Raw genomic sequence first — 72,089 nt, forward strand, 5'->3', positions numbered from 1 at the left:
CAATGTCATTGTAGGTAATGGACATTCACTTTCCATATCCCACTCTGGTTCTACTTTAGCTGAATATTCTGGGATTACCTTCTCTTTGTCTGGAGTTCTTTATGTTCCTAATATACACTGCAATTTGCTATCCATCTCTCGATTTTGTGCTGACAACCATGTGTTTTTTGAATTTTATTCACATTCTTTCTCTATCAAGGACCTCCAGACAAGTAGGATGCTCTGCCAAGGCCAGAGTAGCAATGGTTTATTTGGTGTTCCACTCACAGTGTTGCATTCTGTTAGCACCCGTTCCACCATCTCTGCTGCAGCTGCCACCTTCACGGATTGGCACGGACGCCTTGGTCATCCATCTCCCAAACGTATTTAGAAACTTCTTTCCTCTACTTCAGTTCCATTTACTGGTAAGGTGTCTCACTGTGAGGCCTGCCACTGCTCTAGTAGTCATACACTAGTGCTGGTCCTTTGGACCTTATTCATAGTGATCTTTGGGGCCCTGCTCCTGTTTCATCATTTGATGGTTTTAGATACTATGTTGTATTCATTGACGATTTTAGCAAATATTGTTGGTTGTTTCCTCTTCGACTCAAATCTGATATTCTTGCTGTTTTTACTCAATTCAAATCATTAGTAGAAACTTATTTTCAGCGTCCTATTAAAGCCTTTCAATCTGATGGAGGTGGAGAATTCTTAAAACTGGCCGCTCTTTTTCAACTCATGGACTTACCCATCGAATCTCCTGCCCACATATGCCTGAACAGAATGGCGTGGCAGAGAGAAAACACCGGCATATTGTAGAATCCGGTTTGGCCATGTTATTTCAGGCATCTATGCCTCAACTGTTTTGGACAGCTGCCTTCCAGGCTGCTGTTTACTTAATCAACAGGCTGCCATTAACCATTCTTGGTGGTAATTGTCCATATACACACCTATTTCATATTACACCTGATTATGCTCTACTTCGGGTGTTTGGGTGCCTCTGCTACCCATGGCTTCGGCCATATGTTAAATCTAAACTTTAACCACGATCCACACCTTGCATCTTCCTTGGGTACTCCACCACCCACCTTGGATACCGCTGCTTTGATCCATCCACCAAAAAAATATACATTTCTCGTCATGTTCAATTTGTTGAAAACAATTTTCCTTTCTCCACTTTATCTTCTCCTACATCTTCTTCCTTTTCCATTTCTTCTTGGCTGCCTATGGTTCCACCAGTCATATATCCCTGTTCTCGGCCTGCTGAAATCACTGCAAACTGGCCAGATTGTTCACGGCCTATTGATGTTGACAATAGTGCACAGAGATAGACTAATGAGCCATCTGGGCTGCAGCCTCATGCTCCAGGACATGTTTGTGATCCACCAAGTGTCATTGTTGAAAATGTATCCTTAATGGACTCTGTACCTGGACTTTTATTAAACAATGATGTAACTAATAATATAGTGGATGGGCAACCTGAAATTTTAAATGGGCCGCACAATTCACTTGCTAGGCCCGCTGTTCCTATGGATCATGTCACTATTTCCAGCCCAAAGGCTGCCGTTCATATGGATCGAATAGTTACCAGATCACGTACAGGCTCTTTGAAGCCTCCTCTGGTTCGTCTTAATCTTGTCACCACTATGACTGACAATGAAGTTCCAACATGTTACACTCAGGCAGCCCGGTGCTCTCATTGGCGCAAAGCCATGCACAAAGAATTCAATGCCTTGCTTGGTAATGGAACTTGGGTGTTGGTTCCCCCTAGTGCAAATCACAATGTGATTGGGTGCAAATGGGTATTTTGGATTAAACGAAAGCCCGATGGCTCGATTGACCGTTTCAAAGCCCGTTTGGTAGCAAAGGGGTTCCATCAACGTCCTGGTTTCGATTATGAGGAAACATTTAGTCCGGTGGTCAAACCAATAATGATACGCATTATTCTATCTTTGGCAATCACACACAACTGGCCCATTAAACAACTAGATGTGTCTAATGCATTTCTCCACGGTGACCTGGGTGAATCGGTCTATATGATTCAACCACCAGGATTTGTTGACTCTTCCTTTCCGGCTCATGTCTGTCACCTACGCAAATCATTGTGTGGGCTCAAACAAGCACCTCGGGCTTGGTATACCAAGCTTAGCACATTCGTTATCTCTCAAGGCTTTGTTGCCTCACGGACAAACACGTCTCTTTTTATATATCAGGCTGGTGATATAGTCCTATATTTTTTGATCTATGTCGATGACTAACTCGTCACCAGCAACAATTTGGTCGCCATCATAGATTTTATTAAGACATTATCCAATGCATTTGCTCTTAAGGATCTTGGGCACTTGCATTACTTCCTTGGCATTGAGGCCCAACGGACCAATGAAGGCCTGTTATTAACTCAACAGAAATATATCAAAGATCTTTTGGCTTCCACTCATATGCAAGATGCCAAGCCACTATCCACGCCTATGGCTACAGGTGTTGCCTTGACAGTAACCTCGGGTGTTCCTTTGTCTGATGGTACTATGTATCGCCGCACCGTTGGGGCCCTACAGTATCTTGCTGCCACACGACCAGATATCAGCTTTGCAGTCAACAAAGTGGCTCAATTCATGCACGCTCCAACCGATGTTCATTGGACGGCTGTAAAACGTATTTTGCGCTATTTTCGTGGTTCTAGCACCTTGGGGTTGTTCTTCCGCAGACATAATGCCATTTCTTTGAAGGCTTTCTCTGATGCTGACTGGGCTGGATGCCCTGATGATCGTTGATCAACAACGGGTTATATTATCTTTCTTGGTTCTCATCTGATCTCTTGGGGTTCCAAGAAACAATGAACTGTGTCAAGGTCTTCTACAGAGGCTGAGTATCGTGCAGTTGCCTCGACCAATACAGAGTTGGTATGGATTAGTTCCCTTTTGGGCAAGTTAGGCGTATTTTTGGCTACACCGCCTACTCTCTGGTGTGATAATGTTGGAGCAACATACATGACTGTGAACCCAGTGTTTCATTCTCACACTAAACACATTGAAATTGATTTCCACTTTGTTCGGGAATTGGTGGCTGTTAAACGGCTTGTGGTTCACTATATCTCCACTGTTGATCAAGTGGCTGACGTTCTAACCAAGCCTCTCTCACGTGCACGGTTTCTCACGCTGCGTGCCAAGCTTGCGATCTCTGACCCGCTAAGCTTGCGGGGGCGTGTAAAGGAGAAAGCCACATTAGCGTCCCATGTGGACAGTTAGTTGTTTAGTTGCAACTGACCAAGTGGGTCAAGTGGGTTCTTGTATTCTAGATTATTCTACTCTGTTTCAGCTCCACTGTTGTATTATAAATATCACACAATTCATTAATGAAATTGACACAAGTTACTAGACTCTTCAATTTTGTCACCCAGACCTCTTCTATTGACGTCGTTATTGATCAATACCTTAGCAACATATCCTTGAAACCTCCTGGCTCAGCTAAAGAAGATGAGGAATATAGAAAGATGTTTTCCTCTATAGCCAAAGAAATCACAGAGGCTGAATGGGTAGGCAACAAGGAGGGGGAACAGTTGAATCAATGTTCTTGTGAGGGAAAGAAGATGATTTTTTGGTGGGATTCGATTGATGTTGATGGGTACAGTTATTTGGAGGAATTACAGCTCTTGAGAAGCGCTTTAGAAAGTCTGAGGTGAAATGTATGCCAGAGGCTATTCTCTTTGTCATCATATAAGATTACTCTTCAGCCTGCTCTTGTTGATGATGATGCTCATGCTGAACAGCCTGCTCTTTTTGATGATGATGCTTACGCTGAGTTGCTTGCTCTTCTTACTACTCATGCTGAACCGCCTGCTCTTTTTTATGACGATTCTCATGTTGAACTGTTGTTAGGAGTTGAGGATGAGAGCAGGGATATTGCAGCCTCTGATTTTGTTACTGATCTATCATCTTGTCCTTTATCTTCTACTAATAAAATGTTGGTATTCTTTTCCCAACCAATGAAGATGAAAATTATGTTGATTGGATAGTTGCATATGACAATGAAGATATCTTTGATCATCTTATTGATGATAATAGTGTTGGTGCCACAGCTTTTGACTTCATCAGTGACGGAGCATCTTATCCTATGTCTTGTGCTAATGAAGATGCTATCATTGTTCTTTCCACCAATGATGATGAAGGCTACAGCAATGAGACAATTTTGGACAACAGTTCAGATTTCTTTGAGCAGATTTTGTCCTTTTGGTCCTAGCTTTTGCAGATTTTAGACCCCACTTTGTTATCTTGCTTGAGGTTCTTCTCTTGGAAGGGGCTTCTGATTATTAGGTTACTAGTTTGCTTTTTCTTGGATGGTCACATTTCCAGCCCAATTGGGTATTTGTATCTAAATTAGTTCTGATGCCTCTCTTTACAAGCTTCTACCTTGTTTCAAGCTGAAACTGTAGTCTTGTCTATGGTGCTCCACAGCATAGGTTTAGGAGATAGCAATCTAACTTTTTTGCTCTAATTTTTTCCTCCCCTCTTCCCTTGTAGCAGTTTTGCTCTTTTTTTGTTGCAATTGGAGAGGGAGAGAAAATGTGTTATATGGGGAAATGTATTTAGTGCATACATTGGGTATTCGTGGCCTGGGAAATAGCAAAACCATTTTTTTTGTTTTGTTTTTTGCTCTCCTCTTCTCTACCCTCGTAGTAGTTCTATTTTCATTTTTCTATGATTGGAAGGAAAAGACAGAGATATTGATGTACAAAGATATGTAAATTCATGGGTTTTTGCCATTGTTTAGTGCTTAATGAGAATGTTAAGGTTTCTCTTACCTTTTTATTAATGTTCTATTTTCTTCTAAATGATTAGAGTAGATTGTAATGAATGTGAACCCAACTACAATAAAGATATAAGAACAAGGGGTCAAAACAGTTGGTTCAGTTCTAATCTGAAATGATCCAAAGTTAAAGCAAGCTAGTATTAGCCAAACGTACATACCCCTTAGGAAGATAGCTTGAGTCTATAGGGTCACAGGTCCATTTGTCGAAAAATTCTGTTTTGTCAAGTCTGAGGCAGGTAGTCTGGGATTTGTGGTAGAATGTATTATGGTCTAGGACTAGTCAATCCAAAATTGAAAAACTGGCAGTGGCTTCACATTGGTTTGACTTAGATATCTCCATGTCAATGTGCCTAATACAAGAACACTTTCTTTTCTTTATTTTCCCTTGTTTGAATCCATAAAATGGTTATCTATCCATCATGTTTCATAAAATTTGAATCAAGATATTATTTCCTGATAATCCTGTAACTGATGCCACGGTGAGGGTCCGATCATGCTTAATTATAGGTAGATAGGACAAACATTTCTCTTGAATCCAACAATCATATATCTCTGATAATAGCATCAAACTGCTGTAAATGATTTCTCCAAATCAGAATCAGCCTATTATTTTATTACATGAGTTTGGGATGGTCAGGGCCTAAATATCTTAATCATTTAAGTCTGGATTCATCGGTTGGTCCATACATATCCTACCTCTAAGAGCTATTGAAATATATAAATATAGAGCAGGAGATCAATATGTTGTCGATGAGGAATGAAATCTCTCATGCCAAACTAATGGAAGCACGGGAGGATGCACTACACAGTTTGGATATAGGGGCTCACATGTCAAGCAGGAGAGAGATTTTTCAGAGAGTACATGATACCGGCACTGCGTACATTATTTCCCATTAAGTTATTACCTCTACATAATATCGGTTGCCCCCTTATATATGGAATAATCTCAGTTGCTATAGCACAGTGTGTTGTAGTGTCCCTTGAGGTTATCTTCTAAGAATTTCAGTATTTTCAACAATGTTGCCGGTTAACTTTATTTTGAAATCCTAGGTTTCTAGCTGTAATTGAAGCCTTTGTCATCGAGCCTTAGGGTACCACTATGTTAACACTATTCTTTGATTTATAATAATGGGAAAAGGTTCTCTGAGCCAATGGGGTAGAGTAAGCTAGCACTTGTATCTATCTATTTCCTATTCATATGAAATGACCTCGTTGTCCTTCAATGCATGATACCATTTTTCTGCATCTCATTGTTGTGCCCTTCTATTTCACTTACTTAGAGAACCCTATTCCTATAATAATGTATAAACCATAGTTCGAGAACTCGCGAGATCTCGTTGAGTTCTCACCAAGTTTCTCGGTTTTTTGAAGACCCAAGACGAGACTAGAGGCGAGTCTCAAAAGTGCAAAATCTCACCGATATCTCGCCCTCGGATCTCGGTTCCGGCCCATATTTTTACCCATCTACCACTTAAATACCCCACCTAACTCGACAGAACTCGTCATATCTTGGCGAGTTCTGTCCAAAACCCCCAAAATTCTCTTTTCTTCCCAAAACCGAGACCTCTTCTTCCCAAAACTACTCTGTTACTTCGTTTTTTGAATAGATTTCAAGCTATGAACTGTGTTTCAGCTGAACATTTGAAGATTCAACTACACATCTTCAAGATTCATCACAAATTTGAAGAATTTTTCAAAAGTAAATGATTTTTCCCCAAATCTATTTTTTTCAAAAAAATTTGTTTAATTCTTGGTAGATTTATGTCATTTTAAGATATGTTACACAACTTTGAACGATTTATCACTTGATGGAATCCGAATTTTTTTTCTAATATTACTTTTTTATTATATTTTCTACAAAAAATGATTTTTTTTTTTAAGAATAGGATGAATAGTAATTGTTTGGAAGTGATTTTCATATATGTTGGATAACTTTGGATGCTCCATAGCCTCATTGAGTCATTTGATTTTTTCACCCATTAAAAAAATTATTTTATTTTTCAAAATTAATAAATATATTATTGAAATTATAAAAAATATATATAATATTAAGAAAAAATACCTTTTTTTGTTGGAAAATTATGCACAATATATGTACATAATGTCCAACTTCAAATGGTGTCAAATACATCAGTACATTATAATATTTTATACTTTAAGGTATAAATGTTTTTAATAAAAATTTTAAATTTTATTTTTAATTAAGAAATAGGGTTAGAGGGTAAATAAGAGACAACTATTTAATTGTTCTAGTAGCTTAACATTATGTTTAATAGTTACGAATACAATACTTTAAATCTTTAATAGTTACTAATACATGCTTTTTTATGTAACAGTGTAAAAAGTAAGATATTTCGTATACAATGGGGGATATAGCATGGCAACATGGAGTCCTGATGTCTGAGGATAAAAAGAAGTCCAAGTGAAACTATTGTGGAGAGTTGCTATCTGGAGGAGCCATTAGGTCAAAACAACATTTGGCTGGTACAGGTAAGGACGTTGCCTCATGCAAAAATGTTATGAGCCAAGTGAAAGTGGCTATGGCCCAACACTTGAGTGGAGGATGAGCAAAGAAAATTGAGAGGGATAGACAACAAATAGATTTTGATGAGGCAGTGTTAGAGAGGCCTAGTGTAAAGATCCATGGAGGAGATGATACTGAATATAAGCCTACACCTGGTGAGTTTGAATCAGAGGCCGAGTGGAGAATTTACCAACAAACTTTGGCAAAGAGTAGACAAAGTTTGCATTATGAGAATATGAGAAAATATGAGCAGGCAAGAGGAGATGGTGGATCTAGCTCAGCTGCACCAGTGCAACAAGATGAGAGGAGGAGAAGCACTGATACAAGACAGATCCCACGGCCCCCCACCCAACCACGAGCACATTCACCAGATCCCACTTTTGAGCAGGATCTATCTATTTTTAGGCAACAAGATGCCTACCAATCAACCATCCCGCAAGTGTTTGGTGGTAAACAAGATGAAACACGGAAAGCCTAAAACAAGTTCATGTTATACAATGACATTCCAGCTAATGTAGCACAAGAAACATACTATCATGCATTTCTTAACGCTGCAGAGAGGGCTGGCCCAGGATGAAAGGGGCCTTCACCACATGACTTATATATTGTATATTTGCCTCAAGAGGTAGAGGAGCAGAAAGAGTACATTAAGGGTCTGAAGCAAAGGTGGGAGATGTATGGGGTTAGCCTTATGGCTGATGGTTGGAGTGGACCTACTAGATAGTCCATTATCAATTTCATGATGAGTTGCAATGGGAATACAGTTTTCTTGAAGTCTGTCGATGCGTTGAAACATATAAAGGATGCATCATACTTGTATAAGGAACTGAAGCTAGTGGTGGATGAGATAGAACCAAAGAACGTTATCCAAATTGTGACAAATAATGGTTCTAACTTTAAAAAGGCTGGAGAGAAGTTGATGAACAAGAAGAGTAAGAGGATCCGCCTCTTTTAGACTCCATGTGCAGCACATTCCATTGGTTTACTATTGAAAGACATGGGGAAGAAAACTTTGGTGGCAAGTATGGTCAATAGGGAAAGACAAGTGACCACTTTTGTATATAACCATGGTTGTGATTTAGTCATGTTGAGGAAAAAATGCAATGGCGATTTAGTAAGGCATGGTGTCACTCGATTTGCCACCAATTACATTGCATTGAAGAGCTTTCAAACAAAGGTGATAGATCTCAGGTCTATGTTTGCAAGTGAACAATGGTTTAGTTGGTATGGGTCTAATTTAGAAGAAGGGAGGGCAACACATCATACCAGTGCAAGTGACAATTCTGGAAGAACTTGCATAAAGTTGTTGCCATATTAGAGCTGATGGTGGCAATACTAAGGATGGTTGATACAGAGAAGAAGCCTACCTTACCCCATATTTATGTTGTCCTTTAGAAGATGAAGGAAATGGTCAGAGCTGCGATACCCAGGAGTGCAAGGTCATACACTAACATCATTGATGCGCTGTGGGAGAAGCACTTGAGTCATCCATTGCATAAAGCTGGTGAGTTCAACACTTCAACATACTTTACACTTTATATGAGTTTTTACATTTACATATTCAAACTCAAAAACATTAAGTCACGAACAAGTTATATTCTTGGTTTTCACTTTACCAGCATACTATCTGAATCCAAAGTATTAGTACTCACATAATCTTGGGCTAGACACAGAGTTGTTAGTGCAGTTCAAAATGTTATTGAGAAGTTGGAGCCCAATGCCAAGACACAGGCTAAGTGCAATGATGAGGTGAGAGTATGGGACTTGATACTGTGGTAGTAAGTAAAGGAATGTAATTACAAAATGCTAATGCCTCTAACAATGTTTGAAATTTGAAATGAAAACAGATCCAAAACTTCAAAGAAGCCTCAACAAGTTTCAGTCGAAAAGCTGCAGTGGAGAGTAGACAAAAGTCAGACCTTGGTAGGTGGCATGATATTATATTTATGAATTATAATTTTATCCCTTTAGAATGTACATATTCTTCATATTTTATAATTTTAATGTAGCCGAATGGTGGGTGTTTTATAGTACAAGTTCACCTAACCTGAGGAAGATAGCAGTGTCAGTACTCTCACAAACTTGTTCATCCTCCGGATACGAGCGCAATTAGAGTACATTCTCATTGATCCACTCGATGAGGCGGAAAAGGTTGGGTAGCAAACAACTGGTGTAACTGGTGTATATGTGTTACAATATAAGATTAAGGATGAGGCATATACGTGAAGGAATGGACACCAATGATAAAGAACCCATCGAACTAGCCAACATTTTTCAGGAGGACATTGAGGACGACGATGATCCCCTATTCCAGTGGGTGAGGGATCATGGTACACCAGATATGAATCAACCTGTGGGTAGGACCGACCCCATCATTGCGTCGGTAACCAGTACAAATATTGAGTATTATAAATCGTAAGAGGGGCATGAGCATTCAGAGTCACAAAGACCTTTTGAGGCTGCAATAGGAAGTGTTGCTGCTGCTGCTAAGGATGATGGTGGTGATGGTGATGGTGGTGATAGTGATAGTGATAGTGATGGTGATGGTGATGACCCTGCTAGGTGGTGGTGGCATGCGAAGTGGTAGTTATTATGATGATCGACATAAGGGGATGCACGAACAGTACCAGTATAATGTGGGAACGCAGGCGGACCCTATGCATTACACAAGTGAGTCTCAATTTACGCATGCCACACAGGATCGAGACCATGGTGGCCACGCTACGTATAAGAGAAAGAAGGGTCGCAAACAATCACAGGCTCAGGATGATGACATGAATATGAACACCATGCTTGCAAGTTTCAGAAGCATGAGTATAGATACTACTAGTCAGTGACAGTTGTGGCATTCATCTCAGCCTCATCATGACTATGATAATGGCCAGGAGAGCATTGGTTCTGAATATAGTGACTATGGTCAGTTTAGGTAGTCAACACATGAGTTTGACAATCAAAGCATTGGGTCTAGTTTTGGGCCCATATTCCTAATCCCAAATCAGCCATACCCATACATGCCTCAATATGAAAGTAGCAGTGGATCTCACGCCTCAAACCAATCGCCTCTGCCTCTTCTATACCCTAGGATAGGGGAGTTGGAATATGTTGATGACAACACTTAAATGAGTGTTGTGGCAAACTATGTGCAAAACTACAACAACACTATGACATGAGAATTCTATGTGAATATGGTTAGGGTTTAATACATTAACATATCACATTTTATATAACATTTATTTAAAAATTGATGTATTATACACTTTAATATTTTTAATGTTTATTTAAGTTATTTTACATTAATTGAATGTCTTGATTGCTTTCTATTACTAAACTATGTTTAGAGTAGGGTATTTTAGTACATCATCGCCTACCAACCTATTGTCCGAAGTGAAACTCATATTTGGACTTTGTTTTTACAAAATCTGATAGTGCCATTATGTTTAAAAGGTTTAAAATAGGCTAAATGCTAAGTTTCATACCCAAACAAGGTCTAAAACCCACCGAGTTGAGGCTTTGAGTCGGAAAAAAAATGCACCAACTCGGTGAGATCTCGACTCGACTCGATTTTTCTAGGGACCGAGTTGGTATCGAGATCTGAGTTCTCGAACCTGGGCCTTAACCGGATTTGGCAAGGCTGAATCACTAGGTTTTTCTAAAAAATGAGTCGAGTTAGACAACCTAGTTTTCCAACTATTTTGAACTCAATCATGTTTTATAGATTCCTAAAAAACTGGGAGAGATGAAAAACGAAAAAAAAAAATCAAAAATAGGGAAACGGAATTAAGTCTCTGTGATATGAAACGTGGCACTAAGAGAAGCTTATTGGAGAGGAATCCTCTTCCATGTCGTTGGAGAGGATTCAGACTCCACCCTTCACATCTAATCCAAGGGTATAGAAGACTGGTGAACATAAAAATGTTCACTAACTGTGGTGAATGCTATCAATTCACGATGCAGAAATAGATGAACCGTGGTGAATATTATAAATTCACGATGTAAAAATAGATGGCCCTAAAACCCTATAACCAGAACAGAAACACTAGTAAGGTTATCAAGCGGGCACCTCGTTGCCTTTTATTCCCTCCTCCTCACCTGTTTACTGCATTCTCTCCTTCTCTCGTCTACGACGGCTTTTCCTTCATTTTTCTGCTCTCTTTCTCTCTTTACAGCAACCACTTTCCTTTCAATTTCCTCGGCACTTGATAGGAACCCTTTCCTCTCAAATGGCTTAATGTCTGAGGTTATCGAAGAAACAACCATAGTAGTATTAGAGCTATCAATGGAGGCCTCTCCTTCAATGGAAGCATCAGCAGCTACGTCAATTAGCAAAAAGTAAGCATTAGATCCTAAAATTGTTCTTTCACTATAAATTTTTGTTTTCGTTCCTCTCTCATTTGATGTTGGATCTTTCTTTCACTGCATCTTAAACCCTTACATTGATCTCATGCAGTGCTCTCAAGAGAGAAGCAAAGATGAAACAGAAGAGGAAAAGCGTCTCAAAGAAAATGAGACAAAGAAAAAGGTGCTCACTTTATTAAGAGTATTATTACATTTGGATTTTTTGGGTACATTAATTAATTTAGTTAGATGAACACGCCCTTCTTATGTTATTGCTTGGTCTGTTTGTGAAATCGTTGGGTAGCATCAACCATATTTTGGTTAAAGCTGATATTATAGTGATGTCATTTTAAACATTTGTTTAATGGCTTATCCACCTGGTGAAGCTTGACATTACAGATTACTAGTGCTGATTTGGATTTGTTGGTACATCGGTGACTTTGATTGGATGAACAAAGCCTTATTGTATTATTACTTGCCTGTTTGGTGGCTTTATCATATAGTATTGTTGAAGTTCATAACTATCACATTGCATTCCTTTGTAGGCGGCTGCCAATGCAAGCTCACAGGTTCAGAAGCCTCAAGTGGTAGATGATGAAGACATGGACCCGACTGTATGATTTTGTTTGTCTTAATTTGGTTACTCTTTTTATTTATTAGTAAGATTTTGGAAGCAGTGTAGTGATGGAGCTCCTGTGAATGAAGTATGTGCTAGTGCTACTACTGTTGTTGATGATGGTGGTGGTGATGGTGATGGTGGTGATAGTGATGGTGATGGTGATGGTGATGGTGGTGACGGTGATGACCCTGCTAGAGATGGTGGCATGCAAAGTGGTGGTTATTATAATGATCGGCATGAGGGGATGCGCGAGCAGTACCAGTATAATGTAGGAACGCAGGTAGACCCTGTGCATTACACAGGTGAGTCTCAGTTTACGCATACCACACAGGATCGAGACCATGGTGGCCACGCTACGTATAAGAAAAAGAAGGGTCATAAACAATCACAGGCTCAGGATGATGACATGAGTATGAATACCATGCTTGCAAATTTCAAAAGCATGAGTATAGATACTACTAGTAAGCAACAGTTGTGACATTCATCTCAGCCTCATCATGACTATGATTATGGCCGGGGGAGCACCAATTCTGAATATAGTAGCTATGGCCAATTTAGGCAGTCAACACATGAGTTTGACAATCAAAGCATTGGGTCTGGTTTTGGGCTCATATTCCCAGTCCCAAACCAGTCATACCCATACATGCCTAAATATGACAGTAGCAATGGATCTCAGGCCTCAAACCAACCACCTTCGCCTCTTCTATACCCTAGGATAGGGGAGTTTGAATATGTTGATGACAACACTTATATGAGTGCTGTGACAAACTATGTGCAAAACTACAACAACACTTTGACATTAGAATTCTATGTGGATATGGTTGGGATTGAACACATTAACATATCACATTTTATGTAACATTTGTTTAAAGAATGACTTATTGTACACTTCAACATTTCTAATGCTTATTTAAGTTATTTTATATTAATTGAATGTTTTGATTACTTTCTATTATTAAACTATGTTTAGAGTAGGATATTTTAGTACGTCGTCGTCTACCAGCCTATGGTCCAAAGTGAAACTCATATTTAGACTTTGTTTTTACAAAATCTGATAGTGCCATTGTGTTTAAATGGTTTAAAATAGTCTAAATACTAAGTTTCAGACCCAAACTAGGTCTAAAACCCATCGAATTGAGGCTTTGAGTCAAAAAAAAAATGCACCCACTCGGCGAGATCTCAACTCGACTCTGTTTTTCTGGGGACCGAGTTGGTATCGAAATTCGAGTTCTCGAACCTTGGCCTTGATCGGATTTGACAAGGTCGAATCACTAGGTTTTTTTTAAAAACGAGTAGAGTTAGAAAACCTGGTTTTCCAACTATTTTGAACTCAATTACTTTTTCTACAATTCCTAAAAAACAGGGAGAGATGAAAAAAGAAAAATAGAAAAAAAAAATCAAAAATAGGGAAACGGAATTAAGTCTCCGTGATATGAAACGTGGCACTGAGAGAAGCTTATGGGAGAGGAATCTTCTTCGATGTCATTGGAGAGGATCCAGACTCCGCCCTTCACATCTAATCCAAGGGTATAGAAGACTGGTGAACATGAAAATGTTCACTAACTATGGTGAATGCTATCAATTCACGATGTAGAAATAGATGAATCATGGTGAATACTATCAATTCACGATGTAGAAATAGATGGCTCTAAAACTCTATAACTAAAACAAAAACACCCGTAAGGTTATCAAGCGGGCACCTTGTTGCCTTTTATTTCCTCCTCCTCACCCGTTTACTGCATTCTCTCACTCTCTCGTCTATGACAGCTTTCCTTTCATTTCCCTGCTCTCTTTCTCTTTTTACAACGACCGCTTTTTTTTCATTTTCCTCGGCACCTAGCAGAAACCCTTTCCTCTCAATTGGCTTAATGTCTGGGGTTAACGAAGAAACGACCAAAGCAGTCTCAGAGCTATCAGTGGAGGCCTCTCCTTCAATGGAAGCATCGGCAGCTATGTCAATTAGCAAAAAGTAAGCATTAGATTCCAAAATTGTTCTTTCACTGTAAATTTTCATTTTCATTTTCTTTCGTTCTTCTCTCATTTGATGTTGGATCTTTCTTTCGCTGCATCTTAAACCCTTACATTGATCTCATGCAGTGCTCTCAAGAGAGCAGCAAAGATGAAATAATAGGAAGAGGAAAAGCGTCTCAAAGAAGAGGAGAAAAAGAAAAAGGTGCTCACTTTATTTAGAGTATTATTGCATTTGGATTTTTTTGGTACGTTAATTAATTTAGTTAGATGAGCATGCCCTTCTTATGTTATTGCTTTGTCTGTTTGTGAAATCGTTGAGTAGCATTAACCTTATTTTGGTTAAAGCTGATATTATAGTGATGTCATTTTAAATATTTATTTAATGGCTTATCCACCTGATGAACCTTGACATTACCGATTACTAATGCTGATTTGGATTTTGTTGTACATCGGCGACTTTGATTGCATGAACAAAACTTTATTGTATTATTGCTTGCCGGTTTGGTGGCTTTATTATATGGTATTATTGAAGTTCATAACTGTCACATTGCATTCCTTTGTAGGTGGCTACCAATGCAAGCTCACAGGTTCAGAAGGCTCAAGTGGCAGATGATGAAACCATGAACCCGACTATATGTTTTTGTTTGTCTTGCTTTTGTTACTCTTTTTATTTATTAGTAAGATTTTGGAAGCAGTGTAGTGATGGAGCTACTATGAATGAAGTATGTGCAAGTGCTGCTGCTGTTGCTGATGATGATGGTGGTGATGGTGATGGTGGTGATAGTGATGGTGATGGTGATGGTGGTGACGGTGATGACCCTGCTGGTGGTGGTGGCATGTGATGTAGTGGTTATTATGATGATCGGCATAAGGGGATGCGTGAGCAGTACCAGTATAATGTGGGAACGCAGGCGGACCCTGTGCATTACACAGGTGAGTCTCAGTTTACTCGTACCACACAGGATCGAGACCATGGTGGCCACACTACGTACAAGAGAAAGAAGGGTCGCAGACAATCACAGGCTCAGGATGATGAGATGAGTATGAACACCATCCTTGTAAATTTCAGAAGCATGAGTATAGATACTACTAGTAAGCAACAGTTGTATCATTCATCTTAGGCTCATCATGACTATGATTATGGCCAAGAGAGCACCGGTTCCGAATATAGTAGCTATGGTTAATTTAAGCAGTCAACACATGAGCTTGACAATTAGAGCACTGGGTCTGGTTTTAGGCCCATATTCCCAATCCCAAACCAGCCATAGCCATACATGCCTCAATATTATAGTAGCAGTGGATCTCACGCCCCAAACCAACCGCCTCCGCCTCTTCTATATCCTAGGATAAGGGAGTTGGAATATGTTGATGACAACACTTATATGAGCGTTGTGGCAAACTATGTGCAAAACTACAATAACACTATGACATGAGAATTCTATGTGGATATGGTTGGGATTGAATACATTAACATATCACATTTTAAGTAGCATTTGTTTAAAGAATGTTGTATTGTACACTTTAACATTTCTAATGTTTATTTAAGTTGTTTACATTAATTGAATGTTTTGATTGCTTTCTATTATTAAACTATGTTTAGAGTAGAATATTTTAGTACGTCATCGCCTACTAACCTATGGTCCAAAGTGAAGCTCATATTTAGTATTTGTTTTTACAAAATCTGATAGTGCTATTGTGGTTAAATGGTTTAAAATAGGCTAAATACTAAATTTCAGACCCAAACTAGGTCTAAAACCTACCGAATTGAGGCTTTGAGTCTGAAAAAAAAATGCACTAACTTGGCGAGATCTCAATGGGATCTCGACTCGACTCGGCTTTTCTAGAGACTGAGTTGGTATCGAGATCCGAGTTCTCGAACCTTGACCGTGATCGGATTTGACAAGGCCGAATCAATAAGTTTTTCTAAAAAACGAGGCGAGTTAGAAAACCTGGTTTTCCAACTATTTTGAACTCAATCACGTTTTATAGATTCCTAAAAAACTAGGAGAGATGAAAAATGAAAATAAAAAATAAAAAACAGGGAAACGAAATTAAGTTTCTGTGATATGAAACGTGGCATTAAGAAAAGCTTATTGGAGAGGAATCCTCTTCAATGTCGTTGAATGCTATCAATTCATAATGCAGAAATAGATGAACCGTGGTGAATACTATCAATTCACGATGCAAGAATAGATGGCTCTAAAACCCTATAACCAGAACATAAACACTCGTAAGGTTATCAAACGGGCACCTCATTGCCTTTTATTCCGTCCTCCTCACCCGTTTACTGCATTCTCTCGCTCTCTCGTCTACGACGGCTTTCCTTTCATTTCCCTGTTCTCTTTCTCTCTTTACGGTGACCGCTTTCCTTTCATTTCCCTCTGCACTTGACGGGAACCCTTTCCTCTCAATTGGCTTACTATCTGGGGTTATCAAAGAAACAACTAAATCAGTCTCAGAGCTATCAGTGGAGGCCTCTCCTTAAATGGAAGCATCGGCAGCTACGTCAATTAGCAAAAAATAAGCATTAGATTTCAAAATTGTTCTTTCACTGTTAATTTTCGTTTTCTTTTACTTTCTTTCCGCTCTGATTTGATGTTGGATCTTTCTTTCGCTGCATCTTACACCCTTAGATTGATCTTATGCAGTGCTTTCAAGAGAGAATCAAAGATGAAACAGAAGGAAGAGGAAAAACGTCTCAAAAAAGAGAAGAAAAAGAAAAAGGTGCTCACTTTATTCAGAGTATTATTATATTTGGATTTTTTGGGTACATTAATTAATTTAGTTAGATGAACATACCCTTCTTGTGTTATTGCTTGGTCTGTTTGTGAAATTGTTGGGTAGCATGAACCATATTTTGGTTAAAGCTGATATTATAGTGATGTCATTTTAAACATTTGTTTAATGGCTTATCCACCTGGTGAACCTTAACATTACAGATTACCAGTGCTGATTTGGATTTGTTGGTACATCGGTGACTTAGATTGGATTAACAAAGCCTTATTGTATTATTGCTTGCCGGTTTGGTTGCTTTATCATATGGTATTGTTGAAGTTCTTAATTGTCACATTGCATTCATTTGTAGGCGACTGCCAATGCAAGCTCAAAAGTTCAGAAGCCTCAAGTGGCAGATGATGAAGACATGGACCCGACTGTATGTTTTTGTTTGTCTGGCTTTTGTTACTCTTTTTATTTAATGGTAAGATTTTGGAAGCAGTGTAATGATGGGGCTCCTGTGAATGAAGTATGTGCAAGTGCTGCTACTGCTGATGATGGTGGTGATGGTGATGGTGGTGATAGTGATGGTGATGGTGATGACCCTACTGGTGGTGGTGGCATGCGAAATGGTGATTATTAAGATGATTGGCATGAGGAGATGTGCAAGCAGTATCAGTATAATGTGGGAACGCAGGTGGATCCTGTGTATTACACAGGTGATTATCGGTTTACGCATACCACATAGGATCGAGACCATGGTGGCCACGCTACGTACAAGAGAAAGAAGAGTCCCTAACAATCACAGGCTCAGGATGATGACATGAGTATAAACACCATGCTTGCAAGTTTCAAAAGCATAAGTATAAATACTATTAGTGAGCAACAGTTGTGGCATTCATCTCAGCCTCATCATGACTATGATTATGGCCAGGAGAGCACCGGTTCTGAATGTAGTGGCTATGGTCAGTTTAGGCAATCAACACATGAGTTTGACAATCAAAGCACTGGGTCTGGTTTTGGACCCATATTCCCAGTCCCAAACCAGCCATACCCATACATGCCTCAATATGATAGTAGCAGTAGATCTCACGCCTCAAACCAACCGCCTCCACTTCTTCTATACCCTAGGTTAGGGGAATTGGAATATATTGATGGCACCAATTATATGAGTGTTGTAGCAAACTATGTGCATAACTACAACAACTCTATGACATGAGAATTCTTTGTGGATATGGTTGGGTTTGAATACATAACATATCACATTTTATGTTACATTTATTTAAAGATTGATGTATTGAACACTTTCACATTTCTAATGCTTATGTAAGTTGTTTTACATTAATTGAATGTTTTGATCGCTTTCTACTACTAAACTATGTTTAGAGTTGGGTAATTTAGTACGTCGTCGCCTACCAACCTATGGTCCAAAGTGAAACTCTTATTTAGACTTTGTTTTTACAAAATTTGATGGTGCCAATGTGTTTAAATGGTTTAAAATAGGCTAAATACTAAGTTTCAAATCCAAACTAGGTCTACAACCCACTGAGTTGAGGCTTTGAGTCGGAAAAAAAAAATACACCAACTCGGCGAGATCTCATTGAGATCTCGACTCGACTCAATTTTTCTTGGGACCGAGTTGGTACCGAGATCTGAGTTCTCAAACCTTGGAGAGGAATCCTTTTCAATGTCTTTGGAGAGGATCCGTACTCCACCCTTCACATCTAATCCAACGGTATAACTAACTGTGGTGAATGCTATCAATTCACGATGCAGAAATAGATGAACCGTGGTGAATACTATCAATTCATGATGCAGAAATAGATGGCTCATAAGCTGGCACCTTGTTGCCTTTTATTCCCTCCTCACCCGTTTACTGCATTCTCTCGCTCTCTCGTCTACGGCGGCTTTCCTTTCATTTCCCTGTTCTCTTTCTCTCTTTATGGGGATCACTTTCCTTTTATTTCCCTCGACACTTGGCAGAAACCCTTTCCTCTCAATTGGCTTAATGTCTGGGGTTATCGAAGAAATAACCAAAGCAGTCTCATAGCTATCAGTGGAGGCCTCTTTTTCAATGGAAGCATCGGTAGCTACGTCAATTAGCAAAAAGTAAGCATTAGATTCCAAAATTGTTCTTTCACTGTAAATTTTCGTTTTCTTTTTCTTTCTTTTCTCTCTCATTTGATGTTGGATCTTTCTTTCACTTCATCTTAAACCCTTACATTGATCTCATGCAATGCTCTCAAGACAGAAGCAAAGACGAAACAAAAGGAAGAGGAAAAGTGTCTCAAAGAAAAGGAGAAAAAGAAAAAGGTGCTCACTTTATTCAGAGTATTATTACATTTGGACTTTTTGGGCACATTAATTAATTTAGTTAGATGAACAAGCCCTTCTTGTGTTATTGCTTAGTCTATTTGTGAAATTATTGGGTAGCATTAACCATATTTTGGTTAAAGCTGATATTATAGTGATGTTATTTTAAACATTTGTTTAATGGCTTATCCACCTGGTGAACCTTGACATTACAGATTACTAGTGCTGATTTGGATTTGTTGGTACATCGATGACTTTGATTGGATGAACAAAGCCTTATTGTATTATTGCTTGCCTGTTTGGTGGCTCTATCATATGGTATTATTAAAGTTCATAATTGTCATATTGCATTCCTTTGTAGGCGACTACCAATGCAAGCTCACAGGTTCAGAAGCCTCAAGTGGCAGATGATGAAGACATGGACCCGACTGTATGTTTTTGTTTGTCTTGCTTTTGTTACTCTTTTTATTTATTAGCAAGATTTTGGAAGCAGTGTAGTGATGGAGCTCCTGTGAATGAAGTATGTGCAAGTGCTACTGTTGATGATGGTGGTGACGGTGATGACCCTGCTGGTGGTGGTGGCATGCCAAGTGGTGGTTAATATGATGATCGGCATGAGGGGATACTCGAGCAGTACCAGTTTAATGTGGGAACGCAGACGGACCCTGTGTATTACATAGGTGAGTCTCAGTTTACGCATGCCACATAGGATTGAGACCATGGTGGCCATGCTACGTACAAGAGAAAAAAGGGTCGCAAACAATCACAGGCTCAGGATGATGACATGAGTATGAACACCATGTTTGCAAGTTTCATAAGCATGAGTATAGATACTACTGGTGAGCAACAGTTGTGGCATTCATCTCAGCCTCATTATGACAATGATTATGTTGATAACAATCCTTATCTGAGTGTTGTGGCAAACTATGTGCAAAACTACAACAACACTATGACATGAGAATTCTATGTGGATATGATTGGGATTTAATACATTAACATATCACATTTTATGTAACATTTGTTTAAAAATTGATGTATTGTATACTTTATCATTTCTAATGTTTATTTAAATTGTTTTATATTCATTGAATGTTTTGATTGTTTTCTATTACTAAACTATGTTTAGAGTAGTGTATTTTAGTACGTCGTCGCCTACCAACTTATGGTCCGAAGTGAAACTCATATTTAGACTTTGTTTTTACAAAATCTGATAGTGTCATTATGTTTAAATGGTTTAAAATAGGTTAAATAATAAGTTTCAAACCCAAACTAGGTCTAAAACCCACCGAGTTGAGGCTTTGAGTAAAAAATAAATAAAAAAATGCACCAACTCGGCGAGATCTCAACCAGATCTCGACTCGACTCGGTTTTTCTAGGGACCGAGTTGGTACTGAGATCTGAGTTCTTGAACCTTGGCTTTGACCAGATTTGACAAGGCCGAATCACTAGGTTTTTCTAAAAAACGAGTTGAGTTAGAAACCTGGTTTTCCAACTATTTTGAACTCAATTACGTTTTATAGATTCCTAAAAAACTAGGAGCAATAAAAAAAGGAAAAAATAGAAAAAAATAAAAAATAAAAGACAGGAAAACGGAATTAAGTCTCCGTGATATGAAATGTGGCACTAAGAGAAGCTTATTGGAGAGGAATCCTTTTCAATGTCATTGGAGAGGATCCGAACTCCACCCTTCACATCTAATCTAAGGGTATAGAAGACTGCTGAACATGAAAATGTTCACTAACTGTGGTGAATGCTATCAATTCACGATGCAGAAATAGATGGCTCTAAAACCCTCGAGCCCGCTTGATAATCTTACTAGAAACAGTTTCTGGTGTTTTTCCATTCTAAGAAATAGAAAAACACCCAAAAATTGCTTGATGACGAAGTGTTTTTTGTGACTGTTTTTGGAAACAAAAAATAAAAATTTATGCTCCCTAGAAGATTTTTGATAAAACATGTCCAACATGTTCTGTTGTTCCTCAGCACAAAATACGAACTTGTTCTCGATAAAATTGAAATCCATACCTAACCTCTTACCCATAGGGGTGTCAAAAAAACCCGGCCATCCTGACCTGACCCTAACCCGCCATGAGCCCGAATAGGGCTGGGCCGGGCCTAAGGATAAGAAAGGGTTAGGTTGGGTTTGACGTTTGCTTGGCCCTGGCAGGGCCGAGCCGGGCCTAGGTTATGCCCTTGGGCTAAGCCCGACTCGGCCCAACCCTGTATCTCTATTTAATGAAAATGGTTTCTACCCAAAAAAAAATTTGGGTTGAAAACCCCACCGCCTGAGTTCTCTCTCTCTCCCTTTGATTTTGAGTTGCTTTTGAATGCTGAATGGTTGATTGTAGGTATTTGTTTGTCCAGATGCAAAATATGAGTTTCAATGTTGAAGAAATTGTCAAACTTTGCCTTTGTTCCTTGAACAATCGTGAAACAGAGAAACATACACACACACAGAGAGAGAGAGAGAAAGAGAGAGAGAGAGAGAGAGAGCGAGCTTGGATGAGTCCTTTAGCTACAGAGATATTAGTGCAGACCCCTTGTTTTGATTCTTGTTAATTGCTATGCTCAAGGCGACTGGCTCTCACCGCCGGATTGAGTGCCAGAGTTCATGCTTTGGTTGTCTTCACCGTTCAGCAACCGCCCTTTCTTTGTTTTGTGATTTCGCCATGGGAGCTGCTTCCCAGTTCCACCTGCAACCCTAGGGCAAAAGCTCCAATGCGATGATGCCCCAGAATAGAGGGTTGAGATTTCCCCTGATCTCCCCCTGAATCGAATGTCTGAGGTTCATTTAAGACTTTGGAAATCAATTTTTTGGGTTGGACTGTTCTGGTAATGAGCTTGAGATTTTTGGGACGCGATTAGTGGTGTCATATCATGGTCGAGCCGGGTTCTTGTAAACCCTGCCAGGGTCGGGCTGGGTTGAGGGTTTGTTAGGCCTTGGCAGGGCCGGGCTGGGCTTGAGTTTAGCTTGAGATCCCTAGGGTTGGGTTAAGGTTTAGGGCAAGCCCGGCCCACCCGGCCCATTGACACCCCTACTTACCCCGCTCTCACATCGTCCTCTTCACAGGGTCTAAGAAGAAAAACGGCAGCAAGCTTGGTAGCAGGTACCCTCTATCTCTCCTCTCTCTCTCTCGCTCTCTCGTTCTCTCGTTCTCTCGTTCTCTCGTTCTCTCGCTGTCTCTGTCTTTCTCTCTCGCGCTCTCGCTCTCTAGCCCTTTGGTTTCCCACGATTTTCATTAGCCTAGTGGTTCAACTCTCGTGGCAGGTATACTTCTTTTTTTTCTTCTTTAAATTTGTTTAATCCATGTCTCTGTACCTATGTATCAATGGATCTTGTGTGTGAGTTTTGTTTGTTTAGCCCTTGGTTATTCATTGAAGCTGAAACTCGAATTGAGAGATGGGTTAAATGTGATGAAACCTTTAATGGTGGAGCTGAGTGGTAGCTCACCAAGTAGCTCTGTATTTGCTGTTACAGAGAAAACCAGCAGCAGTATAACACTATTTCAATACCTATGGCAGCAACAAAGAAAGGGGAAAATAGGCTATCGGTTAGAATATAGTGCCTCCATGTTAGCAATTTTTGTTTGTTTGTTTTATGGCTGTAAAGCCAACTTCCATGGATGCTCCGTTTAATGGCTGTAGAGCCAACTTCCTGTGAATAATTGGTCTCTCTCTTCTTCTGTGATTACTCCCTTTCTGATTTTTATTTTCTGGGCACATCTGAGATCATCCGAGCTTCATTAAACTTGTTGTTTTCATCTACTGAAGCTCACCTTGAAGCCCCCAGTTGCTGCTGTTATAGTTGCTGATATCCTGGGTTATCGAGGTCTGGGTTATAATATCAAAATCTGCTTAGGCTATAGTCTGGCTTGAATTGTGAAGGCTTCCTGCCTTAGGTGAGGTAGTTTCTGTTATCCTGGGTTATCGAGGTCTGGGTTATAATACCAAAATCTGCTTAGGCTATAGTCTGGCTTGAATTGTGAAGGCATCCTGCCTTAGGTGAGGTCTATCACTTTCTTAAAGTTAATTGGGAAGTTGCCAAATTTTCTGGGTTGTGTTGTTGCAAGTGGCGTTTGAGCATTGATATTTGAGGGCTGTGTGCTCCAAATTGGAGGTTGTAGCAGTGTCGTGCTCTTAAAGAGGAATTGTCTTTCCTCAAATTGCACTATAGGTCAAGGTTCCATGTTGGAGGTTGTAGCAGTATCTTCCCTTAAGAATATATATACCCTTCCCAACAACTTTCATTTACAAATTCAGGGTTAGAATATAGAGGGAGGATAAGAAGGAAAAAAAAAGAAGAGAAGATCATGAGGGAGGGGGAGGGGAGAATCCACTCAATTTTCTAAAACAAAAAATCCAGATTTTACATGTAGAAACAAAAGGGACTTAATTTTGAAGATTAAAATCAAGGTAGGTAGAGAGAAGAATTGAAGATTTGAATGCTTAGAATAAGGGTTTGTGAAAATGTTTGTGTGACTACACAAGATCCAATGAGTAAGATTTCCTCTTCATTCAACTTCTTTTAAGTTCTAACCTCCCTTTCTCCCTCAAAGTCCTTTGGGTGAGATATATAGATTCTCTGTTTGTTTGTTTATTAAAATGCATTAATAATTACTTATGTTTTGTTTGTTTCAATCAACAAGATGCTGGGAGCCCAAATTTTCCTTATCTTCAATTTTAAGAATGGAAGAAAAAGAAAAGGAGGAGAAAATTCATAGAGGAAGATACTTGCAACAAAAATTTTCCATATCTTCAATTTTTTAGAATGGAAGAAAAAGAAAAGAAGGAGAGAATTCATGGAAGAATGGTTAATGCTATGAAGTCTTAAAAAAATAAAAGAAGTGGGGGGGGGTGTGTGTGCTTAGGTGTAGGGCAACAAGGGGGGGTGTGTACTCAGGTATTGGGCAGCAAGGGGGGTGTGTGTGCTCAGGTATTGGGCAGCAAGGGGGGGTGTGTGCTCAGGTGTAGGGCAGCAAGGGGGGTGTGTGTGCTCAGGTATTGGGCAGCAAGGGGGGGGTGTGCTCAGTTGTAGGGCAGCAAGGGGGTGTGTGCCCAGGTATTGGGCAACAAGGGGGTGTGTGTGTGTGCTCAGGTGTAGGGCAGCAAGGGGGTGTGTGTGTGTGCTCAGATATTGGGCAGCAAAAGGGGGTGTGTGCTCACTCCTATGCATAGTGATCGATGTTGTAGAATCCGAAGTAAACCTACTCCTTTTTTCTACAGATGCAGTAAGTAACCTTTACTTGAAAGAGATTCTGAATTTGACATTTCATAGCTTTGTGTTGGCATATCTTCTGGTTAGTTTTTATATTTCTTTTTTATCAGTTTTGTGCATTGAAACTTGAGAAGGTTAGAGAGATTTGTTATGGATGAGCATCTCCTAAATGATGATGAAAACTGAATCTGTTAATGATTTCCCAAGATAAAGAGTTATAGCCCCTAGTTTTCTGCATCAGCTTCAGAGAAGTTTTTAGCTTCGGTTATATAGTCCATCAAAAAGTGCTGCAATTATTATACAGGTAGGAAGCATGCTCATGCCAACTTATTTAGTTATTTGGATGTATAGTAGTACTTAGGCATTATGACCGGTCTTTTTTTTTTCTTGTTTAAGAAAATAACAATATTTCAACTAAATACATCTAAACCATGTATGCTTGTCTCATTTGATTTAATGTTTGGGTAAAAGTCTCATTTGATGTAGACTTTTGGGTGAAATTTGTTTGATGTTATTTATCACAGAACGGCTGATTCGTCTTAGCTTCATCTTCTTATGTTTTGTATGATATACCATCAGAAGTTTATTTCTCTTGATTTAGTTGTGATGAACTAATTTTTTTGCCAAGTATTCTTGGCATGAGCTGGTGAATCCATAATGACTGGAATATGATGGAAGCTACTTCTGTAATTGGCATTTTCATTTTCCTTATCATGTCATCTTCTTATGTTCTGTAGTCTTTTTTTATTTTTTTGGCCAAGTTCTCGATGGTACAACAATGTATGAGCCACATGAGGAATCCAGCTTTTTTCTTTCTTGCTGTGATCCTATTATATTTTATTCAAGTTACTTAGTTTAAGATATGTTGACACATTTTGTGAGTTTTAGACTAAAAGGAACAATTTTAGGTCGAAGTGGAACATATAGTATGACTTTAGTAAAGAGGATGCTGTGAATACTGGAGGTTTTTTTGTTCGAAATTCATTTTTATAACTTTTCAATACTCAACATTGTATTCAAATATTGCAAATATTCATTCTTCCAATTGCTTTCCAAAAACCTGCTGTTGTGGCTCTATTAGAAGTTCATATGCAACACTTTTTTTGAGATAAAGCAAACCAACCATCTATAACTGTAGGCTGATCTGTTATTTAGATTCAGCCCGTCAAAACAAATATTATTAAAATTGGTCACATTACATGATCCCCAGAAACAGATTTTATCAAGCACCAATGGTGTTCCAATTGTCTTCTGGAAACGTTTCCAGAACAGGTTTACCAAGCGGGTAAAAAACGGTTTCTCAGCATAGAAAATGAAAAAACTGTTTTGCTGTTTCTCAGCACATAACCAGAACAGAAACACCCATAACGTTATCAAGCGGGCACCTCGTTGCCTTTTATTCCCTCCTCCTCACCCGTCTATTGCATTCTCTCGCTCTCTGGTCTGCGACGGCTTTCCTTTCATTTCCCTGCTCTCTTTCTCTCTTTACGGCGACCAATTCCTTTCATTTCCCTCGGCACTTGGTAGGAACCCTTTCCTCTCAATTGGCTTAATGTCTGGGGTTATCGAAGAAACAACCAAAGCAGTCTCAGAGCTATTAGTGGAGGCCTCTCCTTCAATGGAAGCATCGGCAGCTACGTCAATTAGCAAAAAGTAAGCATTAGATTCCAAAATTGTTCTTTCACTGTAAATTTTCGTTTTCTTTTTCTTTCGTTTCTCTCTCATTTGATGTTTGATCTTTCTTTCGCTGCATCTTAAACCCTTACATTGATCTCATGTAGTGCTCTCAAGAGAGAAGCAAAGATGAAACAAAAGGAAGAGGAAAAGCGTCTAAAAGAAGAGGAGAAAAAGAAAAAGGTGCTCATTTTATTCAGAGTTTTATTACATTTGGATTTTTTGGGTACATTAATTAATTTAGTTAGATGAACAAGCCCTTCTTGTGTTATTGCTTGGTCTGTTTGTGAAATTGTTGGGTAGCATTAACCATATTTTGGTTAAAGCTGATATTATAGTGATGTCATTTTAAACATTTGGTTAATGGCTTATCCACCTATTGAACCTTGACATTACAGATTACTAGTGTTCATTTGGATTTGTTGGTACATCGGTGACTTTGATTGGATGAACAAAGTCTTATTGTATTATTGCTTGCCTGTTTGGTGGCTTTATCATATGGTATTGTTGAAGTTCATAACTGTTACATTGCATTCCTTTGTAGGCGGCTGCTAATGCAAGCTCACAGGTTCAGAAGCCTCAAGTGGCAAATGATGAAGACATGGACCCAACTGTATGTTTTTGTTTGTCTTGCTTTTGTTACATTTTTTATTTATTAGTAAGATTTTGGAAGCAGTGTAGTGATGGAGCTCTTGTGAATGAAGTATGTGCAATTGCTTTCTTCCAGCAATACTTTGAAAATAGGTTGAGGGTGCTTGCCGCCCAAAAGGCAGCCGAGAAAAACCCATATCCCCACAAGTTCTTTGTCAGTATGTCTATCCCAGAGTATATTGAGAAATATGAAGGCTTAAACAGTGGAGACCACCTTGAGGATGTCCAAGTCTCTTTGGCTGGTATACAATGCTGCAAGCTGTTTACATCTTTTGAGTATTTTCCCTGTTATCTATAGTGTTAATTGTATCTCTGGTATCAGGAAGAATTATGAACAAGCGAACTTCCTCTTCAAAGCTTGTCTTTTACGACCTGCACGGTGATGGTGCTAAAGTCCAAGTCATGGTGGATGCAAGGTATGTAATTGTGCTTGTAATTTTTGCAAGGGGAAAAGAACGCTACCTGGTTGCGTGTGGGGACTATTAGATGTTCCTATTGTTACCAGCAAGTAAGATCTATTCATAGTTGGTCAGTCCCCTATGGTGTGGCTCCTGCGCCTAGATACAAGGCCACGCAAAATAACTGCCACACCCCCATGGAAAGGCGGAAATCCTTGAGGGTGCAGCGGTCATTTCGGGTGGCGTTGTGTCTAGGCGCAAAACATGCAACCCCACCCCACCCCCCCTCCCCCCCAAAAAAGAAGAAAATAATCCATGCTTCTTAGAATCCTCATGATAAAAACCCGTCAATATGAATTCTGGCCAGGAGCTCAACAACGTAGTTGGCAGATCTGGGCTGAACTTGAAATCTCTCCTAAACATTAGTTAGTTATTCGTTATGTCGCACTTGCATGGCAGAGTGCTCCTCAAGTACCTGTGGATGATGAATTGATGCATTTAATAACAATAGAAGAATGCATTCAGGTCTGAAATCCCAAGTCGTAATTTAAGGATTTGATTAGTGGTCGTAATTGACAATAATGACATATTGTGTCTTGTTCTGAATCTGGGCCTTTTGAACTATGCTGAATTATAGGCTACTTTACTAGACTGGTTTTTATTGAGTCTACCTTCTCTATACACATTTTGAGATCGATTGAAATTTCATTTGATTTTAAGCAAAGCGGGTTTTATCTTTTTTGGTCTGTTCTACCAAGTTCTTTAGGAAGTTTATTTATTTGTTTTTGTGGTTTACCTCTCTCCTGCATCTTGTCTGTGTGGTTAAAGCTTTCAAAAAGAATTACCCTGCTATCTGCTGGAATAATTTCAGACCATACTCTGCCAGGGTATCCGATTTCCTGAAATGCAGTCGGCTGATTCTTTCTATCAAACTGAATGAGGCAGGGTTGGTGGTCACAATTTAACCTGTGGGTTGGGTGGGTTCAAACAGGCATGGCTTAATGCGTTTTATCATATAAATAATATCTTGTATATCAAGGCCATGTAAATTTACTTATAATACAAATGTTGTTGTAGTGGGAGTGCATCTGTTAAAAATTGTTAGAGATGGATTAAATGTCAATTCTCACCATCAACATTTTGTATGGTATATATTATAATAGTTTCCCCCCCCCCCCTTCTTGGACAATCTAGTAAGCGGGTTACTTTGCAATGGGAAATGTGAATATCGGTTTGACTGGATGAAACATTGAAACCTTCACTATGTGCTACTTTTCAAAGATAGCATATTGTAGTTGGTTGGTCCATCATAATTGTGATCCATCTAATTTCGACACAGTTTTTTTAACTCTTGAAGCTTGAAGGCTTAAAAATACTTCATATTAAAGCTGATTTGGGAGTAGCTCCGACAGAAGTTAGAATGGGGGAGGGGAAAGGAAGAAAGAGAATCCAGGAAGGAAATCAGAATTGAAGGGGGAAAAGAGGAGAAACCGTGAGAAGAAGAAGAAGAAGAAGAAGGGGGGGGGGGGAAGAGAAGAGTGCACACACACAGCAAACTCAATTCATTCTCATTAATCTGTTCATCATTCCTTGTCTTCCTTCTCAAAATACAGTCTTTTAAAACTCAAAATCAAAAAGAAAGAAGAAAATAACTCCCTAACAACTACTTCTACAGCAATAACTGCCCCCTAATAACTAATTCTACAGTAATAGCTGCCAATTAACTCTAAAAATAAAAGATAAAACATAAATAAACTAAATGCAGGGCTGGTAGGGCTTGGGCTTGAGCCTAAGATGGTATCCCTTGGAGTATTTAATTGGGCCTGGGCTAGGCTAGTAGGAGCAGCCCCCAAATGTCCTGCATCATGATATGCTATGAGAAAGTCGTTTTGAGGTGGCATGGCCATGTTCAATGGAGACCTTTAGATGTGCCATTATGGGGGAGTGATTTGATTCAGATTGAAGGAACTAAAAGAGCCAGGGGGACCTAAAAAGGCTAAAATGACCCTAGGAGAAGTGAGGAAACACATGCATGGCTTAGCCCTTGTATCAAGTATGGCCTTGAATACCACTGATTGGAGGGTAAGGATCTATGTAGCCAACCTCATTTTGTTGGGATAAGGCTCAGTTGTTGTATTATTGAAGCAGGTAGGTTAGAATTGGATGACTAAGGCTCTCTTTGGTTTAATTTTGAGAAATATTTATGGGATCATAAATTGAATTACAGTGTTTGGTATGATATTTACACCTTATTTCAGTGAAATTGACATCAATTTAACCAGAAATAGTGAAATAGCTGAGGAGCTGTTTCAATCTATTTCGCGCTCCACTTTAATGAGCACGTTGTGTAGAATGGCTCCTATATGGGTACCCTGGTAATTTCCCTTAAAAAATCCCTAACAATGGAAACACTCACCATTTGAACAATGCATTGCAAAGGAGGAAGAAGATGAAGTCTGCTACCTCTGCCTCACCCCTTTTCCTGCTCCACCGTTTTCTGCAACCTCTGCCCCACCCTCCCCTCTTGTTCACCCGACTATCTGCAGAAAGCCATGGACGACGAGGGAGTAGAATAGAGGAAGAGGGTATCAGGTTCAGCTTCCACTCTTGTTCTCCGAAGAGGGTTTCAGGTTCAGCTTCCCTTCTCTCTTTCTGTTTCCTTCTTTAGTCTCTGTCTCTGTTTACTCCTTTTCTGACACTAAATCTTTTCTAGGCAACTGATTTTTGTGTCTGCACTCTCCCTGTCTCTTGGTCCTTTTCCCTATTCCATTCTTTCATTGATTTGGGATTAGACAAGAGAGGTCCCTGAAATTCTTCCTTGTGACTCTGTCGTTCTCTGATCAAGTATTGTGAAATTGATCCTAAACACCTTTTTTGGGGTTCCTTTCAATTCACGTGCTACTTGTGAGGTCATCTATTTTGATTGTTTCAATTAAATTTCCATTTCTTCATCATGCCCACTGAAACATCCTCTCAATTTAGTGGGCGAGCCTTGGCGTAATGGTTAAGTTGCGCTATTGCAACATGTTGGTTGAGGGTTACAACTTGTAATCAACCTCTCCTGCGAAGCAAGGGTAAGCCTGCATACATTTGCCCCTCCCAGACCTTGCACTAGTTGGAGCCTCATGCAATGGGACCCTCTTTTTTTTTATTTTTTATTCTCATCATGCCTACTAAATACTGGATCCTTTCTCTGTTGGGAAGTTCTCAAATTCCTGTCACTATTCTTCCATTACACCACATGCAAGCTCGAGTTTGGATTTGGCAAGAAGCATTTGAGTTTCCATTTTAGGAGATAGCTTTGGTTTCAGGTACTCAAGACTTCAGTTGGACCATGTGATTCTTGCTGCTCTAGTTTATATGCTATGGCAGATTGTAAAGATGACGATCATGTCATTGCAACGGCACAACACATTGTAAGGGCATTAGGGATAAATAGGAAGTTGACTGATGATGTGAAGAAAATTCTGGACGAGCTTGGCTCTCGATTGTCCACCATGACACTGCTGTTGGCAAACAGGAGAGGGGAGATAAATGAGATTGAAAAATGACTCGACTCTGTTCAGGAGAAGATTGCTAGTTGGGACTTGGGAGTCTGATCAGTTGATATGGGACTCCATTCCAGGAGAAGCTTCTGAGTATATTCAAGCTGTAGAGGAAATCCGAAGATTGAGGGAAAGCGTGGAGGCTTTATCTTTGAACAAAGATGAAGAAATGAAGCTTCTTAACCGGGCTCACAGTGTTCTTCAAATGGGAATGGGTAAGCATGAGGAAGGGCTAAGTCACATTCTTGTGCAGAATAGGCAACCATTTGAGTCTGACTATAAGCCTTTTTGTTGCTGTGAAGCAGATTTTGTGGATGTAGAATCAGCCATCTAAGTTGAAGATGACTCGAAATGACTCGCTTTGAAGAGTGTACTTCCAAAGGCTTGGAGGAATTCATCATAGATTCTGTCCATCCAGATGTCACTGTAATGTAAGACTAGAATACTAGTCCGAAATAACCCACAAAACCAAATTAGAAACAAGGGCAGAATTAGAAGGCTAGAGTTTCAAACCAAACCAGCCCATGGAAATGCAACCAAACTTGGATTGATTGAAGCTTGTATGGAGGGAAAGCAGTGCTGAAAGTTTCAATTGATTCTGATGGTTGAGTTGGAAGTTATGGTAGCAACACCAAAATAGAAACTGAAATTCTGCAGGCCAAACCAGCCACCAGTTGGGGCTGAGTTTGGATCGAGTTTAGGGCTTATTGAGGGAAGGTTTTGCTGCAATTTTGGTGAGGTTCCGATGGATGGAAGTGAAGTTATGAAGGTGGAATGAAAATAGAAGGTTTGTAAATATGGAGGATTCTAGCCAATGGAATGGGGTAGAAGTGGGGATTGAATGGAGGGGATGAAGGTTTGGTGTTGTGCTTCAAAACCCAGCAGGGTTTGATGGAGGAATATAGAGATATCAAACTCAGATGTTGCAACAGGAATTCAAGTCCAAGAACCACAGCAGTCTGCACTTGGATGAGGGAGACAGTAGCAGCAACAGCCTTGGTTGTTGGTGTGGTTGCAGCCTTCGAAAGGGAACTCCAGTACTTGAAGTAATTCAGCAACAGTAGCAGCACAAGGGAATATCGATTGGAGATGGATAGAATGGGGAAGAAGAAAATTAGAAGGTATGGAGGCGGATAGGTGGATTAGGCTCTCTCAGCCGGGCTCCTACAGCCCTTCAAGTCACAACCAATTGGACATGAGAATATTCATTGCGTTCAAGCAAAATTTCATTCATCAACTAAATCGTTGGTTGGGGGGCCTCAAGGGCATTACATATTTATGGGCAGCTATGATTGCCTTACAAGTAAGAGAAAATTAGAATCTTGCAAGAAAAGGTAACAAACTAAAATTAGAAACTTCTAAATAAAAGCTAAGTCTACTTTCTAAATCTGGAATTGGAAACTAAAGAGCTAAGGTTGCTTAATAGACAACCACAAAATATCTAAGAGAATAATTCTAAAAATAGAAACTAAACTAAACTCCTAATTCCCCCACACACATACAAAATTGAGTCTTCTAATAAAGTCTTCACATGATCTGGTCTTAGGCCCCACAAGAACTTCTAGTAGCATTCACACCAAGGCAAAATAAGGGGCTGTGACACTACGTGAACAGTGTTTTGGCCTCTTTTTCTTCATGTTTTGTCCTACATCAGCCTCATATGCATTTCAAGTTTAATGGTCACATCAAAATAAGGTCAAGAGTATTGATAGACTCACATTAGCATCCGAAAAGATGTCGTGGATGAGTGCCTATTCATTCTTGAAGTTGAGAAACTGAGTATCGAAGATGTGCTAAGGATGGAGTGGAGTAGCTTGAATTTCATGATCAAGAAATGGATCCGAGCGGTGAAGATCTTTATGCGTGTTTACCTTGCTAGTGAGAACAGCTTTGCGACTAGATACTAGGGGAGTTTGCATCATTTAATTCGGTTTGTTTTGTTGAGGTACCAAAGGGTTCTATATTGCAACTTTTGAATTTTGGTTTTTCATTCTACTTGTTCTTGTCTAGTTTGCAGAAATAGAGTAATAGAGGAAACCTGAGAAGACGTCGTAGCACAACATGCCTTTCTAATTGTTCTGTAGATGAAGAAGAACACAAATGAATCAATTATCAAAATTAAAGTTACCAAATGAATTTCTTATTAATGAAATTGTTTCAATAGATGCAACCAAACAATTTAAATTTCTTGACCCAAAACTTCGGCGGGGTTTCTTTTTGCCTTGCGGGTGGGTCTGTTTTCGGGGTCCCTTGGTGACCGGGGGGGGGAATGGGAATAAATATAATGAAATACAAGGAGTCCCCACCTAGGATTAGGGCCTACACATGTTTCCATATGGTCTGGTCAGAGTCTAGGTAAGGGGTCAGGTTACGAGAGTGTGAAAGTGTTAACATCCATCTCGCCCAGTTGAACTTGTCTTTCTACTAGATGTTAAGGTTTGAACATTCTCCTAGATAACTCATCATATACCAACTTGCGAGGCTAATAGATAGTTAAATATCATGCACTAACTACATTAAATAAAATTAAACACTATTTAATGTAGCTCTAAATTGGAGAATGATCTTATTAGAGGCCAAGCAACAGGATCTTAAAGGGGGCTGCTGGTTCGAATGGGCAGAATTAGGGTTAGGATTAGGGATTTGAGCTAGGGTTTTATTTAGTAATGATGTGCAGGTCAAAAGGAAGCTAATGGGATAGGTTTTGAATAGGTTCAAACAAAAAATTAAAATTCTGGAATTTTAGGGTTAGGGTTTCGGGTTTTAGGTTTTAGAAAATAGGTTGAATTTAGGGTTTGTAGTTGGAGATTGGAGTAGGGGTTGTGGTCGAGTGTCAGAGGAGCTAGGGGGAAGGTTCGGTTGCAGCAGGGGGGGTTTCTGATGGCTGGTCATGCCTAAACAGGAATTTAGGGTTTTTTGATTTATGGGGGATGAGGGGATTTTAGGGTTTTGAACTAAGGATGGGGGCAGCAGTCTGGATCGAGTGTAGGGGGTATTAAGGAGAGGCTAAGGTGCAATTTTGAAGGAATTCTAATGGAGGACTGAAGCTGGACAGGCTCTAGATGAATTAGGGTTTATGGAATTCAAACCAAAACTAAAGAGGAAGGATTGGAGGATTAGAAGAAGAAATTGGGTGTCTAACTTATTGGAGATTCCACTGGCAGCAAGCTTCGACTGGTTGAAGGATAGAACCACCTTCAGATAAGGATCGTCCTGGCCGTCACGCCGCAAGGAGTCACAGGAGATCCACTTGCCCTTATTCCTAGATAGAACCACAAGGCAAACACTCCAAGGAGCAACAATAGTAGCCATGGGTAGCAACAAATTCTATTTTTTTTAATTCAAATAATCTGTGGGGGAGCCTCCCACGATTTGTTTTATTTATAATAGAAGGCCTAAGGCCAAATCTCATTACAACTTAACCTCTTACCACATAAATCGTGGAAGGGTGGGACTAAAATAGAAACAACTTAAAACTTTTAAAAGAAAGGACTCTATTACCCCTACTAACTTAAAATAAAAGAATCTAACTTAAAACAACTGATTTAAAAGAAGATTCCCTACTAGCCAATTGGATTTAAGAACCTATTAGCCAATAGGAGCACTTCACTTAAATTAGACCAATTGAACCAATTGGATGCAACCAATTTAAACCGGTTCAATTTAAAAACAGAAAAAATAAACTAAGTATGGAAAATACTAGCAAAGTAAACCTAATCTATGACTCCCTAATTAAGCCCTAATTTCAGAACTTCTTCTTCTTCCTACTTGGAGCTGCATCACTATATCTATAGTATTTTTTACACTAAAACAAACTACTTTAACGGTGTACATTGTGCTAAAAACAAAGGGCTGAAGAAATGTATACTTGAAATCAAACTCAACAAGACAAAATTGAGAAGAGTTGTCTTTTCCACACGAGCAAAGCGAGAAGTATCTCTCGGCTCAGGTGGAGACTAACAAACGTTTTGTTTCTCTCTGATGAAGGATTTTGGTTCTTTGGAACCTTGAGAAAAATGGGGTTTTGAGGTATAGAATGTGGAATCGGGTCACTTGGAATGCGGACAGGAACACTAGCGTGAATCTTGAGGTGGGTGTTTGGCAGAATGTCAAGGTGGGTTGTTAGGGGACTCACACACTCTCATAAGGTGAAAAATAAGGCTTGGAGCACACTTCTGAGCTTAATTGTCGTCTCTTCATCAAGGGAAGGGTGCCTTCTATCTATAGAGGTCCCTAGCAATTCCACGGATTTGCGGAGTGTACAATGTCCAAGTGCTGAGCGGCAGGACCTAGCCCATGGCTCTGCGGACACCTCTCCTGTCTCCAGCATGGCCACAGGGTCCAAGATGAGGTTTTTTTGGGGGGTTTTTTAGGTGTTTCGTCCTTTATCCTCCGTAACAAAAGACCGCTGTGGTTTGGGAAGGTTTAGCCCATGGCTCCGCGAACACCTCTTGCGGCTCCAGCATGGCCATAGGGTTAAAAATGAGGATTTTTTGGGGTTTCTTAGGTATTTGTCCTTTATACTCCATAACAAAAGACCGATGTGGTCGGGGAAGCGAACAGTATCTCCTACCTCCATCTAATGCAAGACTAGAACTTGAATAGGTCTAATCCTAGGCAGGGATCAAATAGAAAACCCCCGGAGAACCAGAAAGAGATCAATGAGATCCCAAAAAGAACAATGAGATCTCAAATTTGTTGGAGGAGAATGAGATGATCTCAAATTGGTAACCATAAGTGAGCAAGTGAAGTACATAAGAGAATCCTTAAAATCAGTGACCTGTTGTAGCTGCAATTGAAGTTGAATAATCTCTTGAAGAATTAAGTTGAACTCCCCAATAGAAGAAACTGATCAAAACAAGAGAAACTAAAACCGAGCAGCAATTAGCGTTTTGAGAAAACCCTAGATTCTCCTAGATCGATGTTTGTTGCTTTTGCTGATTTGGTTGATGGAGGTGTACCCTGACAGCAATGATCTTGATGTAGTTATCTTCAAGAAATTGATGTTACAATCAGTTGAAAGAAATTACGGAAGGTTTTAGCACTCTTGAACTCAATTCGACTGAAACTAGGGTTTGGAATCAAGAACCGCTCGCTGGAAGGGGATGGGAGAAGGGAATGGCCATCTCACCCTAGGTCTCTCACTTATCCTATCTCAGGATTTCAACATTGCATAAGCAAAATTTTCTATTATTCATTTTCGTGTACAATGCTGGTCTCCTTTTTAAACTTATATAGAAGACTCAAAAATAGACTTACACTAAAAAGGAAAGGCGTAACCCAATCCTTAACTAATAAGTAATCCTAAATTGACTAAGAAAGTGGAATTTAAAGAAAAAAGACTCAAAATAGGACTCTAACTAAACTAATAAAGTAAATCTCGTTTTCCTACTTTCTATCCGTATTTTAGGCTTATTAAATTCACCAATTACAAAATAAACCCTTGGGATCAAAAGCCCAACACCTACATAACCCAACCCAAAGCTTAGTTTCAATAAAATAAGCCCTTTAGGTGACTTAACTGCATCATCATCATTGGTAGAAAGGTCTTTACACGCCAAAACCGGCTCGTTAAACATTATCATTATTAAGGATGTGAGGGTGATATGGTCTTGGTGCACGGGCAAGTCCTTGAGAGAGAGATATGAATGTCAGTCTGTTTCTTGTTATCGTCATCGCCTGGGGGGGTGACAAAACTCAGCGTCTACACATACTAAAGAGAGCCTAAGGAATCAATAATGTAATAATTTATATGTATTATTGGCCATATAAACAGACACATTGGACCCTGTGGAAACAAATAGTTAAATTCGATAGTTGTAAGTCATGTGATCATGACCCTTTTGAGGACATTGAGAATGCTCGGTGCCTTAAATATGCTTCATAATGAAGAGATTTATTAGAGATGAACTTTTTTCCCTCTCGTCTGGATGCAAGTATAAGGATCCATAGTGTTAGGGGATGTTATATTCTTTTGTATGACTAGAGTTGTTATATCACTTGGTTCTCAAATTATTACTTTGATTTCAAATAAGTAGTCATCTCTGAACTGGTTTGTTTGCTCTTGCACAGTAACTCAGATATGGATGAAGCGGAATTTTCTAGATTTCATTCTGGTGTGAAGCGTGGTGATATTGCTGGTGTCTCGGGATTTCCAGGTCAGTAGGTTACAGTTGTCATCCTTAAAGTTTCTTTCGAACACCTCTAGAAGAGTAGAATGTAGTGTCTCGTCATTGTTATCCCCTAATTCTCTTGTACAGCTTCTTAATGATAATAGATATTTACCTCTCACTGACATTTATAATAGAAAAGGGAATAGAAGAACAGCAGTTCCCTGGATCCCAGCTGAATCTTGAAAGCTCAAGTTACATCTCAAGTGTATGCCACAAACACTAGATCCACGAGAGCTGATCTGGTTCCCTGTTTCATAAAAGACGTTCAATTGCTTGGTTTATAGTTTATACTAGAGAGGAAAGTGATTGAGAAACACTTTCTCCCATTTGGAGATGAGTTTACTAATACGATCACTATTTGGGCTGACGTGGTACCTTTTAGCAAAAAGGGATTGCCATGGGCTGATCACTGGCAGATCCACTTTTGAGATCTTACAAGTTATAAAACTTGAAGTTGGATGAGAAGTTTCGAAGTTGTCAAATACATGATTTGGGTAATATTTTTCCATGTATACTAGGCCTGGCAAAGTGATAAATGAAATATATAGGATTGAAGAGTGTGCATTGTAGAAACTAGGTTTAGAATGTGTAAATTTTGTAGGTTACTGATGGCGTTAGAATTTGAATAAGAACTTAAGAAGGTTGAGGAGTGGTGTGGAAAAGTTAGGATTGAAGAGAACTGGAGTTTAGGTGAGGTTTGTGAAAGGGTGTCAGAAGGTTTGTGTACAAGTAATGCAGCAGCTATCTGTTTGTTGGAGAAAACCAAACCGATTTGGTGGCCCATGTGCAAAAGGGGCTTTATTAAAGCCTAAATAAGTTGGGGGCTGGGTTTTTAGTCGGTGTTAATTGTAATAGGCTTAGCTATAACTACAAGGCCCAGATGTGGGGGTCCAAAAGGAGAAAATTTAGATAATTTTTATGTTATGGAAGTACTTTTAAAATCTTTTTTAATTTAACATTGTTAGGATTATAGGCTTTACCCGAGTCATTCCTTGTAAAGAAAGTTGGTCTGGTGTGTCTTTTTAAGTAGTAGGGGATGATATTGATTTAGGCTGTTCAGAGTCAGTGTTAGGATACAAGAATTGAGTCATTGTTCCTATATATAACTTTCCTTGTAACTACGAAATTAAGTCTTATGCACCAATCTGACTTTTTAATTTGAATTTATAAGATCAATATAACATAAAAAAATTTGTTATTGTCTGAATTACTTAAGGATTTAGGGTCTTTTTGGTATCATTTTTCATTTTTCATGTGTTTGGTATAATTTTTGAAACTTGTTTTTATTTAAAATAAATGAAAACACCCCCAAAATCATTATGGACTCAAGAGTCTATTATGGATTATGGGCAGAATTGTTTTTTCCTCATTTTTGCGCTGTTTAATGAAGCACATGCTCATATGACTATGGTATTGAGGGTAAAATGGACATTTGCTATTGATTTTAGAAAAGCCCCCTTTCTTCTTCTTCTTCGGTCTTGAGAGTGATTGATATGTGAATAGTTGTAGTTTCAAGCTCAGGTGGAGGAGACGAGCTTGCGGATGATGACAGAAGCCCTGGAATGCCCGTCGATGGAGACACTGTATGTGAGTTTGGGGACGAGGGTGAGGATATTAGGATCGGGAGGAGATCTTTGTTCTGGAGAATCGGAACGTTGAGAAAAAGAGAGAAGAGGGACTTACCTCTGGACTACGACTGAGATCTGCCCACAGCAACCAGAAGCAGCGTCGGTGTAGCCGTTTTCATGGCTTAAGTGGGTGAATGGAGTTGCGGCAACTGTTGTTGTTACAAATTCATTCAATTCAGGCTCACCAGTCAAAACGTCAGTCAAAAGGAACAAAGAACTGATACAATCAAGAAGAAGATCGATCCAGGTGATTAACGAAAGAGTTACAAACCAAATCAGAACATCTATGAGGTGAAAATAAAAATAAAAGAGGAGAAAGATAAAGAGGCGAACATATAAAATCCTAACTTGAGAGTTGAGGAGGAGTTTGATGGGGTTCGATATCTGATTTAGGGCATGTTGAAGAAGAATAAGAAGATATCTGACCTACTGGCTTTGTGTTGATTTGGGGGAATTTCTTCATCTTACAGTTTTGTGTTGATTTGGAAAAGAAGATGAGTGATGGGGGAATTTCTTCACCTACCACTAAAAATTGTTTACACAACCACTTTCCAAACGATTTCTCATTCTATACTCTGATATATCTAATATTTATAAAAAAGCTTTTTATTAATGTTTTTTTTAATGGGCCATAAACAAAACAAAAAATGATACCAAAAAGATCCTTATGGGGCCCATTTTCATGATAAGGAGTGATTCTTTTTAAATCCTATAAATCTAAACACGACATAATGCTATAATTAGAAAGAAAATTACAGAAGTAGCTCCACAGCTTAAAAACATATCTAAAATTGTGCCCTCCTATTTGACCCTAGATTTGGGGCTCATATCTAAGCCCATTACAACTAATAATCCAGCCCCCATATCGTGTTGGTTTAACTTTCACACATAGCTTGTCGGTCAAGAAAGCTTAAACCAAAGATGCAGCTATTTTAGGTAGGGTTGTGGTAATGAAGTACAACTACTGTACAATCCCAAAAAACCCAGGGAGTGCTAATAGCTAATAATGACCAAAAACCAAAAAAGGGCACACCTTTGTTCTTCTTCACTGGATAGAGAGATCAAGTTCTTTATTAGACAGTTGGACCCGGTACTGCATATGTGGAGGAACATAATGTGCCATTTTGGATGATGCTCCTGCATCTGGCATTATCAGAGTTTGTCTATTTTGCATGTTCCTTTTGATGTAGCTCGAAGCATGAAGAAGAAAAGGGCCAAAACACTGTTCACGTGAACAATATGTACTGTTTATGTGAACAGTGGTGTGGGGCCCAATGCCAGCTTGCGTTGGTTGGAAGAAAGATGCTGCCAAGATATCTATAGTTTGTTTTTTTAGGTAGTTTCTATTTTTTCTTTTAGCTTAAATTTTATTTGTCTTTAGTACTTTCTATTTTGGTTATTAGCTAAGCTACATTCGGCTGCAGTTTCTTTGTCTTTTAATGGCTGGATCTTTCTGTGGAACTATGTTTCTATTTCTGAAATTCCTGTCATAACTCGTTATCTAGCCATTAACCTTAGCTGAAAATTTGATGTGTTCATCTACTCAAGGTGTCCACCCTTCAACTGGAAGGATCTTCCCATCCAAGTTGGTTGCTTACTATTTGAGAACCTGGAATTTTTCTGAGTTTTAAAGCCGGCCTCCTATCCTCCCATGCAACTTAGTCTTGGGAGTTCCATCTTCCCTAGGCTTGGCCGCTATTTACTATTGCTGACCTGCAGTTAGAGCATTCCCTGTTACCTTGTTGCTGGGGTTGTGTGTTAAGCCTATTGTTGACAGTGCTTGTGATCCTACCTGGGTTTAGGCTACCTGAGACCTAGCTCTTTATTACCTGTTTGTGTTGAGAGGTTATTTCTTAACCTTTCCAAAGAAGGGCGTGATCTCACTAATCCAAGTTCATTTTGGAAAAATGATGCCCAAAAACAGATTGCCTTGTTCAATTAATTGTCTGATTTACCCTATTCATGTTTGCCACCATATACCATACGGTGGGAAAGCTGTCAAATAACATAAGCTCATTTTAGGAATAGATTGATTCTTTTATGCTTTAACTGTAAAAAACTCCCAAACCTCACCGAAGGTTGGTTTGTGAGATCCACTACGAAACCCAGAAACACCAAAAGCAACAATAGAGACACCATCCTCAGAGGCTCATGCAATGCTTGAACTGAAACCCTCACCCTAATTTGAATTAGTTAATATTATCTCTACTAGGTTTTAGGACAGTATTCAGACATGAAATAAGTAGATATACATTATTAGATTAAGAACAATGAAGGGAATTTCAGAACTGCAAGGTCATTTATTGGATAACCCAGGAATTTCAATTCTGCAACTATGAGTTTAGGGAGGATTTGAAAATTTCAAATTAGAATGAGGGTGCGGTCGGAATCAATTTATTCCTTGGGGCCTGCGTGATAACACTTCTGTCTCTCTATATATCTGTTTTTTTGTTCCCGGGAACAAAAAAATAACAGAAATTCGTTTGTTAACACCGGTTCATTTTTTTGTTCCTAGGAATGAACCGGGACAAACGAGTTGCTGAGAAATAGAAAAAAAGAAGCTCCAATTTGAAGCTTCTCTGTCCCAGAAATAAAAGGAAGAAATAAAGGGGAGAGTTGCTCTTTAATTAGCACATGGTTAATTTGATGGGCATAGCAGTAATTTCAAGTTAAAAATAAAACACTACCTCCTATGCAACTTCAACCACCACCGTCACCACCACCACCTCCACAGCCACCACCTCCGCCACCGCCACCACCACCGCCACCGCCGCCATCACCACCACCACCACCACCACCACCACCTCTACCAGCCCTGCCACCACCTCCACCGCCACCACCTTCTCTACCGTCACCACTGCCATCACCATTGCCACCACTACCACCGCTGCCGCCACTGCCACCTCCACCGCCACCACCACTGCCACCACTACCACCTCCACCGCCACCACATCCACCAAATTTTTGGGTATTCAATGGTATTTTTGAAAATTTATAGAAGTTCTAGAGACTCTGCACAACAAACGCGTTTTTATTTCTTTTCTGGCCCAGAAATAGAAATTACTATGCATACCAAACATGTTTTTTTGGTCCAAAATTTTGCCCAATAATAGAAATACAAAAAGTCATTTCTGGAATAGAAACATGCCCCAGAAACAGAAGTGTTATCATGCAGGCCCTTAGTCATTGTTCATAGGGCTGGTGCTTCCACTCTAAATCCTCGAATTCATGCTCGCAAAGTGAGGGCATGCTCAATTATCGGATTCAAACATTTGACTGCGGTCTGAAGAAAAATACTCCTTGGGTTAAGAGTATGCTTTGAGTAAAATGAAATTTTGACTTAGTTGGACAATTCTAAGCCTAGAAATCTTATTGGATTAGACATGCGGGCCCTTGCATTGTTCAAAACCTTTTTTTTCAATTCAATGAAGCTTTCAAGTTCATGTATATGTACATCCACATATACAATTTTTTTTAGATAGATAACGAAGGAAACTTCTTTATTAAGAAACGAAGCAGCATATGATGCAACAACAACAGACCAGGGCTCCCAAACAGACATAAGGGAGGCCTTAGCAGGAAAAGAGAAAATAAAATAGCAGATTATATATTGGCTTGGCTAAAGTGTATATATTGAGCATACAGGATAGTAGGCTATCTCGATTAGAATATTTCTTATTCTAATTGAGATACCTATCCTATGTGTCTCCCTTTATACTTGTAATTATAGTCAGTCCTAGTTGGTCTATGGTTAGTTTAGTCCTAGTCCTATCATAGTTGTCAAGGCGTCTAGGCGCCTTGGGCTCCTAGGCGGGCGCCTTGATTTTGGGCCCTCTCCAATGCCTTGGGTCACCTAGATGCCGAGACAACTATGAGCCCTAGTTTCGTTTCCTATTATGACTATGTTTCTAATTTGTGATTCCTAGTAGGATTAGGAGTCTTTTCTTGTATTCTGATTCTATGTAAATAAAGGCACTGTTAGGGGGGGGGGGGGGAGAGAAAGACTGCTAGGCAGTGCTAGCTGGATCCTCTATCAGCTAGCATCCTCTATCTCTAGACAGTCCCCTTTTCCCTCTATCTTCTCTCTTCTCCATTTCTCTCGATCTTCTGGTTTTCTGGTTCTAAGCAGTCACATGGTATCAGAGTACATCCATTGATTGGTTGTACACTTTTGATTCTGGTTTGAAAGTCCTACATGATTTATGTTAAAGGGTTGCAATACCCTATGCTGCATACTTCAAGTTAAGTCCTAGTTGATGATTCTAATGAAAAACAAGGGTTTTACTATTCTAATCTACTGTTACATGGAGTGAAGATCAATTGCTGTTCATTGTCAAGGCGTCGCCTAGGCGCTTTGGTCGACTTGGGTGCCTTGGACGCCTTGGTCGCCTAGTTGGTGTCGCCTTGATTTTTTACCCTCTCCAACGCCTTGGATCGCCCAACCGCCGTGACAACTATGGTTCAGCCTAGAAGATTTTTTTATAATATATTTCTGATCCAACCAGTGGATCTCTATTATACTTGAAGAATACCTTTATTGTAAGACTAGAACCCGAATAGATCTAATCCCAGGCAGGATCAAATAGAAAACCCTCCAATAAACAAGAAATCGTATAAGGGAATCAAGAGAACAATAGGAACTCAAATCAGGGAACAATTTCCTTGGTTGAAGTAACAAATAAAAAAAGCACAAATTTGTAACCTGTTGAAGCAACAATGATCTTGATGTAGTAATCTTCAAGAAATCAATTTGAAAACCAGTTGAAAGAAATCCCAGCAGCTTGTAGCACTCTTGAACTCAATTTGACTGAAATTAGAGTTTGGAATCAAGAACCGATGGAAGGGGATGGGGGAAGAAATGGGGAAAGGTGGGGTTGGCTATCTCAGCCTGGGCATCTCACCCATCCTATCTCAAGATTTTCACAAAGGCTCAAGCCAATATTTCATTAATCAAATTCATGTACAATGCTGGCCTCCCTTACAAAATTGTATAGAAGACTCAAAAATAGACTTACACTAAAAAGCAAAGGTCTAACCCAATCCTTAACTAATAAGGTATCCTAAATTGATTAGGATAGTGAAATAATAAAGAAATAGACTCAAAACAGGACTCTAAGTAAACTAATGAATTAAATCCCGTTTTCCAATATGGCCCAACCCAAAGCTTAGTTCCAATAAAATGAGCCTTCTAAGTGACTTGTCTACATCAACCTTGGTTGAAGATTGGATCTGATCAGATCCTTCAAGTCCATTCAAGGGCAGTATCTCTCACTCCATGCGGTATCCTTTTTAGGGTAAGATATCAGTTGTTTCTTTTATATACAGTTCCTCCTATCGGTTCAGCACATCACTGTGAGTTTGTTTTGGGATCTTATTACCCTCTCCAAGTGCAGTGTTTGATCTATCTTATCTACTGAAGCTTGGGTTATTAAACCTTAAGTTTGATATATGTTTTCATTTGGGTTGCTAAACCCTAAACTTTTGGAGCCTCATAAAGAGCTGGCTGTACCTCTTCTACTGGGTTTTGAAACCCTAATTCTGGTTCTACTACCGCTGTACCTTTACTACTGGATTTTGAAACTCTAACTCTGGTTCTCTCAAGTTCCGATTATATCTCAACTACTGCTGCTACCTTTCTACTGTGTTGGTGATTAGTTGATATCAAGGCTGATCCTAAACCACCAACGAACAATGTTGAAGTCCAGATTACTACCATCAAACTCTCTGGAGTTTCAAACTACCTCTTATGGGTCCAGACAGTACATGCTTACATTCGTGCTGAAGGAAAACTGAAGTATATAAGTATATAACTGATGATCCTCCGACTATTTATCCAAAGGATCTTTCCATGATCACAACCTACAATGAGTGGATGCGTGAGAACTCTATTATCAAAATGTGGTTATGGAACAGTGTTGAACTGACTATTGCTTCCAATGTGATGTTTCACACCCTTGCTAAGGATGTTTGGAACAACCTATGTGAGTTTTTCTCAAGAAAAGAATCTTTATGTATGATATCTATGAGAAGCTTTTCAATTTCACACATGGAGATAAATCTTTGAGTGGATAATTTGCTAGTTATAAAAGCATGGTTGAAGAACTGCAGATGCATCAACCACTTACTACTAATTTGGATCTGTTGAAACAACGAAGAGCTGAGTTTCATGTTGCAAAATTTGTAGCTGGACTACATCTTGACTATCAATCTGTGAAGAGTCAATTGGTCATAGGGGAGAAGGTTCCTTCTCTTATGAAGTATTTCCTCGTATCAATCGTCTGGCTAATCCACCCAAAATTGATACTACTCCCAAGGATAACTCAGCCTCTGTTGCCAATTGTGGTTGAGGACGTGGTGGTGGTCGTTGCTTGAAGTATGTAAGCTTTGTAAGGCAATTCATGGTTGAAGCAGTCTCCAAGAGCATGGTTTGTTAAGTTAAGCTCCATTATAATTTAGTTTGGGTTCTCAGTTCTCAGAGTGTTATTCTGACCATTCCGTTTTTGTTAGTTGCCAGAATTCAAAGCTGGTTGTGATGGTAATTTATGTGGATGATATTATTATATCTGGTAATGATGCTTTCGGTATTGCTCAAGTTGAATCCTATCTTCATTAGCATTTTCGGATGAAAGACTTGGGTGTGCTTAAGTATTTTCTTGGTATTGAGTCTTACGAAACAAGAAAGGTGTTAGCTTATCACAAAGGAAATATGTCCTTGACCTTTTTTCTGAAATTGTAATGTTTGCTTCCAAACCGGCGAATACTCCCATGGATCCTCATCAAACCCTGGTTCCAGTGAGAAGATTTTACAGATATACATCGGTGTAGAATATTAGTTGGGAAACTTATTTACCTTATTGTTACTCGACAGATATATCCTTTATTGTTGGAGTTATTAGTCAATTTATGCAAACATCGAAGAAAATTCACTGGGATGCTACTTGTGTATTTTATTACCTAAAAGGTGCACTTGGCAAGGGTCTTATTTATTGACCTAATTGAAATGTTAATCTGGTTGGGTTTTCTGATGCTGATTGGGCTGGTGCTGATGATAATAAACGTTCTACTACTGGTTATTATACCTTTGTAGTGGTAATTTAGTCATTTGGAAAAGCAAGAAACAAACAACTATTGTTAGATCTAGTATTAAGGCAAAGTATCGGGCATTGACACATACTACAACTGGATTAATCTGGAAAAAGACGTTGCTTCTGGAGTTGGGCTTTCCTATCATTCAACCTTTGAAGATGTTTTTTGATAATCAAGTTGTTATTTATATTGCAAGCAATCCAGTGTTCCATGAGGACCAAGCACATTGAAGTTGATTGTCACTTTGTTCAGGATGTTGTTATGAAGAAGTTGGTTTCTACTCCATTTGCTTCAACTACTAACCAACTAGGTGATATGTTTACCAAGCTGCTGTTTGGACCTACTTTTCGAAGAAGTTGTTCCAAGCTGGGTCTTGATGATTTGTACCCTTCAGCTTGAGGGGGAGTGTTAAAGTATATATATCAAGCATATAGGATAGTAGGCTATCACGATTGGAATATTCCTTATTCTAATTGAGATACTACCTCCTGTGTGTCTCCCTTTATGTTTGTAATTAGAGTCAGTCCTTTTTAGTCTATGGTTAAGTTTGGTTTTCTATTATGATTATGTTTCTAATTTGTGATTCCTAGTAGGATTAGGAGTCTTTTCTTGTATTCTGATTCTATATAAATAAAGGCACTGTGGAGGGGGAGGGGGAACTGCTAGCTCAATTCTTTATCTCTAGACAGTCCCTTTTTCCCTTCGCCATCTCTCTCAATCTTCTGGTTTGCTGGTTCTAAGCATTCACAAGCTTGTAGACCCACAAATAGACTATCCCTTCCTTCGCTAACTGGTTGGCCAAGAGTTGGATCCAAGTCTCCATGATGTAGATTCATCACCAAAATGGGCTTATTTTATTAGGAATAAGTCTAGGGTTGGGTTATATACATGTTGGGCCTTTGATCCCATGTGTTTTCTATGTAATAGGCCCCCCTTTTATGGGCCTAAAATATGGATAATTGGGTTGTATACTGGATTAGATGTTTTAGTCCTATACTTAGTTTTATTTTCATGTTTTTAATGTCTTAGATTGAACCGGTTCAAAGCTGGTTTGAACTAGTGTTTCAATTTAAGTGATTTTAGTAGTTTGTCTTTTAATTGTTTAGTTGGGCTGGCTTAGGACTTTATTTTGAGTCTATTTCAGTTTCTTAGTCAGTTTAAGTTACCTAATGGGTTAAGGATTGGGTTAGACCTTTCTTTTTTAGTGTAGGAGTCTAATTTTGAGTCTTTTATATAAAGTTGTAAGGGGGCAAAGAATTGAACACGAATTTGATTAATGAAAAAGCTTTTGCTTGCTGCCATAGCTACTGCTCTGCTCTATTGAGTGTTGCCTTGTGAGTCATATCAAAGTGAAGGGGCTGGTGGATCTCTAGTTGATTCCTTGTGTCTTGTAGACTGGGAGGATTTGTTAGAAGGGATTGGTGGACCTCCAATCGACTCCTTGCATCTTATAGATCGGGAGGACCTGTTTCTAGTCTTCAAGCTGCTGCCATTGAAGACCTGCAACTCCAAGTAAGTATTTGACATTATTAACCATTACCCTTCTCTCCTAATCCTCCAAACCAACCCCCATCAATCCCCATTGCCAATACTCACTCCTTACTACCTTCCTCATCCACCATTAATACCATAGATCCATTAGAACCCGAAAATCTGCAACTATTTTTCTTCCCTTCTAGAAGGTGACATGTAAGGTGATTTTCGCGAGAATTCTGCCCAGCCAAATCTAATTGTTCAAACCTGCTAAAATTTTAGTGTAGGAGTCTAATTCTGAGTCTTTTTTATAAGGTTGTAAGGGGGCAAAGTATTGAACACGATTTTATTAATGAAAAAGCTTTTGCTTGTTGCCATAGCTACTACTCTGCTCTATTGAGTGTTGCCTTGTGAGTCATATCAAGGTGAAGGGACTGGTGGATCTCCAGTTGATTCCTTGCATCTTGTAGATCGGGAGGATTTGTTATAAGGGATTGGTGGACCTCCAATCGACTTCTTGCATCTTGTAGATCGGGAGGACCTGTTTCTAGTCTTCAAGCTGCTGCCATTGAAGATTTGCAACTCCAAGAATGTATTTGACATTATTAACCATTACCATTCTTCTCCTACTCCTCTAAACCTACCCCCATTGATCCCCATTGCCAGTACTCACTCCTTACTACCTTCCTCATCCACCATTAATACCATAGATCCATTAAAACCCTAAAACTTGCAACTATTCTTCTTCCCTTCTAGAAGGTCACATGCAAGGTGATTTTCGCGAGAATTCTGCCCAGCCAAATCTAACCGTTAGAACCTGCTAAAATTTTGATCGAATCTTCCTCAAACCCTAAGAGAGACTCGATTCAAATTTCAGTACCATCCACCCAGCCGATTGTCTGAATTTACAGTTTTATCCCTCCTACTTCTACTAGGAAACCTCCATAACTCCAGATCTAACCATCTGATTTAGCTGTAACTTTCAGCATACATTCTTCTCTACCCCTAGAGAACTCGACCAAAACCCTTGCCCTAACTCCACCTCTAAACTCTAAATTTGACCTAAATCCTCAAACCTGTCCAATTGGCCAGTAGTTTGACAGGTCGTGGTTACTTGGCTCCTAGTAGATCTCTTGTCTATCTAGGACTACATTACTCCAAGAAAGAGAAAACCTTCCTGATGAGATGTACATACTTTCAAGGGCCACCAGAAGGATTTTGTTGCCTACATCCATGTACATATAGAGACATGCTCTAAAGCCACTCTTGAATCTAGATTGTATTTTTAGTTTGACATTCTCGTGCTTTCGCTTTGGGTTTCTGGCACTTAGGTTGGTCTAGTTGTATCTCTGTTCAGGAATTCTGGAAATCGGTTGCACACACAATCAATATGTGTGAAAGAAGTTGGATACGAAAATAACTTCTTAGATTTAGTAGACATTAGGCCCACGAGATTTCGGAACCCAAATTTGAGTTCACATTAACAGCAGGAACTAAACAGAGTGCTAGAATCAAATTCGAAGAAAAAAGTAGGCCTTAATCTTTCTGAAAAAGCCTCATTTAAAATTAATAGCAGAATAAGAAGGAAGAAGTTGAAGAAGAAATATTTTTGAAGTGATTGGAATCAACCTATCCAAACCAAGGAATCCACCTCAACAGAGTTGAATATCCACCCTACCTTAAAGAGAATCCAGTCTTCAACAAGGGAAAACGTTAGGATATCCGACCATTATTAGAAAACATAAAATAGACAATAGAATCTGCACTCTATAGAACATCTAAGGCTCATCCGGTTGCAAGCAAAAGGAATGAAGGGAAGTAATTTTTTTTTAATGAAGAAATTGGAACTTTTGCAATAGTGACATTGTAACTAACTTAAACTTTTGGAATGAAATATTTATTTTACTATTCAAATCCAAGGAATTTGGCTGCAAACTGAAAGAAATTTAGTCACTAGGGGCTGATTTGGTATGATTTCTATTTCAATTTTGAATTGATTTCATGAAATAGTCAACAAATAGATTTTTGGTCAAAAAATTAAAATTGTTTTGGTTGCATCAATCTGAAATATTTCTAGAATAAAAAATCCATTTCATAATTCAATTATTGAAAATTTAAGCAATGAAATGGGTAAAGAGATATATTCTTCATCTATCTCCTTCCTCTTGTCAGATTTTCAGATTCCATTTTCTCTAATGTTAAAAGAAAAAGCGAGAATTCTATTGGTACAAAAGAAAGGGAGAAAGGGGAACGGGAATTTTCAGACCTCCTCCACCCTCTATTCCACTTTGTTAGCAAAACTCAGAAGTCAGACCCACCTTCCCTTCGTTTTCCCACAAGCGAAACACCCCGTTACAAGAGTTCTGCCAAACATAAGAGATGAGAGAACAGAGAGTGCGGGGGACAAAAGAAAAAAAAAACAGAAAAGAAGAATACAGCAGAGAGAGTGAGAGACATCGAATCAGAAAAAAAAAACGAAGAAGAAAGCATAAGAGCAGGAGAAAAAGAAGAAGAAAGCAGAGAGAGAGGCATCGAATCAGGGAAAAAAAACATAAGAGCAGCGGGAGACACAAAAGAAAAAAAAAGCAGAAAAGAATAAGACAGCTGAGAGAGTGAGAGACATCGAATCAGGAAAAAAGAAGAAGAAGAAGAAGAAAACATAACATACCTGAGTTTCCCTTCAGTTGAAGTCTGCCATCGCCCATTGCTGAAGTCGACTTCTGCCAGTCACTGATGTTTCCCTTTTTTATATTATTTGTTATAACAGTTTGTGCTTTTACATTCTTAACCCTAGAATCAGGACATTACAACACGTACTCATCAAAGAGCACACAAACATAGAATCCTTGCAATTTCAATTTCAAAATTGAAAGGGCTTCTAACCTATTTCAGAATTTCTCTTTCATTTGATTTCTATTTGACTGAAATAAGGTGTGAAAATCAAACCAAACAATTTCCAAAATCAAAATAACCCCATGAAATTGAAATAGAAATCAAACCAAAACAGCCCTAGATTTATAATGTTTTGAAATCAGTTTTGGTATTGATTACAAAAGTTCTCATTTTGTTTTTATTTAATTTCGTTTCCCTTCATGTTGCTTCACTTTTAACAAGATGCAGCCTAAATAAAGCAAATTTCATATTCCTATTACCTAGCCGTAATATTTACCCATTAGAGAAGCCCATTACACCGAAAACCCATTGGCCAGGAGCCCAATTTATGTATAAACCAAGTCCAATATGCCCTCTTCTCTGATTTGCTTGCATCATCAAGTGGTCTGGATGAGTGCACACTTTCCTTCTCTCTTCCTTGTCTCCCTTGTTTGATGTTCACCTTATGCTCTTAACCTTCAACTGAGATTTGTCTTCCATATCCTTCTAGTAGTTCATTGATTTTGTATTCTTTGATTGCATCTTACAATAATGATCTGATTTTTAGTGGTGGTCTTTGTCTCTGCAGAGTGCAGACATATTTCTGCTCTTGGAAAGTGCTCACATTTTTTATTTATTTTGGCTAATCTCCTACAGGAAAGAGTAAAAGGGGAGAGCTGAGTATTTTCCCTAGATCGTTTACTGTCCTATCCCATTGTCTTCATATGATGCCGAGGCAAAAAGCAGGTCCTGGTGCAGATACTGCTGATGTGAAGGTGAACAAATCTTTGAAGAGAATTATTTCTCCATCCTGATGTTGTGTTTGCAAGTAGTTGGATACAAGTTGATGTTGTTGATATTGATTGTTTCTTCAATTGTCTGCAGAAAACTGATGCTTGGATCCCCGGACATGTCAGAAATCCTGAAACATATATTTTACGGGATCAGGTATATGGTATATCTAATCTCCTCCAGAAATGCCCTCTAGCTATTTGCTGCTCATCGAATCAGATCGTCTTTTTTCAATGGTTGCCTTGAATTTCTTGTATCATATTATTTCCACCCCCTCCCCCCCCCCCCCGCAAAAAAAAAATAATAAAAAATTTCTATCTATATGATGTGTCTCACTCTGCATGGATCTTTCTGTATATTTCCATGTCAATCTTGTTTATGAATTAAAATAATTTACAGTATTACAGTTGGACCTCCTGGGCTCTGGTGAAACATTTAAGGGTATTTACTAAATCTATCTAATGAGAATTTTCAAAATTCTGCACCTACATCAGTAGTTTGACCATTTATTTTTGTTTAACCTTCGAATTGATTCTGTTTCTAGTATGGTTATTTGTGAGAAACATTAAAGGACATTTTCATTAATCTCCATGTTCCCATTGTTAAGAAGTCGAGGATCATGTGATTGATTCTGTCTTTGGTGGTTTGTTGGAGATTATGGAAAGAAGTTTACACCTTTTTTTAATTATAATATATCTTCAAATGAAAGAAAAGACCACTGGATATAATTTCATCATGACAGCTCCCTTAAGCTCTTGGTCTGGAGAGAGTTTGGTGAAATGATAGCTCTGGTGATGACCTTCACTTGATTTTGTGGGACTAAATTGTTGTCCTTTTGCAGAATTACGTAAAAAGTATACTGCATTGTACAGTCTAGTTTCTTACATTTTAATAAACTTATGACCTTGCTTATCAGAAGGGGGAAAAATCCAAATTCACTAGTCCCCACTTGATTACTAATGCAACGTAGATATACCTCTTTCTGTTGCGCAATAATATTCAAATGAAATCTCTGATTCTAACCTCTTAAATTTATCAACAATAATTTTTACTATCAAGACTTGATAATTTCCAACCCTAGCAAAAGATAGCCATGGGGTTGCCCAGCACTGGAAAAACACTAACTTTGGACCAACCCAGTGATCTATATTCTCTCACTGGGGCTAAAGACATTTGTGCCACGGCCAGATATTTTAGGGCGTTTACATTTCCAATTCTAAGTAGAAAGAATAGTGACAAATGGAAGTAAAAAAAATGATATGATGTCAGCCTCTTGATACCGACCAGTTTCTCCTGCATGGGTGAGTATGCTATTTAACTGAGGCTTCCAATAGTTTCATGTGCTACTGTACCATTTGCTGCATGAAAGGATATATTTTCTCTTGCATGTGTATGCCTATTGATTTCGGTTTTGGATGCTGTGGGAATCTAATCAAAATATTATATCATCTGTCAATTCAGTTACTTTTGTTTTTATTTTTTTAATGTAGGAAACTCGATATCGCCAACGATATTTGGATTTAATGTTGAATACGGAGGTTCGACAGATATTTAGGACCCGGGCTAAGATTATTTCATATATTAGAAAATTTCTTGATGATCGTAATTTCCTGGAGGTTTGTTTTTGGTCCTCCTCTCTTTTATGTTATGGTTTTGACTGTTTTTTTGGAGCTTACCGTTCTTTTTCTGTTTGGAATATAATTATGAGTACTCCTTACCATAGGTTGAAACCCCAATGATGAACATGATTGCTGGTGGAGCAGCTGCTCGGCCATTTGTTACCCATCACAATGATCTGAACATGCGGCTGTACATGCGCATTGCCCCTGAGCTGTATCTAAAAGAGCTGGTTGTTGGTGGATTAGATCGTGTGTATGAGATAGGAAAGCAATTTAGAAATGAGGGAATAGATTTGACTCATAATCCTGAGTTCACTACATGTGAGTTTTATATGGCTTTTGCAGATTACAATGACTTGATGGACCTCACTGAGAAAATGTTAAGCGGTAAGTGTGGCATAAGCATATGCACATTAGTGATTTATAACTGTGTGGTTTATTTGTCTGTGTACGTTCCTCCTACGCTTTTCATGTTTCAGTTCAATTTAATGGAGACAGGGATGGTCAAGGAGCTAACAGGTGGCTATAAAATTCAATACCATGCAAATGGGTTGGATTGTGATCCAATAGAGATCGACTTTACTCCACCTTTCAGGTATGTGGGGTGATATGTTGGCAAGCCAGTTTGGTGAAACCTTGAACTTCATAGTGCAAGTTTGCAACAAAATTTTCAGTTAGGAATAAATTATCCAGTGTTTTGACTATTGCAGACGGATTGACATGATAGAAGAGTTGGAGAAGATGGCCAACCTCAGTATACCAAAAGATCTTTCCAGCGAGGAAACCAACAAATATTTGCTGGATGTGTGCACAAAGTTTGATGTCAAATGTGCCCCACCTCAAACAACTACTCGTTTATTGGACAAGGTAAATCCATTTTGATATTTATTAGAGGTATATTTTTCAAAGGATTGGGGAAATTGATTTCCAAACGTAGAAAGAGTGGTATACACTATTTACTAAATGCTTTTATTACATTAATTTTTTTTACTAGCCATATCACCCTGATGCAGATCCGGGGTTCGAAAACCTGTTTTGCATCGCTTGTGGACCACCCAATTAACCAGTAGCTCAAATTTTAGGTCCAATGGAAATTTCATAATAAATCAAAATTATAAAAGGCTACTTTGGGAGATGGATGTGGGTTAGGACACAATGGTCTTTTATAATTTTGTATGGGGACAGAGTTGGAAGCAAAGTTAAAGCAAAGGGTAGGGAGTGATTAAAGGTAGAATGAGGGGCAATTCAGTAACAAGAATAAAGAAGGTTTAAAAGCCAACCCACATAAGGTTGTCTTCAACCTTGAATCACGGTAAGTAACAAACTAGTGGTGGTGCTTGGCGCGTTGGTCAAGTGCTCACTTGCTGAATGCTTGGTCAGGGGTTCAAGTCCTGGAAACAGGGGTAAGGCTGCGTACATTTGACCCTCCCCAGACCCTGCGAAACGGGGGAGCCTTGTGCACTGGGTACGGCCTTTTTTTAACAAACTAGTGGTGGTAACAGTACCTTCAAGACTGGTACTGTTCCGTACAGTTCCGTGATCAAGCTCGCCCACCTCATATAAGGTTATGAATAGGATCGTAATCTTTACCTCTGTTGAACCCACACCACTCCGATTGCATCTATCATGTACCAGTCCCAAGAAAAATTACTGAAACTGAAGATCAGCGGTATAATTGCAAAGGATGCATACTGCTGTGCGACTCAGGCAAAGTAAAATCTCCAGTTCCGATCTCCCAGGAAAAGGGTTTTAACTCCCAAGTTCAGACCCAAACAAAGAGGTATGTTAAACCAATGGGTTTTGTGTGGTTTTGTTCTACCGTCAATGGCAGGAAAATGATATTGGGCAGAGGTTATCAACAGGGGGAACAGATGAAAATAAGATATTGTTAAAGGGAGAATAATATGGAAGACAGCGAGGGAAGAAGAAGAAAATGAGATAGAGGGGCTCACACAAGCAATCAAAACCACGGAGGTTTCAATCAAACAAATCAATTCATTCCAATCTGAGTATCTTTTGATTACACTGGTATTTAAAGAAAATAATTAAAGACTTCAATTCTAAAACTGAAACAATCCCTATCCTAATCTAAAATTGAAATTAAACTCAACCAAATTTTAAATAGACTTTGAAACCAACTACACGCTATCTAACTCTAACCCTATCTAAGACTCCAACAATAGCAATAAAAGGAGATTACAAAATAGCTCAAACTCTTAATCGACCCAATTACAAATAAACTCAAATAATAAAGTTTAAATAAATAAACTAGGATATCCTACTAAATTCAAAATTTTAATTGGATCAAAATCGTCTTCATATGGGTCCCCCAACGGGTTTTGGCTGGTACAAGGAATTGCTCCTGCATCACACCCCCTTGAATTGGCTGAGCACATTCTCCATTCAAAATTAAAGTTTCATTGAATTGCAAGAACCTAGCTCCACTATCATATGCAAGTACTACCAAGATCACCCAAGGGGTAATTCATTCATTAGAAAAAGAACCACAAAGGGATAATGCAGCCATCTACCAGACTACCACTGTGATCGAGTCTCCCTCAATAATGATTTTCAACCAACCTTTAGATAAGGAAGAAATCTTGATGCTCTTGATTTTAGCCATCATTGAACCCAGTGTACCAATTGAACCAGAGAATCCTGACTGAATAGTTCCCTTGTTGGTTCTTGATACAATACCAATTTCAACTGGCCGTAGATTACCCAACTACCATCCAAAGGATCGAGTGTGCAACTTTGCTGGTGTACTGAATATATATATCCAAGATATGATCCAATATTTAGTAAATCTGTTCGATAAAAAACATTTGGTTAATCTGCATTTCAGTGAGCTTCATTCTAGTTAGGTGCGTGATGATTGTACTACTTGGTCAAGTGAAGTTGACTTTGAATTCCATTATTGATACCTCAATTAATGAAGCACAATGTTTCTCATTGATTGGCAGCTTGTAGGGCATTTCTTGGAGGAGACATGTGTTAATCCTGCTTACATCATCAACCACCCAGAGATAATGAGCCCATTGGCAAAGTGGCACAGATCCAAACCAGGCTTGACTGAACGTTTTGAGTTGTTCATTAACAAGCATGAAGTATACGGATACCACTTGATTTCAACTTCTTTTTCCTTTGAATTTTACTAGTGGTGTTAGTTGTAATTGATCCAATTTGTTCAGGTTTGCAATGCATACACAGAATTGAATGATCCTGTGGTTCAGCGTCAGCGTTTTGCTGAACAACTGAAGGTAGTCTAGATAACAATGCAATTCAGTTCTTTTCCCTGATAACAATAATGCATTTTGAAAATTATGTGATTGTGATCTTAGGACCGACAATCCGGTGATGATGAGGCAATGGCTTTAGATGAGACATTTTGTACTGCCCTGGAGTATGGGTTGCCCCCAACTGGTGGTTGGGGTATGGGTATTGATCGGCTAACTATGTTGTTCACTGATTCACAGAATATCAAGGTTAACACTTTCATCCCTTTGTTCCTTAATGTTTCTTGTGATGTCCAAATTTCTCTGACTTACTTCTATTCTCAGTTTATTCACTCACTTCTTTATCTGTGGAACAGGAGGTTCTTCTATTTCCAGCCATGAAACCTCAAGATGAACCTTCTCCAAAAGGTATTTTAAATTTGTTTGTCTTATTCTGTGCACTCTTCTAATGAGCTCTTTCCTTTTTCTTCCTTTTTTTTTTTTTTTTTGTAGCTTTTTTAGTTTCTCTTGAAATGTTGCATTGGTACAAGCACTTGTTGAAGCTTTTTATATTCTTCATACAATGTTTAACCATGGCATATTTACTAACTAAACTTCGGCAACATGTTGCAGTCTAGGTTGTACTGGTTCAAATCTGAATTAGATGTCTGAAGAGGTTTCAGAGGTTACAAAATGTGGGTTTGCTGGCACTTCGATCAGTTCTCTGAGATGGAATTTTCCATTGATAATACAAAACAGCCTATCATATTATAAGAACCTAGTTTTGAGGGGTTGCAACTCCATTTCTCAAATACAGTAAGGAACAGAATTTCTCATTATTTGCACTAGAAAAGTATACTCTAGTTGGTAACCCCCCAAAGGGAAAAAAAAAAGGGTGTAATCTATTTATTATTGTTAGCAAACTCTGCTTTCTACTCTTCATTGCGTTGCCTAGGCGTCCAGGCGCTTTGGTCAACTTGGGCGCCTTGGTCGCCTAGTTCGTGTTGCCTTGATTTTTACCCTCTCCAACGCCTTGATCGCCTAACCGCCGAGACAACTATGCTCTTCAATCCTTTATTTTTTGACATCTAAATAACAAAACATCACAGATCTAGCTTTCAGCAAGGTCTTATCAGCTTGTAATGAGGATATCAAAATCAGACCGCCGAACAGATGGATTTGAGCTTGTGTTATAAATAGCTCTGTGCCTGCTTTGGACTTCAATTCTTAGTATTGTTTAAATTTGGGGCAAGGACGAAGGGAATCATGCATGCCCACAACTTTTCATACTTGATTGTATAGGTGAAGTAATTTCACCAGTGTCTCCTGCTGGTTGTCAATTTTGTTAGTGAGATTAACCATCCATCCATCCTCTTCAAATGACTGCTATAAGTATAAGGTTATTAATTCCAGCCAGAAATACAACTTCCCTCCCAATGTAATTAAGAAGTCTCTTCAGGAGTTTCTATCAACCCATAAATACGCTTCTTCGTGTCAGCTGATCCTTCTCTGCCCTTGGTTTTCAACTCGCTGTTCTGTTCTTCGGCGATTCTTTGTGAGCTATCCATTTCCTTTGCTTCTATGGCAGATTTTACTCTTCTCCAACCCCACCTTCTTGCCAGCAACGCCACCACCACTACCCTCTCCCAAAGAAATATAGAGAATTTATTTTCAGAAATTGAACTGTCAAATGGATTTTTTATTCTTTAAATATTTCAGATTAGTGCAATTTACATTTCAATTTCTTGACCAAAAAATCTATTTGAGACTATTTCATGAAATCCATCCGAAATTTTGAAATAGAAATAGAATATATACCAATTCTGGCCTTAGACTAGTTTAACATCATACTATGCAATTAAAATTCTGAAAGAGCTTTGAAAAGGTTAACATAAGGTTCCTTTGATAGTCCATATAATTAATTATACCTTTTACTTTGGATTGCCCACCAAATTACAAACTGAGATTCAATGAATTACCCTCTCACGTGTGTCCATGCATATTTATATATGTTCAGCCGTTCATGCATGGGCATTGCATGCTTGAAAGATGGTCTGAATATTATGATTCATACTTCTTCGATTTCCTTGTAACAAGTTCCTATTGCAAATCAAAACCCAAAAACCAATTGCATTGGTGACTTGATTAACAAGTTATGTTTTGATATCAGTTCTCGCAAACCTATTGTTACTGGGTTTGGAGCAATTAGGGTTATCCTTCGATGGGCAAAGGACAATGGAGTGTACTCAGTTCATGTGTTTTCAGACTCTTAAGTTGGTGGTGCGTATGTATCTAGACAAGTCTAAATCTTCTTGGTGAGCAGGGTTTTAGTAATCACCGACTGATACCGATCCAGATCGGACAGATATACCCCTGTTTCATTTGAGAAAAAATAAATCTATTTTACAATTTTAACCCTGTCCGTACCAATCCACTGATATGGGATCGGTCCCACCGATACTAGAAAAAATTGGCTGAACAAATACCGACTCCTCAAACCATGGTTGGGAGATCTAGTTCAGCAGATAGTCTGACCAAGTACTTTCCTGTTATGAATTACAAGGACACTATTAGATCCATTAGGTTTTATGAGATCTAAGATGGCATGTAATTCTCTTCACAGTTAGTTATCTTTTAATGAAGTCGCTTCATTTTCATTTAAAAAAGTTAAATAAATTTGTAATTATTTAAAAATATTAAACCTATCTAAAAATTAAGAAAAAAAAATTTAAAAGGTAATACATATCCCTCTCATGTAATGTTCGTGGAGGTTTTGATTACCTACCTCAAGAATAACAATAAAAAGAGTGTACCCAATGCATAAGATTTCCGCCACTGTGCTAGGGAAGGTCATATTGTACCTCAAGAATAATGAAAATAATTTAAATGGAAATCCGAGAACTCAATCCTAGTGGCCATGGAACATCAATGTGGTTTCCTACTTGCAATTTTTTGAGACTCATTCTTGAATGACAAGCAAGAACTCTTGTACCATTCATAGTTTACATGACACAGTTCAACATCAATTTACCCAAGGGTTGCTCAATGATTTTGTTGATTCGGAATCACGGGATGGGTAGATGACACAGATGATGAATCGATCTTTATTTTCCCCTACCTCTGTCACTCTTTCTTAGTGCCGTCTATAATGATAATGACTGATGAATAAAAAACTTTCAATCAGAACAACTTCTATCAATTGGTATTTTTTTTTTTAATCCTCGTATGTTGCAATAATGGAAACCCGCAGAATGGAAGTGTTTTATAAACATATGTAGAAATAGAATGTATCTCATTTAGCTCCTTCATGCCTATTAACACTAATTATTTCAGTTTTCTACTGGTAAGAGATCTTATCTAAATCTATAGTCACTTAAGATATATTCCCAATTTAAAAAGTGTTTCTAAAAAAGACCGTACTCGGTGTACAAGGCTCCCGCGTTTTAACCTTGTTTCCAAAGAGGTTGTTTCCAGGACTTGAATCTGTGACCAAGCGTTCAGCAAGTGAGCACTTGACCAATGCGCCAAACTATTCTTCTAAATGAAGTAAAAAAAAATTCTTGGGTACAAAGCGAATGAGACTGTAAATCAAGTATGGCATCCATTACTTCCCAAGGCCATTGTGCTGTATCACCTTGGTTGAGAAGCTTAATTGGCTAGAGATTTAGCATCCACATGGATCTCTAACTCTTAAATCTGAAGTAGTTGTGCATGTGTGAGGCCCTCTCTTAGTGCATGTTTGATTTTCAATTCTAATTCTTAATTCTGACCTGAGAATTAAAATTAGCGTCAAATTCGAATTAAGTTAGAATTGAGAGTTGGCCTTCATCCCAATTCACCAATTTTAAAGCACACAAAAGAGCAATTATGGAGAGGCAAGAATTGCAGTTCTTGCCAATTCTGCACGAAAGGATTCAAAGACCACACAGTGCATATGCTTTAGCAGAAAATTCTTGGCATTTTGCAGTTGGGAAAAAAAAGGAGCTTTGTAATCATCCAAAGGTGAGGGGAAGATTGAAGACGCAAATAGTGATAGAATAGCTTGAACCAAATAGGGACAAAACCATAAAAGGCAAGATCTTCATAGGACATTCAAGAACACAATCATACAAATAATAGAGAATCAGAGATAGAACCACTATCCTTGTTTTGAATCCATAATGATGATAATCGTAGCGCAAAATAAAGACTAAAGATCTAGGTGCTTCCCCTCGATTCCCAAAGATAACTGGCTTGATGAGAATACCGTATGCATAGGGATGATGAACACTGAATATCTCCCTCTCTTTCAGAATGCCTTCATCAACAGAGATTGAGAATAATTGTTTGTAATGGGTAGAGGGGAGACCTAGCTCTCTTTATATAGTAATTCCTATAGGACCTCTCTCATCATAGTCCTAGTAGGAATCTAACTGGCCCACTCTAGGTCAGACCACATGGGACTCCTAAAACCACTCAACGACCCTCTTTATTAGACCATAACTAGAATTAGCCTGAGTTTAGGGTTTTAATTAGGTCCACATAGAGTTCTATTAGAAATAGAATACTAACAAATAGTGCACCCAAACACACTTCTCCAATTCTGAGAGTTGGAACCAAAGCTGCAATTCTAAGAATTGCCCACAATTAATAGAGTTGACAACTAGAATCGGATCCAAATATGCCTATAGTGTTTCTTGCATTGCCACTTCCTGCTGCAATACAGAAATGTGATTTAGAACATAAAAAACTGCAGAATTAAATATGACATTACATATGCAAATTCTTTCCCATCTTCACAAGTCAGTAGCCAAGAAAAATAGAAAATTAGGTATTCTCCTGGAGTTACATGGAGCTTTACTTAGCTCATCTCCAAAATCAGGTGTGCTAGGTTCCTTCTCAATGGAAAAAAGCACCTTAATTATTGAATCCTCTTTTATCATAACATGATTCCATGGCTGTGAAGTGAAAATGATTGAAGCAATGAATCATTGGACAAGAAAACTAGTTCTACCATGTCGCAGAGTGATGTGGCAATTCTAATTTCCAATTGGATATCTTAGGAATGCTCTTAACTAACCATTTATCAACTTTGATTCTCAATTCAATCATGTACCTTCCCAAGTATTGACATCTTCTTCCGTATTTTTCAGACATCCATGTATTGGCGTCCATCCTCCTTTAGTCCTTGATTTTTGGAGCTTTATTTTGCCGATTGATCAACTTTGTTTAAGCTGAAACTTGACATGAGTGGGGAACTTGCACTCTACATGTCCACAAAATTTTAACTCCATCCAACCTACAATGTGTCAAATCTAATTGGCTCTGTCCAAAGATTCCTTTACTTGGACTGCGTCCACGAAAACTATGCCCCTAAACCTAATTTTTTTTTAAATGCAAAAAGTTGCACAAAAACATTTGTGCTAATCTAAGTAGTACATTTACTCAAGAACGATGAGATGTTTCACTTTTACCAAAGAAAATTTTTATTTTGATGCTGAGAGTTATTTTCTTAGCAGTCATGTGTTACCCTAAATGCATTGGAGTCATATGTGATCAATCAGTAGCTCAACAAATAATGTAGTGAATTCAATGCACTGGATATATGGATCTTGAGATTATGATGCTAAGCATATCTATCTCCTTGATGGTATGAGGGACTTTTTGTAGGGAGCATAATATCCCTTTTTTAATATTTTTGAGACAACAGGTAAGTGTTGGAGATGAAGTAGACAGAAAACTGAGTGACACTGTTAACCAATAAACAGTAGCATTCTTGAATATCATTCAGTTTAACTAAGTGCAAACTTTTGGGTAATTTCTGACTCTAATGACCTAGGGTGATAAAGCTTGAGAAGTTAAAGCAGCTCTAAGCTGTAGTAGCAAAGCTACTTAAAACCAGAGAAAGAGAAGAGAAGGGAACATTGAGAATAGAAAATAAGGGTTTTATGTGCTGGGGGCTAAAAGCCCCTTAAGTTTGGAACCACAAAAGTTTGAAGGGGTACCCCCCAAAAAATAAAATTAAACTAAAAACATGGAACTTTGCAACAGTCATATCTCCCTTTGTATGAAGGATACTAGAACTAAATAAAATCATGAGTGGTGAATCTACCTTTGCAATGGCAATGCTTCAAGCCTATCATAGAATAAGTTGAGAAACTTATTTCAAGCCATGGAACCAGCAGTACTATTTTCCAATGTCTACAGTGCTAGTGCCAAGAGCGGAACAAAAAATGAGGAAATTAACTTCAAACTGTAGGTTGATGCCTTTTGAAAACCCATCTCTGCTGGTGTTATGAACTCTGGCAGTACAAATTGGTGCTACATTTGTGGCATAAAATGCACAAGGTGGGTTTAGACTATCAATATCACAGATAGAAACATCCATTTACATTAAATGAAGGTGGGATCTGCCTGCAAGTGATCAACATGATGACTTCTCCCCCCCCCCCCAATAATATAAATCATCGAAAATTCACCATCAGAATTTTTCTCTACAAATTTTCAACATGCATTACAATTGAATTTTAAGTTTTATGAGATCCAGAAGACATGGTTATAGAATATCCTTCCTAGGATGCAGGTCTCAAGGCTTGAGAGTTATCCTGAGATTGAGAGTTCAAGACTCTGGTTCTTAACTTCTTAGTTTTCATTTAAATACAAGCATGTCATTAGAGCTGCTAGATACATGGCACTATCAGGTGGACATCAAGTTCCATTAGAAACCAAGAACTAGAAATGAAATGTCAGATCTTATGGCAAATCAAGGACTTGTAAGCCCAAGATGTATTTATGATTATCTTATTCTTAAATGAAAGGATTATGATGCAATCTGCTCCACCTTACACTTCTTATTTACTGTATGTATTTCTAGTTGTTGGGTTTCTGGCTGGCCAGCTGAGGTTGTACTATTCTCATTATAATTCTTTATAAATAAAGTTACTGTTATTAATCTAAAAAACAAAAAAAGTCATCCACTTTGTCTCATTCAGAGGTAAAAGGACTGATATGTTGTAATGAAGAGACTTCTACCACCTTGTACTTAATCCGGTAAGCAAGAGTTCCAAGGACCAAGGTAGTTGTTATTTTGTCAGACCATTTCGCAAAGTTAGTTGCTGAGGCATTGTCTGTGCAGCAGCAAATTCATCTATGGTAGCATAATTATCACAATGGCCCGATTGATCAGGGAACCACCACTAACATCTCATGATAGTTTCCCTATTTCAAATAACAAACGATATTATAATCAGAATAAGGAACCAATACAAAGATCAATTTTGCAACAAACAGTTGACAATCAGAAAGACTTGTAGAATACTGCATCACTAACAAAGTTGGAATGAAAACACATATATAAGCTACATAATAGTGGGAGCGAGTATTCATACAACATTTTGATATTAGTAAGACCCAGTGGTGTGTTCATGATCAATGGCCTTGCCCCCCTATGGGAATGATGGTTGTACAAAATCATTATTTAGAGATACAAGTAGATGCACGCAGACATGCTACATAACCCAAAAGAATCTGTATTAAATCATTACTTGAACAAACCCACAAGGACAAACAGGTGAAAATATGTCAACTAGTGTTCCATCTTTGTTTTGATATTCGAAGCCCCAGTTGTGTACTGAGCAATGGTTAGGCAGAGCTTAGTTTTCCAGCATGAGATGATGTTGCACACAATGACACAAATTAATTGACCAATGATTTCTGAAACAATGATAAACCTGAATTTGCATTCATATGCTAAATTGCTCATTAGAGAGGGCGGGCCTTGGTGCAATGGTAAGGTTGCTCCATTGTGACCAAGTGGTCAGGGGTAAGGCTGTGTACATTATGACCCTCCCCATACCCCACAGTGGCGGGAGCCTCGTGCACTGGGTGTTCTCTTTTTAGGTTAAATTGCTCATTAGAAGCAGATACATGTTAAATGAAAACCTATTATGAATAGAGGTAGTGGCAAATGCAACAAAGCATGAGACTGACCAACAAAGCATGAGACTGACCAAATGTAAGATTGTACCATATTCTAATCATTGAGAACAACTTTTGAACTAAATGGGAGACAATCCTCAGTAATGTGGATAAACTTTTGCTATCCAAAAATTGAATTGGCAGTAATTTGACATAGGGGATACTTGATGGTATAGTTATGAAAATTTTTTAGGCAATGGTATACTAGATATGTCATCAATCGTTTGATGACTATGGAACTGATTTACAGAAATGGACAATTAGGGTGGACAGACTAGTCTGCTTCCATACGATTTTCAGCAAGAGAGAGAGAGATGTGATTTATTTTCTACATCATATATGACATGGAAAGGACATGGAATGAAGAAATACTTTTTTCTTTCGGATAAGTCAAAGATGATTTACTTAAATTAAAAAAAAAAATAAAAGGCCTACCACGCTATACAAGATCCTCTACAAAAACTGGGCCAAAGCAAGACAAAAATAACTCCCGATTCCTTTAATTTCAGTAACTGTCAAATTCATAAAAGCTTTACAAACAAAGGCCACTAAATGCCAAGAAGAAATGCAACTCAATTTATCATTCAGATGCCTTATTAAATTATAGTTACCGTAAAAGATAATGTTTCATATGGCCAGCACTCATAAGGATTTATTTACTACTGTGTTCATATACCACTATGACACTGTATTCCAGGGTTATTACTGTAATGACCCCAAACCCGGACAGGGTATAAAGGTACTACCCTCACGAGCATTAGTAAAAAACCACCATTCACATTTGTATAATAACCCAACTCCCATACATAACATACATACACAACGGAAGACTTAACAACATTTTGAAGTTGGATTTAAAGTTTACACATTGTATATACATCTATTGGTAGCAAATACTAAAACTCAACATAGTTATCAAGAGTTATATTATGTTAAAAGATTGTATTATCATTTTGTTAATCCAAAAAATCATAAGTTCTCATGACCTGTCTCTAAGGTTAGTGCATCATGTCCTCTCACAGCCTATGGAGTTTGGAGCTATGCACACCTCTCCTTTGAACTCATCATTTGAAAAAAAAGACTTATTACATGGATGAGGTAACAGCTCAGTGAGGAAAACATATTACAATACAATCAAGTGCTCATGTGCTTCATTAACAGTGTATAGATATGCATACAACATTTTACTGTTAGGTTAGGTTTTAGTCAATATTGTGAAATACCAATTGTGCACATAATAGTTGAGGTTAGTCTGACCTCATATCATCTGTTCAACTCTTTATCCCAATACTGCAGCCCGAAAGAGGAATGACATGGTTCGTACTCGTACCCGTATTCTCGTAATCCCGAAGGATAGCTCATATTCTCGTAGTCCCAAAGGATAGCTCGCAGTCCCGAAGGACGACTCGTAGTCCCGAAGGATAACACATAGTCTCGAAGGATGGCTCGTAAGAAACCTCATCCTAAACATAACCCCCTACTGGAAAGGGATGGTATTCACAGGGTCATGTTCTCATAGTACTATTATATCTCAGTACTTGATTCACATATCTCGTACACATATTTACATTTCTCATTCACATGTTCACATTTCTTTTATACAAACATATACTCATACAACTTGTCCTATAACACCTTAACATATACTTAACATCGTATAATTCACCTCATAATCATATCATTTTAAATGTGTCATGCCAAACATTTCAATACACCTCATATAGTAAAAACTATACAGTTCTCTCACATTCATTAATCATGCATACAAGTCAAACATTCAATAATCCATATCATGCTGATACACTATATTAAACATGATAAAATTCTCATACCTTTCAATATACATCATACAAAAATACTAGTATGTTTCCTTCACCTTGCTTGTTACAATGATTTGCAGATTCAATCTGTTTATTCTAGCACTTAAGTCTCTCAAGTCCTAACATATCAAGCCAAAGTTGTTAAGGAGAAGTGACACACATGCATGGCTTATACATTTCATGTACAGTAGATATCTATGTTAAACCTATATATCAGTTACGTGTCACTATCAAGATGGCTCTAGAAGCTTCATCTCTTGTATTATATATATGATTGAACATAATAAAGAATGGTGGAAATTGTTACATTCAACATGGTATCAAGAGCTTAATCTCTGACGAGACCTTTTTCTTGTCTTTTCTTTTCAAGATCACTTACCCTTTTTTTTTTTTCCTTTTCGATGGGTTCCGTTCCAAACTCCTCTGCTTCTTCTCTGGTTTCATTCAATGCTCAATCTTCTCTTCCGCTGAAGCTTTCAGCGATAAACTTCCTCCTTTGACGAGCTCAATTCCTTCCCTTACTTCGTGATCATAATCTACTTGGCTACATCGATGGCTCTTTTCCTCAACCATCGGCTGCCGATGATCTTTCTCTGACGGATTTGTGGGAGCGTCAAGATCAAGTGATCCTTTCTTGGTTGATTTCTTCCTTGTCTGAGGAAACCCTCCCTCATGTAATTTGTGCCAAATCTTCATCGGAAGCTTGGCAGACCTTGAATCGTGTCTTTGCTCCATCTTCACGGTCCAGAGTCATGGATCTCAAGGATCGTCTCTTTCAGTTGCAGAAAGGCTTGTCAACGGTGGCAGAGTTTCTTCTTGCTGCTCGCCTGCTTGCTGATGCGTTGGCAGCGATCAACAACCCTGTCGCTGAAGAGGATCTTGTTCTGGCAGTTCTTCGCGGTCTTGGTGAAGACTATCGTGACTTTGCCACTTCCATTTGCCTTCGTGTGGAGCCGATCTCATTTTTGAATTTTTCAGGTTTGCTATTGAGCCAGGAACTTTATCTTTCCTCTTCGGCAACGGCGAGTGTTACTAGCATTTTGACGGCGAATGTCGCTACTTCTCAACGCATACCTACCATAGTACATGTAAATATACCTTAATATATTAAATTACGATATATTCCTGACCCGTTGATGTAGATAAAAACATGAAGAAGAAGAGGCCGAAACACTGTTCACTTGAATTGCAAGTGCTGGCCGAATGGCATCTTTGGTGGGGACCACATGAAGATTTCGGCTGCACCTTTTGGAGAGTGAAGATTTTACTTTGTTGCTATTTTCTTTCAGTCCTAGTTATTTAAAGTAGTTTCTATTTTCATGTTGCAAGTCTATTATGTTAAGTTTCTATTTTCTTTTAAATTGAGCTGCTAGCATAGCCCTCTATATCTTTGTAATGGCTTTTAGAAGCCCCCACGATTTTAAGAAGATGAATGAAAAATTGCTTTTGAGCACTGATTTCTCCTTGTCAAATTGAGTGACAACGAAGGGCTGAAGGAGCCTGGCTGAGAGAGCCTAATCCACCTATCCCCTACCTTCTAATTCTCTTTTTCTCCATTCTCTCCATCCCAATCGAGATTCCCTTGTGCTGCTGTGTTATTGAAGCTGTTACAACCACTGAGAGATCATTTGAAGGTTGTTGCAGCTCTCCAATCTCAAGCCCAGGCTGTTCTGCTGCTGCTGCATTATCCAATCGAGTGACCCTGCTGCTGTTCCTGTGTGTTGACTCCCTGCTGCAACTTCAAGGCTGTGGATATTTATATTCCATCAACAAACCCTGTTGGGTTTTGAAGCACATCATCCCCCTTCTATTCCCTCCACTCGATCTCCTATTTCACACCACTCCACAGGCTGAAAAACCTTCCATATCCTCTAACCTTCTATTTTCATGCTCCCTTCTCCATCTCCACTTCTAGCCATCAAGTTTGACCCAAACTTGCAGACAAAGCTCCTACCATCAAGGTCTACAATCGGTTGCCGTTGGAGCCCAAGATCAGCCCTATTTTGAAGGTTTTCCATAAGGATGTTTCTCTTATATCTCAACATCCAACCATCACAATTGGATGAGATTTGGAGCTAAGGATCCTCTTACCAACCTCTACACTCGATCCAAGTTTGATCACCATCGCATGGCTGGTTTGGCTGGAAACCCTAAGTGTCTAATTCTGAGTTTAATCCCTTTTTTTTTATATTATGGGTTTTTGGGACTAGTAACCTAGTCTTACATTACCTGCTTGCGGGGTGTTACAATTACATTCATCAACAAAATCATCAGATTGAGTTCTCTTCACTCAATAACTTCCATTGTAATAATCTGGGTTCAGCCACTTCTTTTCACCTTTCATTTTCTTTCACTATACTGGGTATGGTGGAACAAGTCTCTCTAGTTTCTTCTATACTAATTCTTACTCCCTTCGTGAAAAGAATGGTATTAAAGAACTAAAAATAACAGAAATAGAAGATTGAAAAATAAACCTCATTTTTTGAGAATATAACAAAGCTTATGAAGAGGCAAAAGAACACAAACAGACACCCACGCACCACCCCACACACTCACATCTCCAGGCTCATCCCTGATCAAACAAGTGCACATGCACATACACACGGCAGAAGAATAAGGCAAAAAGGAAACAAGGTAAGAATGGCAACTGAATAATATCAACAGCAATTTGTATTGAAATGGAAACTTACCTCTTTTAAGTGCTTCACTTGACTTGTCATTGTAATAGCTCTTAAACACCACTCTTCACAAAGCCACTGGAATAAATATTGTAAACCTCTGTCAGATCAGCAGAGCTCATAGTCCATACATGACCTGGTAATGCAAGTGGAAGAATACCATTTATCTCCTCACATCGCTCTTCTACAGCAGAAGCTTCCCTCAGTTTACCTTCCTTCCACAGACTCTTCACAAGTAATGCTTTTGTGGCAGCATCAGGGATCAAATTCAAGTTCCTCATGTCTTCAAAAATCCTCAATGCTAGAGCCGCTCTCTCTCTCTCTTACAGTAAGCACGGATAAGTATCTGAAACATGTAAGCATCTGGGTTTACACTGCTCTGCCTACCCATTCCAAACAGCCTCTGTACCATCCTCAAATCTCCTTCAAGAGCAAAATATTGCATCAACCCACAATATGTCTGGATATCAGGTAGAATCCCTGATAATATCATCTCTTCAAGTAAGTCAATAGCATCCAAACCCCTCCTACACTTGAGCAATGTCCGCATAAGTGATGAATACAAAAGCATTAGATTCAATTTTGACACTGCACCGCAGACAAGTTCAACATCACGGAAGACCTTCAAAGCAGCATCAGGTTTTTTAGAAATACCATAGAAGTCAATGATTAATCTCACAGTGCTGAATGATAACCGAATCCCTTCTCTTCTCATCTTAAGCATAAGTTGATCGACTAATTCAACATGTCCATGACGTGCCAAAATGACAATCATCCTTGAGACTGTATAGATATCATGAGTAAATTCTCTAGACTGGCATGCAACCCAACAGAAGAACTGCCATGCTGTCTCTGCTCTCTTGAAACTCCTGAGCATCTTACAGACCAACTGAGTTGTCCATACAAATTTTGCATCTGTCAATATTGAAACCTCTGTAGCACTCCAATCACTCAATGCACTTGCCAGGGAGCTCGGATCCAGCCAAGGTTTCAATTGAACTACATCACCATCAGCTTCTCCATTATCATCTTCAGTATCCACCTCCTCATCATTGTCACTGCCATCTATGAGAAACCCAACATTACCAATTCTCTCATCTGGCACTAATTTCCTGAGGAACTCCTCTGTTTCCTCAACATAACCGGCCTCTTGCATACATTTTAGTGAAAACTGCATAGCTCGACCAGGCAAAATTCCATCATTCTGCATGTCCTTGATCAATGTTTTAACCTCATCAAATCTCTCCACACCAGTGAAACCCTTGGCCAAAACAGAATACTGCCTCAACGTGTGCTTGATTCTCATCAAGGGTAATCTCTTAAAAACCTCCATTGCTGAGTCCAATCTCCCAGAACTCACAAGGTGCTCAATGACAACTATGTATGTCCTTGAATTAGGGTTTGTACCTTCGCTAATCATCTGGTAGAACATCTGAACAGCTTCTGAATTTTTACCCTTCTTTGCAAAGAGACTCATGAGGATGTTGTAAGACTCGGTACAAGGATGCCTCTTTCCATCAGGGAGTGCAAGTCTCAACTCATTCCAAACTTGGACTGCTGAGTCAAGGTCACCTACAGCTGCATACCACCTTAATCGGTCCATAAAGCTGACCCGTGCAACATTTGTGAACTCTCCAGCATTAATGGCATCGATAAGGGTTTGGAGTTCAGCACTTCGGTGAGACTTGGATAAGATTTTAGCAATAGCATGAAGAGTAGTTTGGATATGTGAAAATTTTGGGAGGGTATTTAGGGTTTCAATGAGGGAAAGGGCAGAGTCCGGTGAGGGAGCACATCGGAGGGCATGAGTGATAACAAATGAGTCAACTGCAGGATCATTGGGAAGGGAAATAATGGAATGAGGTGCTTTGGATCGAAGTGCATGTCTGATTGAATCAATGAGTCTTGCTTGGTGGAGGTAGAGGGAGACACGGTTGGTAACTGAGTTAGAGGAAAAGTTGTGAGTTTTCTTGGTTAGAAAGTTGGTTGAGTTCACCATGTAGTGCAAGAAGCGACTGAGAAACATGTCCACACAGTCGCCTGCTTTGAACTGAATCACTAATCAATTGAAATTATTTTTCAGAAATCAACATTTTAAAACAATTCAGCATCGACTGCTTGAACATACACATTGTGAGCCAGAAAGAAAGAAACAATCCAGCAAAGGACACAACTTGAATTTCTAGATCTCCTCAGAATAGCTTTCTCACAATAAAGCTTCATAATTGATGTCAAGGTAAACCCCAAGGGTTAAGACACCCAAAAAAAAAAATAATACAAATATCATTTGCATTAATATGACACAAATGCTTTCAGACATTCCATTAAGATTCTACTCTAGGCTGTACAAACTGGAAAGCTTTGAGAGTCATCAAGACCTTGGGGCTACGGAGCTAGAGTAGTCACTATATTTTGTAGGTTCAGATCCTCTAAGACCTTGTGCGACCTGCTTCTCACTGCTCAAAGTATGTGGTCTTCTAACTCATAAAAAGCTCCTTAACAGGCTACGAGAGCATTGTTTCCACTCCATCTTTAGCAAACTAGTCAGGGTGCATATGCATGGATTCTCAGTGCAAAGATTAGGAGGCATCCAAAAGTGTCAGTAAAAGCCTCCACCCAGTTCAAAAGATATGGACTGAAGAATTTCCGGCACAATTGGCTTTTTTTGAATCCAGGAAGCAACTCTGAAAACTGCAAAAGAAGTAAATAATTAAAAGTCATTCAACCCCTCCCAAAAAATTAAAAAAGAACTAAATTTTGTGCTAACTTATACAAAAATTTCATACAAAATGAACTCCAACAACTAAAGAAAGAAAATTAGGTGGCGACCGAAGGAACCTGGAGCTTTAGTAATGCTGCTATGGATGTGCTCATGATCGGGCCAGCCTGATGAATTGTTGGCCTTTAGCATGCTGCCAGGTTCTTCAAGTTATTCTACAAATTTAATTTCTCTGACAATTCAAAATGGGCGGTTGGTCTGTAAGGAGGTTCTTGTTGGCAGATCATAGCCTGATCTCAGGTTCACAAAGATGCTCAATGAGGCAGAGAAATTCGATAAAACAGTTCACGAACATGTGCAATTAAATTATTGTACATAAGAATCTAATTCAGGACCAAAAGTTTTGAACAACAAATCAGACAAATTAAACTGATCAGATTTGTTAACCTGTGATACAAGTATACAAATCAAATAGAAAATGAATTTGGAAAAAAATTATGTTTGACCTAAATTTATTAATCCAAACAGCTCAAAGTTAATCTTTACATGACTCAAAATTGAGAAAGAGAATACGAATAAATATATAGTAGAGAATCCAATCTTATTAAGGAGGGCAATAGTCAGGAGGATGAAATTGTGGTCCCCTCATCCATAGTCCGAAATCTCGGGAGATCTCACCGAGATTCTCGGTTTTTTAGAAATCCGAGTCGAGATGGAAGGGGAAACATAAAAGTGCAAGATCCCGGCGATATCTCGGCGAGATCTCGTCTTGAAAAAGCTTTAAAAACCAGTGAAAAAACAGGAGGAAAAATGCAAAATCTCGCCGAGATCTCGGGTCGAAAAGTGGATCTCGGGTATGGGCACCATGATTTGACCCAAATGACTTGTTTTAAGTCTTAAAACAAGTATGTTTTTGCCTATTCTGTCGACAGAGAGCTCTCCAACACTCTCTTCTTCTCTCAATCTTCTCTTCCCATGTTCATTTTTTGGTTGGATTGAAACATTTGGAAGCTGAATTTGGGGGCAAAGTGAAGATTGCAGCTCAATTTTGGAGGATTGCTCAAGTTTGTGAAGATTTTTTGAAAGGTAAACCCATTTTCCCTAAACCTATTTTTTTGAAAAAAATTTGATGAAATCTTAGTGGATGGGTGTGATTTTGAGTTATGTTATACAAGTTAGGCCAATCTATCACTTGATGGAGGCCGAATTTTTTTTGGGTTATTAAATTATTTATTATAATTTTTGAAAAAAAATGATTTTTTTCAAAAAAGAAATTAAAAAAACATAGGATAAATACTTATTGTTTTGATGTGA

The 72,089-nt window shown here is 38.7% G+C and overlaps 1 protein-coding gene and 1 pseudogene across 3 annotated transcripts; one reads left to right on the plus strand and one right to left on the minus strand.

Annotated features, from left to right (window-relative positions):
• Positions 1 to 11,570: 11,570 nt before the first annotated feature.
• Positions 11,571 to 56,462, plus strand: LOC122646104 (lysine--tRNA ligase, cytoplasmic). 3 transcript variants are annotated; one of them, XM_043839584.1, is made up of 19 exons: positions 22,409 to 22,414; positions 22,754 to 22,755; positions 26,005 to 26,130; positions 26,259 to 26,334; positions 26,696 to 26,764; positions 26,879 to 27,044; positions 27,125 to 27,218; positions 36,818 to 36,903; positions 50,634 to 50,752; positions 50,862 to 50,924; positions 52,259 to 52,384; positions 52,492 to 52,774; positions 52,886 to 52,982; positions 53,098 to 53,254; positions 55,351 to 55,494; positions 55,579 to 55,647; positions 55,729 to 55,872; positions 55,980 to 56,031; positions 56,236 to 56,462. In XM_043839584.1, the coding sequence occupies exons 3-19, from the start codon at positions 26,030 to 26,032 to the stop codon at positions 56,238 to 56,240; spliced, it is 1,851 nt and encodes a 616-aa protein (XP_043695519.1). In that variant the 5' UTR covers positions 22,409 to 22,414; positions 22,754 to 22,755; positions 26,005 to 26,029; the 3' UTR covers positions 56,241 to 56,462. The 3 variants fall into 3 exon arrangements, with proteins under 3 accessions (XP_043695520.1, XP_043695521.1, XP_043695519.1); XM_043839585.1 differs by lacking the exons at positions 22,409 to 22,414; positions 22,754 to 22,755; positions 26,005 to 26,130 and adding an exon at positions 11,571 to 11,638; XM_043839586.1 differs by lacking the exons at positions 22,409 to 22,414; positions 22,754 to 22,755; positions 26,005 to 26,130; positions 26,259 to 26,334; positions 26,696 to 26,764 and adding exons at positions 14,373 to 14,436; positions 19,624 to 19,692.
• An 11,361-nt stretch (positions 56,463 to 67,823) lies between these two features.
• Positions 67,824 to 70,239, minus strand: LOC122646103 (annotated as a pseudogene).
• Positions 70,240 to 72,089: the final 1,850 nt, after the last annotated feature.

The sequence above is a fragment of the Telopea speciosissima genome, chromosome 11 (assembly GCF_018873765.1).
Source record: "Telopea speciosissima isolate NSW1024214 ecotype Mountain lineage chromosome 11, Tspe_v1, whole genome shotgun sequence".
NCBI classification, from domain to species: Eukaryota; Viridiplantae; Streptophyta; class Magnoliopsida; order Proteales; family Proteaceae; genus Telopea; species Telopea speciosissima.

Coding starts and splice junctions, on each gene's coding strand:
- LOC122646104 (XM_043839584.1), top strand. CDS start 26,030: ATGTCTGGGGTTATCGAAGAAACAACCAAAGCAGTCTCAGAGCTATTA. Junction 52,983..53,097: donor GACTTTACTCCACCTTTCAG/GTATGTGGGGTG, acceptor TGACTATTGCAG/ACGGATTGACATGATAGAAG. Junction 55,495..55,578: donor TGTTCATTAACAAGCATGAA/GTATACGGATAC, acceptor CAATTTGTTCAG/GTTTGCAATGCATACACAGA.